The 63028-nt window shown below is 40.8% G+C and overlaps 4 protein-coding genes across 8 annotated transcripts; all 4 read left to right on the top strand.

Moving 5' to 3' along the window:
- Positions 1 to 7206: 7206 nt before the first annotated feature.
- ube2d4 (ubiquitin conjugating enzyme E2 D4) lies at positions 7207 to 18846 on the top strand. 2 transcript variants are annotated; one of them, XM_080766970.1, is made up of 7 exons: positions 7207 to 7503; positions 10277 to 10340; positions 10602 to 10633; positions 10748 to 10825; positions 11529 to 11634; positions 14795 to 14888; positions 15032 to 18846. In XM_080766970.1, the coding sequence occupies exons 1-7, from the start codon at positions 7480 to 7482 to the stop codon at positions 15075 to 15077; spliced, it is 444 nt and encodes a 147-aa protein (XP_080623096.1). In that variant the 5' UTR covers positions 7207 to 7479; the 3' UTR covers positions 15078 to 18846. The 2 variants fall into 2 exon arrangements, with proteins under 2 accessions (XP_080623096.1, XP_080623097.1); XM_080766971.1 differs by lacking the exon at positions 7207 to 7503 and adding an exon at positions 7550 to 8298.
- Positions 18847 to 19680: 834 nt separating this feature from the next.
- dbnlb (drebrin-like b) lies at positions 19681 to 35127 on the top strand. Of its 3 annotated transcripts, XM_080766165.1 has the most exons (15): positions 19681 to 19837; positions 22746 to 22801; positions 23039 to 23151; positions 23261 to 23335; positions 23723 to 23869; positions 24658 to 24735; positions 27472 to 27623; positions 27728 to 27782; positions 28562 to 28636; positions 28912 to 29047; positions 29531 to 29650; positions 30605 to 30754; positions 31342 to 31427; positions 31682 to 31757; positions 33341 to 35127. In XM_080766165.1, exons 1-15 carry the CDS (start codon positions 19755 to 19757, stop codon positions 33475 to 33477), a joined length of 1539 nt encoding a protein of 512 aa, XP_080622291.1. In that variant the 5' UTR covers positions 19681 to 19754; the 3' UTR covers positions 33478 to 35127. The 3 variants fall into 3 exon arrangements, with proteins under 3 accessions (XP_080622291.1, XP_080622292.1, XP_080622293.1); XM_080766166.1 differs by lacking the exon at positions 29531 to 29650; XM_080766167.1 differs by lacking the exons at positions 29531 to 29650; positions 30605 to 30754.
- A 3053-nt stretch (positions 35128 to 38180) lies between these two features.
- arid5a (AT-rich interactive domain 5A) lies at positions 38181 to 46650 on the top strand. Of its 2 annotated transcripts, none has more exons than XM_080767036.1 (7): positions 38181 to 38223; positions 39251 to 39324; positions 43026 to 43191; positions 43692 to 43744; positions 44459 to 44556; positions 44655 to 44814; positions 44938 to 46650. In XM_080767036.1, the coding sequence occupies exons 1-7, from the start codon at positions 38220 to 38222 to the stop codon at positions 46186 to 46188; spliced, it is 1806 nt and encodes a 601-aa protein (XP_080623162.1). In that variant the 5' UTR covers positions 38181 to 38219; the 3' UTR covers positions 46189 to 46650. The 2 variants fall into 2 exon arrangements, with proteins under 2 accessions (XP_080623162.1, XP_080623163.1); XM_080767037.1 differs by having other exon boundaries at positions 38206 to 38223; positions 39251 to 39334.
- Positions 46651 to 48673: 2023 nt separating this feature from the next.
- gins4 (GINS complex subunit 4 (Sld5 homolog)) lies at positions 48674 to 60324 on the top strand. The gene is made up of 8 exons (XM_080765535.1): positions 48674 to 48966; positions 52640 to 52726; positions 55505 to 55618; positions 55978 to 56075; positions 56205 to 56293; positions 56446 to 56536; positions 56934 to 57038; positions 58589 to 60324. The coding sequence occupies exons 1-7, from the start codon at positions 48862 to 48864 to the stop codon at positions 57028 to 57030; spliced, it is 681 nt and encodes a 226-aa protein (XP_080621661.1). The 5' UTR covers positions 48674 to 48861; the 3' UTR covers positions 57031 to 57038; positions 58589 to 60324.
- The last annotated feature ends 2704 nt before the right edge of the window (positions 60325 to 63028 follow it).

Genomic DNA, 63028 nt, shown 5'->3' with positions numbered 1-63028 from the left:
TAAATAACAGACACAATTTGTTACCTTACACTCTTAACAACCCTGATCTAAACAACCAAATCTATTTTCCCAGTAAAGAGTGGTGGACGAATGACACAGCTGTTTGTAAAGTCAACTGAACAGAGTTCTGACAGTTCTCTTCTCCCATTCTCCGGTCCTGAGCTTATTCTATTGTACGCGGGTCACTTTACATTTGTACTTGACTCAGAAAGTAAATGAACCATGTCCACCGTTGTTGTTTTTATTCAATATAAACAGGCCTGTCTCTCTACCTGGTTTCAAGGACAGCATCAATACAGCGAGGTCACTGCTTCTGTCACTGACCATTTAATACTAAACATCCTGATTGCCTTTGGTCAATGCTCCGCTGTGTAGGCCACTGGTCCCCTGTTTGTGTCCTTTGTATGTCTTTATTTAAGGTCCTTCAGTGTAGAGATTTAGTTTAATGGAGTCAAGACAACAAGACTGTGATGAAACATCCCAGTTACCTGTGTAGATCTGCTATCTAGCCTATCTTTGAAAATTCTGGAGAAAAAAAATGTTTTCCTTCAAAATTATTTCACTGAAATAACTATTTACCTCAAGTCTCTGGGGACCACTCATTTCAAGAGCAGCACTGTAACACAGTTGCTATAGCTGTCAATCATCTCAACCTTGCCTCTTTTGCTTTATGCTCAAACCTTCTGATTCTCTGATGCAGTCCGTTCTGTTCCGTTCTTATAATGAGAATCGTAACATCCTCAATTCTGTCATGTCCAGGTCCACCTCCTGTGTTTTTGTCAGTGCACATGCCACTGTCACCATATCCAAGCCATACAGCATGGCTAGACTCACTACTACTGTCTTATACATCTTCCCTCTCACTCTTGCTGGTAACCTTCTGTCACAAATCACTCCTGACACTTTCCTCCATCTGTTCCAACCTGCTTGTACTCTTCACCTCTCTTCCACGCTCACCATTACTTTGGATAGTTGACCCCAGGCATTTAAATTCATTCACCTTCGCCACCTCTACTCCTTGCATCCTCACCATCTCCATTGGTCTGTCTGACAAGAAAGAGGCTAGGCCAATCAGTTCAGCTGGAAGGAAGTTGGTGCCCACACTCCCCAAAAGTAAAACACACTGAGATTCAGACAGAGGACAGACAGATACAAACATTCGGCTCTCGGAAACTGTTGGTCCGACACAAATTGCCACTCGTTGCACTGCACATCCTCAGGTCATATGAGACAAACACAAAGTTGGAGGTTGTTTGGTTGTTTGGTCAAACAGTGCCTGAGCTATACCCATGACAGACGGACGGACGGACGGACGGACGGACGGACGGACGGACGGACGGACGGACGGACGGACGGACGGACGGACGGACGGACGGACGGACGGACGGACAGACAGACAGACAGACAGACAGACAGACAGACAGACAGACAGACAGACAGACAGACAGACAGACAGACAGACAGACAGACAGACAGACAGACAGACAGACAGACAGACAGACAGACAGACAGACAGACAGACAGACAGACAGACAGACAGACAGACAGACAGACAGACAGACAGACAGACAGACAGACAGACAGACAGACAGACAGACAGACAGACAGACAGACAGACAGACAGACAGACTTCGTTCATAGATAGATATACTGTATAGTCTCTGAGCTGTTGAAGAGCAAAGTGTCCCTGAAAAGTAATGAACTTGCACAATGAAAGGCCAAGGTCGGTCTCTGTGTCCAGCCGTCTGGCCTCATTGGTCCTTCTTAGGTTTTCGGGAATACACTGCTTTGATTGGTTCGGTTTTTGGGAGTGCGCTGCTCTGATTGATTGGCAAAGAAATATGAAATATGAATGGCAATATTTATTGGCCATTTCAATGTAAGGCAACATCCAATCGCTGGCAAAGTTGGTCCTTCGAAATGCAAAAATAAAATCGTTCAGGTCTCTCCACTGGAGCCGTCCTTCAGCCAGCCCTAAAAAGATATAGGTTCTATAAATCAGGCTTCAAGACACTCACTTCCCACAGAAAACAATCTGGCAAGCACAATGTTAATTAGGCTAATGACAATGTACATGTACAAGCTACCAATGATTTTCCAGGGTATTACATTTTTGGGAATAATACTAATAATAAAATCTCTACGAGTGATATTTTTATCATTGCATAATGCATTTCAACGTCCTCATATTTGTTTATGCGGAGGCTGACTTTCTATCTGATAACAGCACTAAGCCTGTTCGTTGGCATTACCACCGCCTGTCCATTTCAGAGGAAATCCCTCCTTTGTCTCTCAAGGAAGCTCGACAAACTGTGAAAAACCTGAATTTGTCATAGAAATTCAAACAGCTGGAACACATTTAATAAATGGTTACACACAGAGAGACAGTAATAAGCGTATTTTAGACAATATTCCAGACTTGTTATTACCTCAAGTCTCTGGGGACCACTCATTTCAAGAGCAGCACTGTAAAACAGTTGCTATAGCTGTCAATCAACTTGCCAGACCTGAGGTGAATCATGCAGACAAAGGGGGCTCTGGGGATCGTTGTTTAAGTACTTATCCCCTAAGGATTACTGGTTCTTTATGACTTTATGTGTTGCGTTTCTCATTCCACCACACAGTGTGATAAGGGTGGCTCAGTCAGAGGTGATAGACAATGGTGACTTGGCCCACTGTGTTCTTATTCAATTCATTGCTCTTTAGTAACGGAGCGTTCCAATATGACAAACAAAGAAACGTTAACCAACCAAACACAAGGTCACAGCAACAGAACTGTTGTCCTACGACACCACAGGGTCCTGCAAATAAACACGGGGAAGAGAAAAATGCTAAAATGTGTGTTATTTACTATTACAATGCACCATTGTTGGGGACATTCGTATTCAGAAAATCTTTCAGCAAACAACCTGAACTGAGCCCCAAGTTAAACGAATTTAAAGACATTATTGAGCTGAACAAATTAACCACATGTTATCTCAAGCTAGGGATATAGCCTTGTCTGGAGATTTTTAATTATATGAAAATAGGTCAGTGTTTCACTAAAAAACTTAATTCTATACAAAAGCCCTCTTCACCAGTTAACTAATTTGATCAATTGACTACAGCCAGCCACAGTTAAAGCAAATAATGCCACTTAATGAATATATCCTTGAGGCTATAAATGTTTACACTGTTGTGTCATAGGTTTGCAACAAGCTCTGCAAATGTGAACATGCCACTGACCCTGGAAAGGAAAGCAGGCTAACATACTCATGTAACATATGGTATTCATTTCCACAGATATGGGGAAAAGGGGAGGCTACTGTAAGTGCTCATCCTGCATCCTTAGTGACTGACCAGGGCAGCAACTGGAATAGGAATGTTTAAAGTCAAGATTTAGATATCTCCTTCTGGGTAAAACGGCTGTCAGCTGCCACCTAAACAATGACACACCAAATCAAATCAACCGAGGAAATGAGCCATGAAAAAGTGATTGCACTAGTCTAGTCTATACATAATGCCTTTTTTGCAATTCCGTAACTGGAGAATTATGGGCTTGTGTAAGGCTGCTGACTTCACTGCAAATATGAGAACTGCATACGCATATTGCCTGAGTGTATAATCAAATCAAGAACATTATTGATACATAGAGTGTACAAATATCTCTTAGTATGTGAGAACAATGGATCTTTGTTTCATGTGAGGGCTCTTAGAAAGCTGACAGACTGGCCGAAGGTAGAGCACCTCCAGGGACTCTCAGAGGCCATTCTGTGCTCAGCGTTAATTTGTTGTGCTTTTATTGGATAATTCAGACATCAGCAGGACCCATTTAAGATAATTGTGTAAATTATCGTGAGCATATGTGCTTTGTCATGGCAACCATGGGAAACGTATCGCAGAGACGATAATGCAAAAACTAAGCTAGAGCTTTTAGTATGTATGACGCACAATAAATTGAGTTTGCACAATGCAGAGACCACCAGAGATGATCCATGTGATCGAGAAAGACGGATCAGTAATACACTGTGCTTAGTGCGTGATCTCAAATTACAAAACTAGGCTACGCTCTTGTGCAGCACCGGATAGGTCAACTAAGCCCCCACCCGACCCATATCCTCCCCATTGCTGATGCATCCACACCTTGGCTCATACATCAGTTTGGATCTTGGGGCGCCAGTCCCTTCTGTAACTAAAACCTCAAGTACAGGGGATAGGTGGGGATTTCCCTATACAGCCCAGTGAGAAGAGATACCCAAGACACAAAGAGAGTGCAGAGTAAAACCTGCAGTGTGTTAATTAAACGAAAGTGTAAAATTATTTACACTTTCAGAGTTAAATTAATATTGGATTTGACTGTATATGCATGGCCAAGTTGCCTTGGAGTTTCCTCCTTTATCTCTGTACAGCTCACTATTAAACCCTGTTTAAAATGACAAAAAGGCGCTTTTTTCCACCTGGGTGAAAGTGGTTTGACGCCAGGGTAAACGTGGTTAACACTCCTGGTAGTAGCAGTTGCTGCTAACTATGAAGGGCTCTCTTGTGGCCTGGAGTCACAAATCCCCAGAGTTTGAAGTGCATATACAGTAGCAGTTAACAAAACAGTGGACTTTGAAATTTCAGAGGAAAAACTACAGTAAAATGACTGTGGGAAGCGTTGTGAGCCAAGGCTCCGGGCCAACAACGTGTGGGCTTGACTGAGCCTGAAAACCTCATGCTGATAAATGGCCTTTTCCAAGTAGACAAACTAGGAACACAAGGCCCCCGCTCCACAAGACTCAAACTGCTACCTCTACTGCTGGCTGAATCTGATTACAGGCAGCCCCTGAGGACAGTCAGGTCATTGAGAGCACAGAGATGAGCAAACAATAAGATATTATCTGGAGGAATCTCCAGCCTTCCAAAGGAAAATGCTCCCTCTCAGTGTCACATTGACGATAGGATCCTCAACCTGACATTGAATCAGCCATTTAAGAAGAATGAACACTGCTACCCATTCATGGATACTCACTAAAATAATGAGAGCTCTTTTTTCACCCTTGTTTAAGACATATAAAGGGAAGCTCATGAGGCTTTTGCAAGACAAGGCTGTGCAGAAATTGGAGCACGCAGCTGACTCAGATGAATATGCCTTTACAATGATTGGGTATTGAATGAAGAATTCTATAGTCTTTCATTACAGTCTTTGAAAGGGGGATATAGAATACGTCACGTGCACTTGATTTCTTGGCAATTTGCTGATTCAGTGTATGCAAATTTCTACTAAACAGTAAAATAAAATAATAACAACAACAATAATTATATATAATATCTATCTATCTATATATAATAAAGTAGATAGATAGATAGATAGATAGATAGATAGATAGATAGATAGATAGATAGATAGATAGATAGATAGATAGATAGATAGATAGATAGATAGATAGATATAGAGGTAGAACTAATAAAGAAAAAACTTCATGACTACTCCTGCTTATTCATTCATCTTTCTAATATGTGGACAAAATGTATTTCACGTACATTTTCCCAGCAGTCATTCGTTACTATGACTGCTGGGACTTTATTCAGCTGTGGGCTGAATAAACCTACTTCTCTGGTCATGAAGTTTTTGGACGTGGCAATTCCACTTCTTCGTCTTTTCACACAGTGACATCTTGTGGTCATACACCCTCACGTATTGTTGAACTGCACTGAATATACATTGTAATGGCAATTGGTAAACAATAGTGTCAGTAAACAGTAAACACCGTAATACAGTGGGTCTCAGCAAGAGGTGCTTGAGGGGGGGGGGGGGGGGTTCCAGGGGGTCCCTAGATGATTCAATGATAACCAAATGTACTCTAAGGGGTCCGTAATGGCATCTTGAAATTCAATAGGTTTTGAATCACTGCTGTATTCGACTGATCATAATATTCACTTTTTGTATGTAGTTTGGAACCATTGAAAAAACACTCCATGTACTCTAATCCCAGCAAATCAGGCACAATTTGCTATTTTATTTTACAGATTATATATATATTATATGTATGACTAGCTCTCAATGATGACGTAAGAAATATGGTCATTTATGTAATCTGGTCCCAACAAATCAGGCACAAATTTGCTGTTTTATTTGCATACGCATCAAAAGTGGCGGGTTGGCTGGGACGGTGCATACGGACCGAGCGAAATTATTACTTGCGCACTCTGCTTGCGCAAGTAACAAGTAAATATACAATAACTAAACATGAATCTCACTTGAATTGGATTGCAATACTTTACAATTTCAAATCATCATTAAATAAAAAAAAATAGGGCCCCCCCAATCTGGGCCCCCCGGGCTGCAGCCCACCCTAGCCCAATGGTAAGACTGGTGGTACCAAGAGGTGCATGCATAGTCGAAGAAACCTTGTATGAGGGCTCCTGTTAGGGTCTTCAAGGTGTTTTTGTTGACCAGTGAGGAGTTGATCCAACACGTGTCCCATTGTGTAACACGTGTAACATTGTGCTTATGATTTTGGGGACAATGTCAGTCCACTTGTTTGGAAACATGTGAAATAATAAAGAACCTGGTGATGGGCATACTGTATTCATTGAATACTATTCAGACTCCAAAACCATTCTTCTTCAGAGGCACAAATTCTAGACCAGGCCAATGGGGCCAATTTCCAGGGGCCCTTGACTACCTGAGTAGTCTTGGGCCATGAGGTTTAATGACAATAGAATATACTAAAATGTATATAGACAAACTATCAAATATGTATAGGCCCCTCATACTATAATAGCTGTAACTGTAACCTTTCTATAGTGCGAGATAATCTGACAGCCCTTTTAGACAAATCCCACAGGTGCTTTTTTTTCCTTTATTAGAAAGAAAGGCAAACAGCACCAGTACAGTCAGACCCATACACTTGGTCTAAAATACTGTGCACAAAAAAAATCATTGTGGACATCTATTGAGGTCCTATCACTCCTATGAACAATTAACAGTTTAAAAACGTTTACAATTCCTACATACTTGCCTTGTAGACTCTTCCCCCGATCTTTTATCCCTCTTGCCCTCTTCTGGGTCTCAGTCTACTACACCAAATCGCCGAAAATAGCCGAAGAATTCAAGAATAGGGTCGCCATGTGTGTGGCATAATATAAAATTAGGCTTTGACGGTTGAACTACAATTATGGAGGCCATTTGTCAACTCTCGTAACAACGCGATATTTCCAAGCCTGCAAGGCATCACGATACGAAGAAGGAGAAGAAGAGTAGGAGACAGAGGCAGTGAATTATTATCTGGTTTGCTGTGGTTGTAAAGAAGCTGAAGTAAAAGAACAAGAATTGATCAAACATTTGAAACGTAGAGAGATTGTTGTGCTTAAAACTGCAGACTCACCCAGCAGTGTGCTCCACGGCGCCTTCCTTGGCCATCTGAAAGCAAGCTAGCTGAAACCCAAATCGTATGGTGTCAAGTGCTAACTGTTAGCTGTCAAGCTAGCTAGCAAGCAAGCATAGCCATTTCAGTAATGGCGTTGAAAAGAATTCAAAAGGTGAGTAGTGAGTGCTCGATATATTCTTTGTGCTTTATGATTTTTTTGTTTTGTGTCCTTTAATAGAAGAACACGTTCTCGTTTCTGACTAGAGCGTTTTTTTTAACGCGAGGCACTCGATGAAAATATACTTGATAAATTCCCCGTAGCTATGACTTGGTCGCTGTTTTGCTTTGTGTGGTGGTGTATGTGCCCCAAAATACTTGACAGTTGCACATTTATTACACTTACTGGCACGAGCGTGTCGATGGGAAAGAATGTGTCTTATTAGCACGATTGTGTCGCTCGACAAATGCGTAAAAAACATGTATTTTCTACTTCTAGAGCTGGCGACGTGCCGCTTTCCTATGTTGAGGATTGATTGATTTATTGCCGAAAATACGTCATTTTTGGCGACGCGTTTCAGTTGAAAACACGTAAGTTTAAGAGGACATGGTAGTGCAAAGAAGTATTAATTATTAGACAAAGACGAGCTAAACAAGACGTACTGCTTTACCACTAAACTGTGGCAAGTGAGTCACAACATTAACATTGACTTTATCATCACCACCACGCTACAATTAGAGTGGTCCAGTTGTACGCATTATTTTAGTGGGGACTTAAGGGATCTGATTGGTTGACAAGTGACAACTATAATTTACAATACAAATTGTTATCTTGTCAACTGTTGTGGAGGTTTACCACGAAGATGGTCGTGTTTGTTGCTTGACAGCTGTTTGCATGTTGCCAAAATTGAACCCCAACGTCAACGTTGCCATATATGGGATGGCAAATGGGGCACTGGAGCAGGCCAGTGTGTGTATTTATATAACAGAATGGACAGGCATCATGCGAAAGAGTTGTAATAATTCACACAAGAAATTCTAGTTTTCTTTTTAGATAATAGTTTTGTGTTGATATTGTTGGCAACTTGGCATGAATGGTTTAGTAAGCAGGAAGGAATAGGTCACATTTTGAAATGTTTACTGATATGATGACAAGCCAATGAGCTGTTTGTCATACTAACGTTTTTTCTTTTTAGATTAACTTGTCTTGTGTAAAGGAGCAACTTGGACACTCAGGCATGAAGGGAGCATGAGTTAAGTCCGTTGCTCTCCCCAGGTTGGCGGAGGGTGTGTAGAGCCCAGGATCACAGTAGATGATTGGCACAGGGGTGAAAAATGGGTTACAAAATCGTGGGATAAAAAATATATTTAAAAAAAAAGATTAACTTGTCTTTACTATGCCTATATATATTTGCTTACTCAGCAGCGAGCTACCACCAGCTACTTGGTAACAGTCATAGAATTAATGTGGACTGATCATGGCTGCCACTGTCTGGAACTTGAAATGGCCAAAGCTGCATGTAACATTCATTTTAAATTATTATAATTCTCCATTCTCAGGGAAGTAGTTTTAACCATTCAAACTGGTTATATGATTGATTGATTTTTCTTTATTTAAGTGTCATGCATCCAAGGAAGACCATCCCATATGGACTTACTTACTTTCATTCCGACTTGACAGTTCACAAACAATGATCAAATGCATAACCAACTAAAATAATAATATAAAAAAAAGCTTTGTATATGGCAGATTACATAATTATAATTATACAACATAAAAACAATTAAATGCAATATTTGGGCCTGCAACAGGAGACCTGACATGGACCTACTTGAAGATCTATTTAAGAAAGGCTTATCAATAACTACAAAATATGCTCAGTCAGAACACAGATCTCCTCCAAGGTGGCAGTTTGCTAATCCACACCGCCACACACCCCTCTTTACTTGACCAGTCTGTCTGTGTAAAAAGGGTTACCAGTTCTTGATTGGCCCAGGCCAGGACCAACCAAATTTTGAGAAAATCTGTTCCTAACAGACAGGCAAGTGGGCAGACAAACAGACAGGGACAGTAGTACTTCATTGGTGGAGTTAATGCTTAGACTAAAGTTGTGAGTTATTATTAGTTGCAAATTAAATCTGATGTACTCCTACTGTGTGAGCTGAGCTGTCTAGAAGAGGGTGTGTAATGTATTTGTGTGTCTATTTCTCTGTGGCTAATTACGCAAACCACCGGACTGATCAGTGATTAGTGCCAAAGGTCTTGTGCTCGCTGCCAGTAGAGTAGGCCAAGGATGTAAATCCCGTCTGTGAATATTTTTTGTGCTTTTTTATGTTTTTTGGGGAAATAATACTTTCAATACAGATTCACCATCCTGCCATCTGTATTTTGGCAAGACTGATGTTATAAATATGATGTCATCAACATGACAACAGGTGATTGATTAGAGCTGGAGTTTTAAAATAACTATTGTTTTGAAGTTGTGTTCGAAATTGCCAGCCCAGCACAAAAGGAATAGCGTAGTATATTTTGGTGGTGGAAATTTCCTTTTAAAAATGTGTCTACTTACCAAAGGCATCTTCTTTGTAAAAAAGAATTAGACTGAATGTCAAAGTTGCATATACACAGTTAAACTCTGTTTATTGCCTAGCAAAAAGATCTCCCATGTTGTTTTTGTTTCTCATTCAGTTTGAGTAAAGGGCTGCCGCTTAAGCACTGGTGATTTGTGATTATCAACTTGCTGGCATCAGCACAGGTTTTACCTTCATCTCATACTTGGGCAATAATTAGAGTGAAGATGTTTTTACTTATTACACAGTTTAAAATAGCCAGAATTCAATGCCTGCGGCTGCCCCATAAGGGTCTAATGAGATTAGTGATGGGTAATTAATTGTGGAGAATTAATGGTGGAGACTGTTTTTTACTGTCTTAATTTTATTATGGATAGGAACTCACAGACCTACAGAGGGACCCACCTGCACAGTGTTCTGCTGGACCAGTTGGAGATGACTGTGAGTAACAACAACGCAATCAATTCTTCATCTTAAGCAAACGGCGCATAAACATAATTTCACTACTTCATCTATGTGTATACAGTGCTTGGTTTCTTGAGAGGCACACTTATTCTCAGAATGTATTCTGAATCGGGGCTTGTTTGTTTTAACAGAGGCCACCCGCACTAGTTGTGTGCAGTTGTTATTGCAATGTAGCGTGAATACATGGTTTGACTAGATGCCATGTTATTATAGCCTGTATTTTCCTCCTTTTTTCAGTGTTTCATTGGCAAGCGACAATAATGGGCCCAGTAAGTGAATCTAACTGTTCACTTATACCAAGTACATTATGTAGGTGATATTATATATTATGAGTATGACTGAGTTATCTAACTAACTACCATGTTTTTACATTATTTTAACAGAATGACAGCCCTTATCAAGGTGGCGTGTTTTTCCTCACCATTCACTTCCCCACAGATTACCCCTTCAAACCACCAAAAGTAAGTAAAATGGACTGTCATTGTAGGTGAACATTTTCCAAAATGGAATATTGCATTTCCTGTCAGTGTGTCACACAAGGCAAGCCCCCAGGTCATCGTGACATCGTGTGACATCAGCCACCATATATGGTGCCCAGGTCATCGTGACATCACGTGACATCATCAGGGATGTCATAGTAAATGCGACCTGCTGTTGCAGTTAAGCCCATATATGGAGATCCCTGATGCCATCAATATTGGCCAGCAACTCTACATCTGACCTCAGATCTCCATATATGGATATATATCAACCTGTTCTGACATTCCATATGTTGATCCTTCCCCATCCATCCTTCCTCTTTGATGTCTCCCTTTTGACTTATACCTGTCCATTCAAACTCTAGACGGGCCTGCCCCAAACTTATTAGTGCAGCCGCGCCCAGCAGACGGCAAAAACTAGAGTTCTCAACAGGCCCACCTGTCCATTCAAACTCTAGGGGCAGACGGGCCTGCCCCAAAGTTATTAATGCAGCCGTGACCTCGCCCTTTAGGGCAAGGTCGCTTCTCACCCTCAGGCGTCTTACTGGTTATTACTTTATTATTAATATATATATATATATATCGACACTTCATCTATTGTGCTCTTACTACTAGTAAAAAAAATCTGCTAATCTAAAATACATTATTGTATTATAAACACAATTCTGTTACTGTTCCATCACAGGTTGCATTCACAACAAAAATCTACCATCCTAACATCAACAGCAACGGAAGTATCTGTCTGGATATATTGCGATCACAGTGGTCACCTGCGCTAACGGTATCGAAAGGTAGGTCATGACAGGGAATATTTACAGTAAATATTTGGTATTTTGATCCAGCAATGGGATTTATTAATGTCATCATGCCTGTCCATGCCTGACAATGTATCTGTGTCCAAGATCCGTGGTCCCATCCGTGGTCCCATAATCCAGAAAAGAGTTTGTATTGTTTAACAAAACATTGATTTATTGGCAGGCATGAGTATAATTTATTTTCCTAATATTGCAGTAAGCAATATATATTTAGTCAACCAAATGTTGCGTTTATGAAAATACACTATGTACTTGGCATACACATTTTACATTTTTTTTAAAGTTTGCTTTCAGTACCCTAAACTTTCCAAAGATAACCAGCCTATACCCAGTAATTATGAGTACCGTGGGTTTTTTTTTGAGTGGTGCAACCACTCCTACAACCAGCAATGTCCATGTACCTGTTTGTGTACCTGTTTGTGTACCTGTTTGTGTACGTCAATGAGCACGAGTATGTTACTTATTTATACCAGTAGGGGGCGCCAGAAACAGAGAGAGGGGTAGTGCTGTGTCTCTAATGAGAGAGAGAGAGAGAGAGAGAGAGAGGGGGGAGGGAATTGCACCACACCACTCAGTTCACACGTGTGTGATTTTTTTTTTAAAGCTGAGGGTGGTCGAAATTAACTTCCCATAGTCCATACAAGTTCTGACTGAGTGTCCGAATGCCATTTTTTGTTACATTTAAAAGCAGTTATAAATTCTCTGTGAAGCTTCGTTTTAATAGAATATTAACATAATTCTCCCACAGCGGCTGCCAGGCAAGCCGTGGGCACTGGGCATACAACACCAAATTCAGAACAATGTGCAACAACTGCATATGTCCAAGGACAAATGGTGCATGCACGCCTTTGCACGGGCACCAATGTTTAGTCCATGGACAAATGGCGCATGCGCAGGATAAACTTAAAATTTCCATGGTAAAACGGTGCACGGCTTATCCATGGATGAATGGCACATGCGTGAGATGAACACATCCAGGGAAGCTGGCACTGTAACAGTGTTATCCTCCAGAGACTAAGAGTTCTTATAATTGTCACACCGCGGCGCACCCCACACCCAAAGTTGTTTCTATTCGTTGGGTACTTTTATTTACTTTGTAATAAACACAGTGGTACGATTTCAGTTCACAATGAACAAATGACTTGTTTCAACATTTCAGCACCATACACTGGCGTAGGGTCAGTTTAGAGCTTGCCCAGTCTAACTTCGAAGAGAGGTGGCGAAAAACCAGAAAAACAACAAAAGATAGCCTACTTTGGCAGCCCTTGTGCATGAATTCTGTTGGCAAACCACAGCATGCAAGCCACCTTTGTTTTAAATGGTCCCGCATTAGCACGTCGGCAAAACAGTTCACACCCATCGGCCGGAGATGCGCTAGTCCCCTCTCCCCCACAGTCAATAATTTAATCTACACTACGTGCCTGTATAACGGTAGTAAGGATGATCAAAAGAGGAGTTACAAATTCTTCACAGGGGCCCAAGCCCTCCAGCCCCCACATAGTTGATGTCACTGTTATCCTCTCTGAAACAGTGTGGGTGAACGTTGGCATGAACTACATCACTGGTGTTTATTACACCAAAGCATGTCGCTTGTAATCATCATATGTAACATGTTATGTTATGCTGGAAGCTGGCATGACTGATAAGCTAACCTGATTACATGTCCATTTACCTTTTTATGTAGTGCTATTTGAATAGCACTGATTGATCCTTATCTTTTTCTACCCACTATGGGTGTTTATTAAACCAAAGCGTTGTTTTATTAAAGGGCCACTTCACCCCTTTTGCAACCTATCCGCACACGGTTAGCAGACTGACCACGTCTGCATTTAAACTTGTAGCACTGCCTGTGTAGTGTACTCAGTACTCACCCAATAATTAATTCCTAAGACTTGGAGTCAGATATTGACCTTGTTTCATATCCATTTGAAAGATCTGGCAGAAAACGTGTTAAGTAAAATAACGCCACTTTCCCACAAGGAAAAGTTGGCCTGAGAAAACTTCCCTTTGGGAACAGTCAATGTTTGGGAAGCACAAACATATGAGGCACACAATTGACAGATGTGTTGCGATTCGTGTGGGGTAATTGATCACACCTTTTGTGCCCCATACATTTGTGCTTCCTAAAGGGGTACAGGCTTTAGTTTACACTTGGTCCGATCGTCATTAGACCGACAATCTACCTCAAACCCTAACCTAACCGCAGGCATGGGAGCAGCGCATGTTTGACCACATGTGCGACTGTTGTTTCCACATGTTGGTCCGTTGGTGTGTCTAATCAGTAATCTGCGTGTGCATCCCTCCTAAAGGAAGTTCAGTCCTGCACTCATTCCGGGCCCCTCGTCAGAGAAGATGACGTCTGTGTGCAGCTTGTGGAGATATTTGACTAAATACACGTTTTCTGCCAGAACTTTCAAATGAATATGAAACTAGTCTCCAAAAAGACTCCGTCTTAGCAATTAATTATTGGGCGAGTGCACACACAGTGCTACAAGTTGAGGTCATTCTTCTAATAGGACCTATCTATGACTGTGTATTTATAATACAAACGTGTATGTATTCACCAAAACCAACTTACAGTTAGTTGATTTTAAAATGTATGCGTGTTCTGGACAAGTGTATTTTGTGCTCAAGTGAATGGGAAATGTACTTGTTCGAAGGACAAATGCCTCAAAAAGCTAATGTCAAACCCTGGCTACTATACATGCCTGCTGCATAAACTCTGCACTGGAAAAAAACACACGCACGCACGAATAAATAAAGAGGCTAAAAGCCGAGCTGAACTATTTTAGAATATCCAATGAACAAAGCTTTGGAACGTGGATGCATTGGCTCAGTCCTCTTAAGACCATTAGTGTTTTTTTTTCTTTTTTTCCCCAATATATTTATTGTATAGATTGTTTGAGCCTTTTTATGCCTTTTATTGATAGTACAGTAGACAGGACAAGAGATGGGGAGTGACGCGCAGGAAAGGCCTTTGGGATCGGGACTCGAGCCCGTCACGCACGGTTAGGCTACATTGGAGCCTAGGTGCCTGGACCGCTAGGCCAGTGGTCCGGGCCAATCGTAATCGGTATACATTTATTGTGCGAACGTTTTTTTTTTTAAATTTCTAATCATCTTCTTTCTTCTATAGTTCTATTGTCTATCTGCTCTCTTCTTTGTGATCCAAATCCGGACGACCCGCTGGTACCAGAGATTGCTCACACATACAAAGCCGACAGGGAAAAGTGAGTGTTGGAATATGTATTCCTCTATAAATCTTGTCTGGCTCTGACTTATTGAGACTTATTAACTTGAGTTGCAATGATCTTCCTCTTATTAGAATTGAAATGTATGAAGTGAACTTCAATGTGTTCAATTTCTTTCCCAGGTACAACAGACTTGCAAGAGAATGGACACAGAAGTATGCAATGTGAGAAACTTGGTGAAATCAAAATATAAAAAGAGAAAAAAAAAGAAGTAAAGAAACATATTTGTGATATAACGCAAGGCAAATGAGCAAGAGAGGGAAAAAACTAATTACACTACACACTATTGGCCGAAGGAGGAGGCGGTACAATGAGGTACAGCGCCACCTGGCTTCCATGTGCTGAGCTGCTGCGGTGTGCTGTTCATGACTTTTATGGAATCTGTTGAGCAGGATCCAATGAACTCCTGAACACCCTCCCATACGGATTACAGGAGCCTGCTCACGGTCCTTTGCCACCCACCATCACAACAACTGTCACCACCTACACACTCAGACTTAATCTATTACTACTGCTATCGTGATTATTACTATCAGTGTTAATCAACATACTCTTATCATGATCACTGTGGATATAAATGTCATATCATTGTGTTACTGAATGGTAAAATATTTTTGGTTGATGCAGGAGATTGAGGTCTCCCTCATTGTCAACGGTACTGTGTCCCACTGGATGTCTTCTTGTGTTGCTGTATTTCCATGTATGCAGTGGCCTTTTCTGTATTATTGTTTTCAGACATTTAGATGTGCAATTGAGGCAGAATGTTCACTGTGGCGCACAATGCTGTGCATGGCTGTTAACCAGCAGTTGATCTGTTGCTCACATTCAGAGACTGCTTTTGCTTGTATAGTGTCTCTCTAGCCCCCAAAACAATGTGAAAGAGATAAAGAAGGATTTGTTTTATCATACACATGGCATTTGTGAGATGCAGTAGCAGTACCGGTATTTGGTGTATTTTGAGGAGACTGGAAAGCTACTATAGAAGGTAGCTGACTCTGGCTTTTTGTGGTGCTTAAGTGGTAAAAGACAATGGGAATGTCCTTTACCATTTTTCTCACTCATGTCCACTCCTTTAGGGCTGAACAGTCATAAAAATAATCAAAATTGCAATGTATGATGCTCTAGGAGTCTAGATCCAAATCAGATCTGGCTGCAATGAATAGCATAAAAGAGTGGGAAACAGTACTTTTAAACAAGCTATTCATTCTCTATCTAGTGGTTTAGGTAAGGTTATATGTGGTCCTTGAATAACGTACAATATTATTTTCATCCTAACAATGTTTTTGCATGTTTAGGTCAATGTCTAAAAGTCATATGTTGTATACTTTATATTTCTACTGACAATTTTCCATTTTTTGACCCTCTACAAAGCCATTGTGTCCATTCATTTCATTATGTTATGCAAATCAATGTGTTGATTGAGACAAGTAATCTATAGCAGTGACCTGACCTTTTACATTTGTTTTATTTTACTAGTTACATTAATGTTGCATTTTAGTGCAGTTGAAGGCGTGGATTTACTTGGTCTCGCTGAAAATTGTCCCTGGAGAAAAACTTTTTTTATGAATTAAAATCCAATGCACATAATGCTTCATGATGCTGACATGAATATTAGCTATAGAAGTGGGCTTATCACCTGGAAGTTTAAGGTTGCTTAAATCTGGAATTATTAAAAAAGAATATATATATACACACAAGTCACACATTTGGTTGGGAAAACTGTCAATAGTAATGTAAAATATGCTTGCCTTGTAGAGACATTGGGCTATGGGCAATAAAACCACTATCATCATAGAAATATCTATTTACTATCTAATTTACTATCTAATGTAATTTTACTGTACTTTAAAGTAATACATAATAGAATAGCTTGACCTAAAACACTAAAGAACAAATCGAGACGCAATATTGGTCTGAAAAAGCATAATTTGATAGTTCTTCAAAATTGTTCAGCCCTATTGTCCTTGCGCCATTTTAAATTCCCATCCATGGCTGGTGTTATAGTACACAAACTCCTGCTGTTGCATTATGTCTCTTTCTGTAGTTATGAACATAATATAGCTTCACTTTGGCATACAACTCAGCCGTGTGCCACCTAAATATACTTGCTCAGGTATCTAGCCAATCACGGCATTACCGTGACCCATGGTGAGAAAAATGACCAGGGCCCATACATACTGTACTTCTTCAAAGAAACGGTACTGATCTAGGATCAGTGGTCAGTTTACATGACAAACTAGAAACCACAAAAAGAGTCAAAAGAGTCAAACTGTCTTCAGATACTTTGTGCATACTGCATATAGGCCCTGATCAAACTGTGTTGCACAATATACAGTTCAGGAAGTATTGTCAATTTCCTGTTGATGGGACTCTGCTCACTATTCTCACCATCGCCGCAGGTTTTCATTGCTTTTTGAACAACACTTGGATGTGAATGTTTTTAAACAGCTTTTATGCTGTTGACAAACGTGTACTGTACATGCTACTGTTTTTGAAAATTTAAATAGCCTTAGGTTATGCTGGGGATCCATTTTTTTCAGTACCAAGATGGGAACTTAAACAGACATGACACTTTGCAGACTGTAGGATTTTGAAATAATGTTTGGATATTTACTTGAGGCAAAGATCTCTTTGTATTTGTGGGAATTCGTATTCATGATTTAATTGGTTATAACATAGGCCATTGTAACTTAATTCAATTCATAGTAATTGATCTTATGAAGCATTGTACTCTTACGTTCATCTTTCAAGTTCATGTCTAATTTATCCATGGGTCTGTCTGTTTGTTTTAGTATTAACATCTTTACATGAAAACAAGTTTGCCTAAGTGAAATATTCACAACCTTTTCTTTTTTATATCTTATACAAAAGCTTTCTTTTTTTTGGTCATAGGAAATGAATATGATTGTTATACAGTATGTCTTGTAATAATGGTTTAAATATAATCCCATGCTGGTGCTGGACTGACTTGTAAGCATAATCCAGTTTTTGAATTAAAGTAGCCTATGGAGCTCAAATTGGTTGCTGCCAATATAAAGGGAGTTGAAACTTCTGGAAAGGGATAACAAAATGCTACTGGTGTGTGTTTTATTCAATGGGTTCATAGAGAAGGGATTTGCTATAAACATTTCAAAACATCTATGGACTTAGCCAAATGCTATGTTCAATTATGAAGAGCTGTAGAAAAATAAAAATGTCAGAAGGAACTGGATGTCCTAAATTGTAGGGTATATATACATTGAATACATTTTGTCCACTGAATGCAGTCAAAAATCCTTGTGTTGCCCACCGACCATCTTTGAAAACTGTTTTGTTTGCTTGTGTGGTTATTTATTTATTTATTTGTAAGCCGTGTATCTTCCAATAGTACATACGATTGAGAGCATTGACAGCGCCTCAGTCCTTGTATTCCCATTGACAGCCTGGTGTGAGTGATGCTAAACTAGATAGAGCTGTCCAGTGTCCTTAATAGAGCTCATGTAGGCAGCTTGGCATGCTTTGCACTCTGGAGAATATTCTCCCAGCCATTTGCCAGATATCAGGGATTTCATTACAATTCATCTGCCTGACACCTCTGAGTAAATCTTAGCCTTAACCCTCATCTTGTATATAAGTACAGAGAACATGAAATGTAAATTTGCTATCAGGGCTGCTGCCCCATCCCCCACCCTACAAAGGGTGTTTCATTTCATAAGTAGACTTGCAAGTTGCTATAAGACTATTTAAATAGTACTATTAATTTTTGAAATGTTCAGCCTAGCTTTCTCTGAAATACAGGACCAGCCTTCTAACATGAATATAAATGCATACATTTTTGAATATTATGTGCTTCTCCATTAAAGAAAGAAGAAAGTAAAAATAAATAAAATAAAATATTCCTTGCATACACAAATTATGGGGAAATATCCATTGACTGTAAAAACAAACAAATAAAGCTCATTTTGTTTTACTGGTCTGTAATTATTTTTTACTTCAGTTGAGGGAATATATTATCAACTGTCATCCCAATACCATCCTGAATTGAAGACTGTAGGCTACTGTAGTGGATAGCCAGGAATGAATATCAACATGCACTACACTACCGGATGTGCTGAAGGACTTAATGCACTAGGGCCTTCGTGACGTTAGAGCGATTCTAATTGTTGTCGATGTTATTCTCTGTCCTACAAATACCTATACAGGCCAACATGGCTACTGGCAGTTATAACACATAGAAACAGATGTAACTTTTACCTTATGCACACACGAACCACACCACCTGAAAGAGACGTGATTGGAGCATCTTGAGTGTGATGTGTAGAGCAGTGGTTCTCGACCTTTTCAGGCCTTGATGACCCCCAAAATAATCATATTTGAACTGCATGGGAACCCCATTCCTGAATCCTGATTGTCGGAATTGAGGCAGTACATTTAGTTTGACCTGGTTCCACTGATAAATATTGTGAAAATAGCCAATTATGAGTTTGTAGATGTTTGTTGTCTGTCACTTGAAAAGATCTTTCAAGTGACAGCAATTCATTGCTGTCACTTGAAAGATCTCACTGAGTAAAGGGTCTATATTATGTTATGTAAATACACACAGTAAATACACACAGTGACATCATCACACAGACTATGACGTTGGCTTCTGTCACCAGAGGGGAAGGGAGGAGACACATGGCGGTCGCCTGACAACCAACTAGCCAATCACAGTGTGAGCGTCCCTCCGGGCTGTGGGATGTCACTTTTGAAGTCAGCAGAGCGAGAGAGAGGAGGAGAGAGCACCCGTCGCCACACCTCCACTAGAGGAAGGGCGCATCCCCGGATAGCTAGCTGGCTAGCTATTATTTCTAGTGTACAGTAACAATGGCAGTTAACCTCAGCAAAAATGGCCCTGCTTTGACAGCTGCATACAAAGAGGTCGTGGACGAAAAATCTGACACCAACTGGTAAGATGGCAGAAACATGCGAATTAAATGGTTCCTCCTATGCCTTATCTGGGCAGCTAGATCTGCTAGCTACATCGTTGGCTGCTAGCAGAAGAATCAGCAGCACTCAGTGGTTTATCTGTGTGAAGTGATCTATCTAGTACCTGCAGCTTAATTTGGATTCTGTTATATATCAGACAGCATATAGGTTGGGCTAAACTTAGGAGGAAGTATGTGGAATTGTGTCTAACTACATTAACCTCCTTTCAGACATGGATGGACTGACTAGATTAGATTAGATGTTTTACACTAGGACAGATATCCTGAAGTTAACTTATTCATCCATACATGTTGTGTAATGTGATCCAACAAGTCAACAGCAGCAGGGGCTTTAGAAATGAGCCTTTGTCTCTTCATCTGCTTCTATTCAAGCGTGTCTATCATTATTGCAGATATAGACATTGGCATTTAGACAGACATCTCATTGTTATGTGAGCCCACTTCCTGGTAAGTGCACATTAAGTATCATGATTCAGAGGTCATGCCATGCTGGCTTGTAGACATTTTTAAGTTTTTGCCACAGATATACAAAATTAGTGTACAGTAATATAATATTCAGAGAAACTCATAAAGAGCTAGCTAGCACTCCATGACCATAACATGTCTGTAGGGTCCATACTCCATTTGGTGGCATTTGTACACTCAGAGAACCACTAGACTAGTACTAGTTGGACTCCTAATTATGTCATAGTAAATAAGTCTCATACATATTCTGAAGAAAATCTGGAGACTTGACATTCAATTATAGACTTATGGTCAAAATAAGATAATTATTTATAGTGGTGTCTGTGTAAAAAAGAAAATCAAACTATTGCCAAGGACAAGAAGACCAAGTCTTTGCCACAGAGTCACAGACACATTTGTCCGTATACAGAGTTACGGACATGTTGATGACCCCTGTCATGAATTGCAATTGGGAAAGCAATGAGAACCATTCCCTATCTATCTGATGTGAAACCATGCTGGTGTTTAAAGATGACCTGAATTAATTAATTCATCTCATGGAGCAGCTGTGTGTCTCCTGTCTAGGGATTTGTATCACCCTGGCTCCAGATGCACTCATAAAAGTACTGTTTTACAGTAATTGTTCCTCAATCTTCTTCTCGTGGCTGGTTCCTTCCCAAAATCACCAGCTAGCCACTATTATCATTTTGCCGTAAAACATATTTTAGAACTGAACAGATTAGATCCTATGTTGGCTGGTTGAACACCAGCCACATTGGCTAGCTGGGGGTGCAAGCCACATTGGCTAGCTGGGGCTGGTTGAACACCAGCCAACCCCCTGTCAAAGTGTAGCAGCACTGTCTTAGCTACTTGGCTGGTGGCTACTATTTATTCCCCACCCTGTTGACAGGCTTCACATAGCAACGTGATGCTGCACTGATTGGGGTTCAGTGTCAGCAAGTACCAGTCATGTCTTCTTCATTCGTTCTATTGTACTACAAGTAAGACGTGCAAACGCGGGAAGCGAACGCAGCTTGTACATATTTGGGTTTTGGACGTATAGCTGCTTTGGGGACTCCTTATATGGTTATGGCTGAGTCATGGTGACGTAACAGCGGGACAGACAGACAGACATGATCTGCTAGGTCTCATAGTTAGTGCGCACTGCGTTCGCAACTACTGTCTGCCACTCATGTCCAAAATAAATAAAAAATTGGTCACTGGTGATTGTAAATCAGCACCTTAAATAATTGAAACGTCTGTCATATCAGAGGAGTTGCATAATGAATGACACTTAGTATGGTGGTGTCCGATGTCCAAAATAAATAAGTAAGAATGTCACAGCATAATGTACCCGTCAGCAATCTCCTATTTAGGGGAATATCCACTGCTAGTGGAATATAATGGAGTCGAGGCATTCATGGGAAATGGAATATTATGGTCTTTTGCATGGTAGCAATTTAAGCTATAATTTATAACATTGTAATTATACAATGTAATACAATCTGTATCGATTTTGTTAATATATATAATAAAACGGTACATCTGCAGTGGTTGTCGGATACCTGTCGGGCACCTACTTTTTGACACTGTCAATAAAGCTATTTGAAGTGGACGCGACACACTGGATTGGACACTATGCATCGGCATCTTTTTATTTTTTTTACTAATTAGGACATTGTTGCATTTACGTCCCTCAGGAGAGACAAAACATATGGATTGTAGCTATCAAGACTACAATTTTCTTTGTCCCACAATTGTAACCAAAGGAAAATGGCTTCAGTCCAGTGCTTTATTTCAAAGTATTTATACTGACATTCAAGTTAAATATAGTATTGCTCTTATTTTCTACACGATTTGATGACAAAACTGTTAAATCATTTTCTCCAACCACACTTCCTGTTTCTAGCCTACTTGCACTTCTCGTCAGCCCTGGGACCGCAGACTTTGTGGACAGGACGTAGTTGAAATAGTTTTTCCACTGAATAATTTGCTGCTTTGAGTTATCTAGTTCTCTGCTGTAGCACATATCTTTCCACGATACCACCCCCAGCTATCCAATGTGGTGACATGATTGTCTGCACAGGGATACTGTTGTAGCTATTCAAACATGTATTGGCTTACAATATGGAATTGAAGTTGAAGACTTTAGTCAATTTTAACTTTAAGTATTGATTTGATTTAAGCTACTACTAATATATAATGGACTTGATTTGGGTAAATCTCAAAGTGCTATATAAAACAATAAAATAACAGCTGTTTTAAACATGCACATTTTAAAAACATGGATCATTTCAGTTTAAAAAGCTTCCTCACACGGCATGTTACCAACTTGGAATCTATGTCATCATCTTCACCGTCTTGTCTGAATGTGTGTTCTGTGGGCTTATTTTGGACTCTGACTTTCTGCCATTCTCCTCAACAGGGCCTTGTTCACGTATGAGGGAAACAGTAATGACATCCGCTTGGTAGAGAAGGGGGGTGAGTAACTAATACTATTGTTCATCGTTACCAAGCAGTTTGCCTAAACTCGTTCGGTCATGACTTTTTTTTCTGAACTGTGCAACAGCTGCACTGTCAGCATAAAGGCAGCAGCAGCAATGTTAGTTTTGTTGACCTAGGTTTCCCCACCCATTATTTTGGTAGGAGATTAAAAAAAAAGGTTCTTCAGTTATACGACAAACCACTCTTGACTTTGCCACAATGTTTGTGTTTCAGATGGAGGACTGGAGGAGTTGGTGGAGGAGCTCAACAGTGGGAAGATTATGTACGCTTTCTGCCGGGTCCAGGATCCAAACTCTGGCCTGTTCAAATACGTCCTCATCAACTGGGTCAGTTTTTCATTGTCAGCTCCACGCCTACACTCCCCTCTGGTGGAGCCGTCCTTGTAGGCCATTAACTGTTGAAGAATTATTTATTTCCCCCCTTTTTCCCCCCCAGACTGGAGAGGGAGTGAAAGATGCCAGGAAAGGGCTGTGTGCCAACCATGTCAGCTCCATGGCAAATTTTCTCAAGGTGATTGTACTGTATGTTCATGTTGCAGAGTGTTGTTTGAATATTGGAGTAAATCTGCCTTTTTGGCCACACAATCCCCTCATGTTATGTCAGGACAGAAAGCTGCTGCACTTGAAAGTCTATTTTTGTAATGGTTTTCAACAGGATATTATATTAAGTGAATCATGGATAAAAAATACCATGCATCATAAACCTTGTTGGATTAACACAGCTGCGTTTGATTGTAATTTATATCATGCCAGCAATCTCTGCATGTGACCAGGCAATTGGGCGGTGCCTGCCAAAACCAAGATAATAGCGATAAATTGGCCCCATTTCTTTGTTTGCTTGTTTGAGCATTAGAGGAACAGTGACTTGACAGCTAAAATGCCTGCTTTGTATTTACAGGGGGCCCATGTCACAATAAACGCCAGGGCAGAGGAGGATGTGGAGCCCGAGGTCATTATTGAAAAGGTGGCCAAGGCATCAGGAGCAAACTATAACTTCCACAAAGAATCTGACCGCTTCCGAGACACTGGTCCTCAGGGCCCTGTGGTATGCATCCACACACAGCACACTCACACTCCTCCTTTACCCTCCACCCGTCTAATCTTTCATCGGATATCCTATTGAGGGTCGAGGGCTTGAGGCCAGATCAGCAAAGGGGTGGATGGGATGAAGTGCATGTTAAGAGTTGAAGTCCCAAGTCTTGAGACCCTGATTTCAAAATCATATGTGCAAGCTGTATTGATTTGAACTTTCATCTCATTAAAGCCTATTGTCATAGATAGATAGTAGTATTCACTGCACTAGCAGCCAAGATGACTGGCATGATCCTATGGCAGGAATGTGATTTGTTGAGAATTAGTAAGTAGGATTTGAGTACGATTAGATTTTAATTAGCCTAGCTCGGTATGTATGAAGTTCTGTCACCAAACGGGGTGTGGTGTTTACAATGATCTCACTCAGCTAGAATTCAGTGGCTTAGTGGGAGTCATGAGGATTGTGCTGGTCTGGGGCAAGAGACACAAAATCAGACTGTTATCTCAGCACATTGAGCCATCTGGCTCTTATCAGTTCTAGAACACATGTTTGTCATATTCTCGGACGTCACAAACATGTTTGTTTCCTCACCCTGTCATTTGAAAAAGTTTACCTATATTTTTAGTATAGCCATATGCCTAATTGCTTTTTGACATACAGACAGTTTCCGAAGTTTGAACAGCTTCCTGGCAAAGTCGAGGCACAGTTGAGTCTGCTAGGCTGCACAATGTGAGGGTGCAGATAGTCTGGCTGTTGTAAGACTAGCCAGTTGTATGACATCAGCTTTATTTTCTTTACAGGGGTCAGTGTACCAGAAGACCAATGCTATGTCAGAAATCAAAAGGACCAACAAAGACAACTTCTGGGCACAGACAGAGGTACGTCAATGTATTTGTCATTTTCAACTAATGAATACTTCAGTTTCAGATTAACCACGGTGAGGATGAATATCACAAACCTCTTCGTTCCTGGAATTTGTAAAACTATAACGGTGCCCGTGGGGCCTCTACAGTGGTGCCCGTTGGACACTGGCCTACTTGGAATGATGCAAGTTGGAAATGCATGCCCCACCCAGAAATTATGCCTGTCTCCCTTTTTATGCCCATATATGGAGTTCTTTGTCAGGCATGCCCAAATATGGAGTGTTGTGAGGTCAGAACAGGCCAGCTCCATATATGGATGCTGGGCGGGGGCCCGGTCCTGAGCCCGGGCAGGGGCCTTTTTGGGGCGGTTCTGGACAACCGTGGGTCTGACCGACTCGACACCGGGCACTGCACCCCCTGCTGTGGTGTGGAACGCGTGTGTCGACTCGAATTTGAAGTCGGTGGGGCTAACGGTTCTCCAGTTACGTGGATTACACACACATACAGACAGACTTGGTGCATTTATAGATAGACAAGTTCCCGGCAAATGTTGCACAAGAGCTTGCAGTTTTGAACCATTTATTACGTATAGTATCATAGAATCCCCACCCACACACATTCTCAAAAAAAGAAATCACAGAGACTTTAACATTCTTATGCTAACAAAAAGCACAAAATAAACATTATTGTGACATATGTCCTGTGACTTGTAGGTTTTGCAGAGTGCAACCATTTTGCTTTAAATAAACAGAAAATGTCAAACTTGCCATGGATGTTTTGTTTGTTTTGGGGGGGTTTTCCTTCAAAATCTTGCCTTGTAATATAATCTAAATGAGTGTTTTCCAAAATAAAAGTCTAGTAGTCAAGCCATACACATCGAAAATGGTGCTGGACTGAAACAACTTCAAGGGTACAACTCAACTTCAACTCAGTACATAATTGGCACCTTTCATTCAAAAAATGTAGCCTAAAGTGCTTCACATTAACATAATAAAGTATACAGACCAGTGGTTCTCAACCTCCTAACATCATGTGGGGACCCCACATGATGTTAGGGGGGCTGTGGTACGGCGTATACCTATTTTGCGTCCGAGCATAGACATGGACAATGCCCCGCCTGCCTCTGATTGGCCTACCGACACTGTAGCCTGGTTAATAAACCAGACTAATATCGCTACCGACACTGCCCATCTTGACTGTCCTCCGATGCGAGGTTTAGTTACTCCGTGGTGGGAAATAATACAAGACAATGACAGATTAGCACGCGTGACAGAATGCAGCCTTGTAACTAACTTGTACGTTTTATTTTTGTAGAAGAGGCAAAGTAATATCGTTTATGCCGTTTGCTTTGATTGAACAATTGAACACACGTGTACGTTGTACTATGATTTGATTTGAGTGTGTTCTAAATAAAGTGTTAAGTGTTGATTATCGTGTATTAATCTAATTATAGTAAACTAATACTATTATACTAAAAAGGATAAAGATGAAGGGAAAATAGACCTTTTTACAGTACAAGTTACACAATAATCAACAGAGAGACTTTATTTAGAACACACCCAAATCAAATCATATTACGGTGAACATGTTCAATCAATTATTCCATCAAAGCAAACGGCATAAACAATATTAGTTTGCCTCTTCTACAAAAATAAAACCTACAGTTCTCTTGTATCATACCATACTTGTATTATTTCTCACCATGGAGTAACCTCGCATCAGACTATCCAGCATAGCTATATCCACCTCAGTGGACAGTCAAGACTGGCAGCCAATCAGAGGCAGGCGGGGCGTTGCCATGTCTATGCTCGGACGCAAAATAGATATACGCTGTGGTACGTGTACCACTGGTCACCCAAAAAAGAAGAAAAAAGACAAAAGTGGAATGAAATATTTACCACAGGTAGTTCTTCTGACAAGAAATTGGTTGAAATAGCCTGTCCAGCCATGCTGAAATAAGCATGACGGCACACCTAGCCGTTGATAGAAGATTTGAGAACGGATTAATCACATTAGAAATATCATCAGTTGTGCTGATTAGACAGTTTCGTCAGAGCAGCAGCATCATTGGCTTAGGAATGGAACAAAAACAATTCGTGGAATACATTTAATTTCTCTCGTGTGTTAATATGCATAGCTGAATACGATGGGGCAGGTCTAGGTCTAACTGTATTTGGTGGTACATGGAGAGCCAGATATCTTCTGAGGTGGTACAAAAGTGGCATAAAAAGGTTGAGAACCACTGGGACTAGAAAAATCTAAATTGGCAAACAGAAACTTAGCTAAACAGTGTAAAACTAAGGAACAAGTCAATTGTAGGGCAAAATTAGGGTCAGACCCGCTTCAGTACATTTAGCTCCTAATAAAATACGGTACCATGTGTGAGAATGTGGTTTCTTTACTGACAGTTTTCTCGAAAAACCTATGTTTCTATGTCGGTGGTTCTCAGACATTTTCATGTCAAGGACCCCCAGAATTATATCTAATTGGCTGCCGCCCCCCATCTGAAAATATGTTGTTCCAGGGAGGGACATCCCCAGAAGCAAAGATTTTAGTTAAAAACGTTCCCTCTGAAAGAATATATATTCAAAGGTTTGCGCCACATTTTCACATTTTTTCAAAAACAGCAGACCAACAAGTGCCACACTATGAGCTACTATACTTTTTCAATAGCTTAAAGCATAACATAATGTTACAGCCAACCAAAAAACCTAATCGGCCAGTTGCACTCTTCTTGCCTTTCTTTTTTAGAAAGACGAGGAGAAGAGACGCAAGGAGGAGCAGAGTAAGGCAACGGAGGACCGCCAACTTCTCGATAGAGAGCGGAAGGATCAAGACGCCAAGGAGTCTGTGCAGAGAGACAAAAGAGAAAAGGATATAGCCTCTCAAATTGATCAACAGAAGTAGGTGTCCCAATGACTGCTGACCTGTGAGTGCAGTATCACTTTGCATAGCAGCTCCCATTCAGCAAACCGTTCAGCCTCCTAAATGGCCATTTGTTTGACAGGAAGTACCAGCAGAAGCAGGAAGCTGAAAACAGAGACCAGGAGAAGAAACAATGGGTGAGTTGTCTCGTCCACTGTTGCCATGTCTGCTTATTATAAGCGACTTTGGGCTTCTTTTTCTGTAAAGTTGCTTGTAAATATTGGTAGTTTTTTGGGCTTGTTTGTAGAGTGTTGTTGTGTTTTTTTCCTAATGTTGTTTAACCCATTCAGGACGGGAACCCCATTTTGTATTTTAAGCATTTTTATACTTAAAGTTAAAAAGTAGCAGGTCTAGAAGCTCATTACCAGCTTGTAGATCTGCTATTTCTGAAAAATCGGGAAAATGTGAACATTTTTTAAAATATGTTGACGTCGGGCCTAAATGGGTTAAAGGACCCTACATCTAAAATATTTTGTGCCAGGGTCCAGAGACCTCCATACCAGATTTGTGTTGTTAAAAATATTCCACATTTGCCCGGACGGTTACCTCAACCGTTTGGGCAACCAGCCGGACTATTGTTTAACCAGAGTCAGTGTCAAGATGCCACATTAACATAATAAAGTATGTACAAAAAATATCATTTCTGTCATTTTAGAGTTTTTTCGAGGCGGCGACGACGAGGAATATATAAATAACACTGTTACTTTGTAATAACATTAATATATCTATATATATAAAAATAAATGTGTAAAGGCGATCGGGGGTTGTGATTTACTTCAAGAGGTTAGTGTTCCTGTTCTGGCTTTACTTTTCAGACAGTGATGCTGATTCATAGATATTTCACTAGCATGCCAAAGTGCCACAACTTTATTATAAGAGTACAGAAAGCATGAACTACTCCTTTTAACATCACCAGGAGGTGCAGGAGAAGGACTTCCAGGCAACCCAGAAGAGAGGAGTGAAGCGAGGTGAATCTGTGGAGAAGGCCAACGTGAGTCCCCTTACCTACTGCACCTGGAAACCAATGGCTCTCCTCTGGACTCCATCTGCTTTATGTTAATGGCACAATCTAGGATGCAAATACAATCTGTGTTTGTCTGTATCACTGATTGATTGGGCCTTTAATTCTGACAGTCAAAAGAACTGTACCTACCTAATTTAAACTCATTAAAACTCCAGTAAAAGAGCATCACACACACACACACACACCACTCGTACACTGCTTCCGAGCGCTTATTATTTCCTCTCACTCCCGTTTGGTTTCAGGAGGCAGCCTCTCTCATCTCTCAGCGTTCCATGAACCCCAGAGAGATGTTCAAACAGAGGGAGAGGGGCATGACTCCCAGTGACTCTGAGGCCCCTGCTGCTGCTGCTGCCCCTGCCCCCGCCAGCCCCCAGCCAGGTAGGGCCCCAGCCCAGTGCACCCACACTGCCCCCGTCAGGCCCCAGGCAGGAAGGGCCATATTATTATTATATTATATTATTAATGAAATTATCTTAGAAAATGTTTTATATGTCTGAAAATGTTTTTCTTTACTTTTTGAAAATATTTTGAAATAATTTTGGTCTAATTCTGGCTGGCCCTGGCGGCCAGCGCTCAGGTATGGGGATGAGGGTGTGGCCTGTCAAAGCGCTCATCCTTGCCATGTCGGAACACGCTGGAGCAGATTGTTGTCTCTTCTAGCTGCCCTCTTGCCAAGCTTCAGCTTTTCCATCAGACCGTCTAGCTGTCTCATAGTCATCATAGTTGACTCTTAACTCATCCAAACCTCAAGCCATTGTACGTTTCTGCTTCTCTGGACAACCTGTCTGCAAATCTTCTGTTTGTTGTTCTTTTTCTTACCCCTCCTGTCCTGTTCATCATGTGTTTGGGGGCGGACCTCAGGGCGCCTGCAAAGCCCTTTTCTCTCTTCTAAGCAATCATGTGAGTCTGAGCGAGCCGAGTCACCCCTGCGCCAAGCCTCCCCTTTGCCAGCAAGCTCCGTCTCTCCTGTTCCTGCCACAGGTGTGAGCTCTCACACACACACACACACACACACACACACACACACACACACACACACGTACGCCAAGAATGCAGTGTTAATTTTGATGGCAAATTCTGATTTAGTCTTAGTCTTTTGAATAACACACCATTTCGTTTCTAGTCGTATTTAGTCATCTGAAGTTGTTTATTCATAGTCTAGACTTGGTCGACTAAATAAAAACCTTAGTGTTCATTTTGACAGCGAATTCTGATTTAGTCTTAGTCTTTTGAACACACCATTTAGTTTTAATCCTATTTTAGTCATCTGAAATTGTTTAGTCTTAGTCAACAAAATGAACACAAGAATGCACACATGCATATTATTTATGCATGTACACATGCATATATAAATACATAAAGAATAAACACACACACGGTCGGATAATCTTTGGAGGCTGATTCATGCAAAACTAAAGTCTGTCGCATATCATCAAAAGCTGTGCTTCATTTCTCTGTAGTTTCTGTGTAACGTCATCCTCATGATAATTTTTAAGCATCGTGCATCAGCTGTCCTGTCTGCATTCTTGTCCATTCTGCAAAATACATTTCTGCCCGGCTTCCAGAAAAGTGTCCGGGTAGCTCAGTCGGTAGAGCTCTTGCCTTTGGACCACAAGTTCATGGGTTCGATCATCACCAACTCAGCGTATGAGTAGCACGGCTTGGGTGCGGCAAGTCGTGCGGGAAGTACTGGGAGCTGATGGTAGGTGTGGCGCTCCACTTCAACAATCCATCTCCCAGGGGTCTAGCGCATTGTAACGGGTACAGACTCCAGCGTGTTATCGGCTGATACCCGACAATAAGCCACTCCCGACCTACAAGAAAAAAATAATCCCAGTCATGCCCCTCCCTATGTTTGTGTATTTGGTGAACTTCATGCATCATGTGTTGGTTGTGTGTACGTTGTGTGTCTGTGTTTGTTTTGTTGCGGTGAAGAGCCTGATGTGGATGATGATGAGCTGACCGGGTGTGAGTATGATGAACAGGAAGTTCAGGAACCCATTCCCCATGTTCAGGAACCCATTCCTCAAGTTCAGGAACCCATTCCCCAAATTCAGGAACCCATTCCCCAAGAGCCGCCACAAGGTGGGACCCATTTCACTCAAACAAGCGCGCGCACACACACACACACACAGAATCCGTTTTTTTATATATCCAATAGGTTTTTTTGTCACTACGTAATCATACAACAATTTCACACAAGATGGTGAAAATAGACAATGAACAAGCTCACGGCAGGTCACGTTCTAAGCTTTTAGATCAGCTCAACCATTTGTAAAGAAAAAAAGGGAAAGAAGTAATTTCCTTTACTATTTAAATCAAATTTTATTTTTTAAATGAATTAAATCAATTTAACTGTTGCATGCCTCAACACACACACACACACACACACACACACACACTCTCCTGTCTCTGTCTGTACACAGTAACACTACACTATACTATACTGTACATACACATCAGGGTCACATGGATCCATCTGCTTCTTATAATAGCCATCAGTATTTTCACCATGACCATACCATCCATAGTTTCCATACCTCTCCATCCCTCCCTCATATTAACCGAGAAGGTCTTCTGCTTTCAGGATCAGCTGCTGCCACCTGCTGGTAGAATAAGACCAATGCTTTTAGTTTGAATTAATTGACTGACAGTGTCTTGTTATGTGTCAGTTGTTTCAGAGGAGCCGCCGCCGGCTACCCGTTCTCCGGTCCCGGAAGCGCCCGTCGTCAACGAACATTACGAAGAGCCACCTCAGGTGATTACTGCAGTATAGCAACAGTTTGACGTCTTTTAACGCATTTTGACCTGACCTGACATCTACAAATGTCTTCTAAATCCTACACAGTTTTCTGAAAAACATATGTTTCTATGTCAGTGGTGCTCAACCTTTTTTTATGTCAAGGACCCCCAAAAATATCTGGATGGCAGGCCAACAAAAGTGAAGTATGCAAGTACTTTTTCCACCACTGGTTATTTATGAGTGCTATCCCTTCCTCGCCCCTCTGCCAGGTGGAGGAGAACAACACAGACGACATGCCTGCTGATAGAGGCATCTGTGCCAGAGCCCTGTATGACTACCAGGCTGGTATGTCTGTCTTCTGTTCACTCTACTGCTGTGCTGAAAACCAATGTTTTACACTCTGCAAAGGGACAGATGATAGCTCTGTGATTGTGGAATCCCATTTGGGTTGGTACACCTGGCAGTATGGATAGCTTTGAAGCTGGGATGCTGTAAACTAGTGAAAATATCAGTTCAAAAAGCTCACAATGCAGCGTGAAGTAACTATTGTCACTACTTTTGCTTTTGTGTCCCCCATAGAGTTATACTGTGTCTCTAAGTCGGACTAAATCTGAGACTAAAATAACCACGAGAGTCTCATTTTACCACTTTCCTTGCAACAAAGCAGCTACTGGTCTCTCAAATCTGGCTGTGACAGGCCGTCTGCCACACACTGAATACTATCGCTAATTTACATTTTCATTGTGTCAACTAAATCCTACTCAACCCTTCCTGCACACATTCTAAATATGCCCCTGAAATATTGTACTGAGCAAATGGACTGTTACCACCTTCAATATAAATGATAATAGACTTTGTTGCCTCCACATCATATATTTTCTTTGTCATGGACACAAAACATTAATAATTCTACTCGAGTTGGAAACATTAAGACCCATTTTAACCCTTGATGGCTTCCTTTCTGAAAAATAACGTTATTGTAAAAAGATTCGCGCGTTTCGATATTGCTATTTACAATGAGAAGCAGACGGGAGCTGGTGCCACTTGGACCCGGACAATTTACAATTTAGGCATTTAGCAGACGCTCTTGATCCAGAGCGACTTACATTTAAGAAAAAACAAAAGCATGGCATACATTTAAGCAAAAACAAAAAGCATGGCATACATCACATATATCAAAAGTAGTTGATGAATCATGTATAAACTAAGAACGTAACAGTGGAGTATCTATGTCGACTATACATACTATACTATAATTATTATATATTATACAATATACATGTGTACTATAAAGTGCTACCATAAAATGCAATTCTAGTGCTGTCTACGTAACGAGCTATAAGTCTGTCTAAAATAACAATGATAACCTAATCTACTATCTGAGTCTACATAAAGTGCTATCTAAAGGGCTAGGCTAGGGCAAGTGCTACGGGCCATGGTGGAGTCTGAAGAGGTGGGTTTTCAGACTACGGCGGAAGATTGGGAGTGAGGCTGCAGTTCTGACTGACGTAGGACTACAAAATGACGTCGGACTTAAATACCGAATTGGTTTTCAACCTTTTCTGGATCAGGGCCCACTCGAGTGTTTGCAGCCCACACATCTGAACACTTAACACGGCAGCCTATCAGTGGCCGTGGGCTGCGTACAGTCTCATGTACATGTTAATCCAGTGTTACGGTATGGATGAGTGAAACTAACATTGTATACTTCAAGTTTCTATTTAGCTGTATCACAATGAAAACTCACTTTCATGGTTTAAACAAAAATACAGTGACTTTTTTTTCCTTTTTTTTTTATACATAATGCAATAAACTTAAAATAGTTTATTAGTGATGATGACTACGACTATACCAATAATAAAATATGACTGAGGGGTTGGGTGTTATTGCAGAGAAATCCATCCCTTTTTCCTGTTGTGTCTTTTCAGCTGATGACACCGAGATCTCATTCGATCCTGACGAGATCATAACTGGCATTGAGATGATCGACGAGGGCTGGTGGCGAGGCTACGGCCCAGGTGGCCATTTTGGAATGTTTCCAGCCAATTATGTAGAGCTGGTCTAAAGCTCGGGTTCAGTCAGGCCCCTTTTCCACCGGTTGGTTCCCAATGAGAACCGGTTCAGTTCTTTTTGGTTCTTAGTCCATGAGCCAGAGCTCCAAAATTGGAACGTTAATTATGAATTGAGTGTGTAAAACCATACCTATATTAGATTGTTATCACCATGAAACTTCCCCAATTGAGTACTTACACGAAGACAATGATTTATTGTATTATTTTTTTTACATTTTTAAATGTAAATAATCGAAAATATGAAAAAGCTACTACTGTGGAAGGGTTATCATGTATTCATTTACTTGTATTGATCCTAAACAATTTAATATAGGTCTAGTTTTTCCCACCAATTTTGGAACTCTGGCTCATGGATTAAGAACCAAAAATAACTGAACCGGTTCCCATTGGGAACCAACCGGTGGAAAGGGGGTCTCAGTGCACGTCCTAGACCAGCGCACTGGCAGCCCCTAGAGGACCTCATAGCAGCAGGACAACACACAGCCAAACCAGACCGTCTCTCACCCCAGTGAGCCGGTCGAAGCCTCTCTCCATATCATGGACCAATGAGTGAATGATTGGTAATCGTGGGGCCACATAGATTATTAAAAGAAAACCCAAACCCCTATGTTGAAGAAACCAATTAGCATTGTTGTTGATGTTGTAAAGCTTTCTGATTGGCTAGTTTAGGGATTCGTGAAAGACCAATAATAGGCTGGCCTCCCAACCCCTCTCACACACACCTATCCCTAAAAACTACCTTTATCTATAAATGTGATGCAGTAATATGTCAGCCTTTTGTTATTAATGGTATAATCATAAATTCCATTGTGAGCATTGATGGCACTTCACATTCCTTAAATGAGTGAATTCCGTTTGATTTCAGGTATATATCTTTTATTCTTATTTGTAGTTGTTGCTCCTTTACATTTCAGGAAAAGAGAAATCATACACAATGGTACCGGCTACTGTTTAATCTTTGCCTTGTTTTGCCTTTATTTCCAAGGAGACTGATTTTTTTTCCTCTTTTTCTTTTTTGTACTATTTTTGTGAAAATGTGATTACTTTTTTATTATTATTATTTTCTTGGTTGAACTAAAATCCTGTGTGAATTTCAAACGGCAGTTTAGTATTGGAATAAAATATTTAAAAGCAGTTGCATTTGCTGTGCTGTGGGTGGCAGACTTCAGTGCTTCATGGTGAAATGAGATTCATTGTACAACGGATCTTTCCATACACCCATATCACCCAAGAGTAATTCTTTCAGCATAATTCTGCTCATATTATGTCCTCGTTTTTGATGAGCCATGTTTGTCATTGGCCAAAATTAAGAGGATGCAAAGAGCACTAATTGAATATGAGAAAGTTGTGGAAAAGGGTTAGATCTAATTGAATGGGGCAATATCCTCTGAAAGACATTTTCTCGCCATTAATCAGTTTATAATGTTTGATGAATAATTAAGAAACAATTATGCAAGTTCAGTGTTTTATTCATTCCAAACATGATATTCAAATCATTGTCATCTGAAGCATTGTGCTCTGTTGATGAAAGGAAAATGATTTGTGAATTAAAAAAGGGCATGTTCTTATATTTTTCCGTTTTTGTTTTTCCAGAGTATATTGTAATGCAGAGACATTATTCATAATAAAAAATAATAAAAGTTGTTTTGTGACACCTTTCTCAATGCATTATGCATAACACATGTATTACGATGTATGTGAGCTAGAAAGAGCTTGTACGAAACCAGGCGATTTTAGGGACTTTCAAGGAAATGACTAACTTAGACTTGTACATAACTAATATTTGCTCTAAGATTCGTTTACTGGAATTAGACCATAACGACTGGGGATTTCGCAGGTTTCACTTTCACACCCAAAGAGATTATTGTTCCAATTATACTTTATATATTTACTCTAATAAAACAGTAAATGATTAAGGTAGAGTATAAGCCAACATTTGGCAACAAGGTAAAAGCCAGCTGAATCTGTGCTCTGAAAACTTTAAATGTAAGATTTATTTATTTTCACCATTATAGAGCCCATGTGGTACTCTTATCAGGATGTCCCTAACTTGCGTTGTGCTGTCCTATGTCCTCATCACATAGCCTAACCTCCATGTCTGTTTCAGTGAAAGGCTCAAATGAATAGCAGGGGATTTTCTCAGACATTTCTTTTTTTTCTCAGCCACTCGATCAGGACGTTCTGACCTCATGCAGTTACAGTATGTGAGAGAGACGGCTCATGAGCTCTAACCCGCACTTAGAGTGATCGTATAGTGAAGTGAAAGTAGTGCAAGTGAAATTTCCAATAGCTTGTAATTTGACATAAAAAAATCTTTAAAGGGGGGGGGGGGGGGGGTACTCGCATGTTTAAGTAAAATGATCAATACTGCAATGTAGAAATACTCTTATTTTAAGTAAAATGACATTTCGGAATTATAACATTTACATAAGTAAAATACAAACGTATTGGTATCAAAATGTACTTAAAGTACTAATTATGCAGAATGTCCTGTTTAAAGTTTTCAAATGTATTAATGTATATGTAGGCCTATAAATGTATGCCTTTTGAAAATAGCAAACAAACAACAACAAACAAGCTTACAATGTGTCACATCGCGACAAAGTAGACCTAACTGGCTTGATTGATTGATTGAAGAATTTAGTTTTGTACATTTCAAGCACAACTCAATACAAAACTGTTAACTGTGGACGACACCATAAAGCATTACGCTTGTTTACAATAGGGTCCACCATGTTCAATTCATCATAACATTTAGAGACGTACAAATATACATTATATAGCCAAAAAATAGGAAATCATCATAGAGGAGGTAAAAGATGGGAAAAAAACACATGCAGTGAGGGGAAAATTGGAAAAAGGGGTGGGTGGGGGATTCAGATTTTACGGGGACCAGTTTAGAATTGCAGCCATCCTTTGGCTTTGAGAGTGGTTTTGAAGGAGTCAAGGGATTTGCATGTCTTAATGACTGTTGGTAGGGCGTTCCACATTTTGGTGGCATAGGAAATGAATGAATTTGAAATGAATTTAGTTCCTTGTTTGTGCCGAATCTGGGTTGCACATGGTTTGTTGAACTTGAACTTCGTTGACATTAAGGAAGTATTTCAGATACATAGGTATCGTGGTGGTGTATCGAATCTTGTGGACCAGATCCATTGCAAGATGCTTTACTCTGTCGTCAACCCTAAGCCATTCCAGCTTGTCAAAGTGGGCAGGGGTGAGGTGGGTTCAGGGGGTGAGGCCAAGTAGTAGCCTGAACAGTTTGTTTTGGGAAGTCTGGAGCCTTGTTTTAAGGGCCTTTGAGGTGCTGTGTATACTAAGAGGTGCATGCATATAGTCAAATAAACCTTGTATGAGGGCTCCTGTTAGGGTCTTCATGGTTGACTTTTTTAATTACGTTGGTGGCCATTTTATCACAGAAAGATTTGCCTCCAGGATGGAACCTAATTTCATCTTTTTGTGCGATAATATTGTCACCCACTCTAATCAAGAAGCCATCTGCCTTGCTGAGATCATTGTTTGATCCAAATAGAATGGATTCAGTTTTTCCCAGGTGTAAAGATAGTTTGTTAACAGCGAGCCAGGTGCAGATTCTACCGAGTTCAGAGCTGAGGGCATATATTTTCAACCTGCAGTTTGTTCCTGTCCGAGACCAGCAGTGCTGCAGTCATCTGCGAACAGGAACAAGTTGCAGTCACAAGCTGATGTCATCGTTTACATATATTAGGAACAGTAAAGCCCCTAGTATGCTTCCTTGTGGAACGCTACAGCTCACTGGGAGGGGGTGGGGGGGACATACAGTAGGCCATAAGCCATATTAGATATTGCCATATTGGAAATAAATACTCAAGTAAAACACAAATACCTCAGCTCTCTTTTATTTTACTTTTTGTATTGTTTGTATGCTTCATTGAATACTTGCAGTAGATGCAGCCTATCAGGATGTCAAGCAATTGTCAAAATGTGTCAATTCAATAATATAGGATCTATAGTAGTAAATATAAACAAAGTATGGCCTGGTTGATTGTGTAATAATAATGATTTTTTCTTCCAGCTAGTTTTCCTTTATGTTTTTGAGACCACCACAGTCAACCCCAAACAAAGGACAGCACTGTTGTCCATCATTGGCACTGTCATCTATTGCTATTTTCTAAGTAATTGCATAAGAGACTGACATTTATTTTCTCTTGATTATTATATTATGTGGGAGCTTATACAGAAGGAAAACGAATCTCTTTTAGATCTGTAAACTTGTGATGTGACAATGAACTTGATATTTTATTGCATTGTTGAGATTGACGAAGCAAGTCAAATTCCTTGCATGTGAAAACATTACGTTAAAACATTATGAAAAAAACATGTATTCTGACTCTGCTTCTGGTATAACGGAAAATGTAGCAACTTCACTGAATTCTTTAAATAATAATCAGACCACAATAGTCTTATAATGCTTGTTTGACTACAGGCTTATAGAAAACGAACTAAAAATAACTACCTTCTGTGTAAGAGACATAGTCACAAGCCATGGGACCAAATAAAAAATGTGAGACTTCAGTAGGGACAAAAAACTCAATCTCCCAGACCCACTCTCTGCCATTTGTCAACCAATGAAACTGTCCTGTGGAGACACCTTCCTATTTTGCGGTTAAAAGTTGAAAAGGGTGGCGCATGAGCTACTGTACTCGAAAAACGCACTGACGACTCAACACTAGTGTAAGCAACGCATCCTCTTGAAATGGGTGAGAATTGTCTTCATTTGTTATATTTTATTATTGTTATATTTTATTATGATTGTCATAGCCACCATAATTGGCATTAATATATAATCATCGTCATCATCATCATCATCATCATCATCATCATCATAAACATTTAACCATGAATTGCAAATATTACAATTTTTGCAATCAAATTTGAACCACTTCTAGGTATATTCAGAAATGCTGTCACTAACACTAACATAATCGATTAGGAGAGTAATTTGGGTATCATAACAGTAACATCACTGTTGATACACAGGAGGTGGGAGTAATTGTGATATGAGAGCCAAACCAGTGTAAATAAGAATACATAAAAATAATATGTTAGATAAAATATTACTACAAACGCTATTCATATTAATTTAAATCTGACATTAGTGTAAGAGAAGCTTTTCTAACCTGTCAAATGGAGACGTTAACAGGTATTGAGAGCAGAACTGAAGCTTCGAGCCACAGCACAGGAAAGTGATATCAAAAGAGAAGCATTTGTTTAGCAGACAAATTATATTTTACACAGAGTGTAGCAGGTTACTACTATTTTGTTGTTTAATTTTACAGTTAAATGGTGTATTGCTGCTACTGGTTGGTTGTAGAACAAAATACTATATAGTACATTACATTTCTTATTATACAATTTATCATATTGATATTATACAGGATACCACACAAGGGTGGTTGGCTCAGAAGCAGGAAGTGGTTTTGTATACTGTGGTTTTCTGTCAAATTTCACTGGGTGTGTAGAGGTTATTGGAATGTTAGGCCAAATGTATTCATTATCAGAAAAATTTATTTGATACTCACTTCTGTTCATTAACGTTTGACTTTTACAAAGCAGTGAAGTCAACATAGAGGTTCTTCAGAACAGAAATAACTCAATAAAATTAAAATAAAACTTTGTTTCAAACTTTCAACCCATAATGAACCTCCCTATTTTTGAGACTCATGGTAAATGTGTCATGAATTCCTGTCTTGTCTTGTGTTTTGGGTCACATGTTTGAACAAGAAGAGGACCAGAGTGAAGTCAGTGAACTGTCACAGCGAGGACCTGCCAGTGACGATGACAGAATGAATATAAGCCAGGTAGCCTATAGTAAGACCTTTACTTACTTTACTTACATACAATGTTATTCAGTCTCCTGATGGGAATTAGGCCGACATATAGCCATAATAACAGCAAATAAGTTATACTACCAACTTGTTGATGTTGAACTTGAATTGCACATGCATTTCCTCTTTTCACTGAATGTCAGATTGTGGTGAATTCTAAGAGCTGGCACAATGGTACCTAATTTTAAAATGAGGAATAGGGAATAAGTGATCTCTGTGAACTGCAAAAGACATGAATCACACACACACACACACACACACACACACACACACACACACACACACACACACACACACACACACACACACACACACACACACACACACACACACACACACAGACAGACACACTCTAGTAGGCTATACATACTGGACCACACATATAAAAACTGCAGGATTCTTTTCATATCAGGCACAGTTCTGGTAATCACAATATGAGTAATTACAAAGTAAGCTCATCAAATTTCCAGAGCAGTGAGATGGTAATCAAAAGCACACTTTCTGTGGTGACCTCCAATGTCCTGCTGATTGCATCGACCCAGCATATGCCACCAACAGTCATTGTCAATTTGTGTCACCAACACAAGTCACAACCCATGCGGGGGAAAAAAGTACATTTGTGGTGGAAATTAACTGAATTTCTCACAGCGACACTTCCATCTAGAGTGAGATACAATGTGCAGATACTTCCTGTGGGAAACCGCTGTCACACCAAGCTGTTGTGTTGTGTTTCGTCAGATATTGAACAAACTTAAACTAAACTAAACTGGTGCTAATTAGTAGCACAATGGTTGTTCTTTATGGCTCATAGGGGACCTTCTTTTGGTGTTATATAACACCTATGCTATATTATATAGCAGGGGTTTTCAACTGATTGTGAACTATATGCAGGGACCTGCACCCTGACTAAGAATCAACCTGGGGACCACTGTTGTGTTGGGAATCGGGATCGGATATGGGCTAAGATTAGTGCTTTGGTAGCACTATAATGCATCCCATTTCTAAATTACCACTGTTTCTCAACCGATGGTCCATGCATGGACTACTAGTGGTCCATATGGCATAATAGATCTGCAGGTTGTCCATGGGAAAATGTTTTAAAATATAAATAAAATGCCATTGTTAAATGTATTAAAACTAGAATTGCCACGCACTCCGCAGCAGAAATGCCGTGTTTGCATGAATGAAACTGTATGTAATCGCGCATCTATAAGTTCTAATCGTGTGTGGTGCTTCTTCGGGAGCCGGGACTGTGTGTGTGTGTGTGTGTGTGTGTGCATGCAATGCGAACAGCCGTGGTGGAGTTACAGGCGGGCGTGTGCGTGTGTGTGTGTGTGTGTGCATGCAATGTGTCAAGTAGCGAACAGTGTAATTGTTTCACTTCGGCAAAAAACAACTATTGACAAACAACAATGTTGATGTAAGTAACACGATCGCTGAGAGAGATATAGTTTATATACAGAGATTTAGAAGGAATAAACCAAATCGAATTCCTGCCCTTCCTTGTTTGTGTTCTCCTGCGGGTCTCGGAGAGAGAGGGATGAAATTGCAGGCTCGCAAGGGGAGGGGCTGCGAGCTCTGACGACATGTTCACATCTTTTGGCGCTTTTCATTGGCTAGTGGCGGACATGTTCACATCTTTTGGCGCTTTTCATTGGCTACCATGTTCACATCTTTTGGCGCTTTTCATTGGCTACCAACTTCACAATTGTAATAATAGATATGTTTGAATAAGATCTGGAATATGACAAACGTGAATGATGTGTAGCCTTTTAGTGTCATCAATGTATGTACAAGCTACAGGCTTTAGTTCCGACACTATTATTGGTCCGACAGTCATTAGACCGACAACCTACCTCAAACCCTAACCTAACCATGACCGACTTACTACTTTTTCTGTCCAAAAATCTCACAAAGTCCCCGCATATTCCATCCTAATTGGAAAATTAGGCTTTCAAAGTTTGCAGGATTGGCCCGTTTTGAACAAAAGACTCAATTCATGAACGTAGCGTGCAGTTTACCTGAAATCTTTCACACATTTTCCTACTAAGCTGCGGAATATATCCCACCCTTTTCACATTGGCCTGTTATAGCGCCACCAACAGATTTTTGCAAAACACTTTTGGAACAAAATGCCTCAAATCATCCAATTGCCATCAAAGGCGTAAAAAGAAATGGCACCCTTTTCACATTGGCCTATTATAGCATCACCAGGAGGCCACAATAACCTGACCTGGCCTGGTGGAGACCTGCAGTGCCCCGAGGGGCACCTTAGTTCTCTCTGTGCTAAAATAGTGTTTTTTATCATATATGAGCACACACACTCCAGGTCAGAGCTCACCTGGCTTTATCACATTTACACTGTATAATAAAATAATGAGAAAGAGATAAAACTTTGTAGAGTACACATACAGTACATTTGTAACTCTGAGAGTGTACATAATATGTAACCAAATGGATTTTAAGAAGGTGAGTGAATCTATGGGCATCATGACAATTAACAGCAGCATTATAAGGTAACAGTGGAGAGAAGGGGATGGTGTTTGATGTCTGGGAACATGGAGCAGCTGTATAGCGCTGTGAGTCAGTCGGGACCAGCTCAGTTAGAAGCCAACACCTTCACTATTACTCACTGTAGACTCACTGTAAGAGTCACACTTCTTGGAACCAAACAGCCAAAGAGAGGAACTTGATTCAATATGAAACTATGTTTAGGAGACATGTCATACAAATTTGCTGTGACAGAAACTTACAGTGCTCTAAATGTGTCAGTTCAAACAGAAATATTGACATTTGTCCACTGTGGTGTTGTTTGATATCCTGCTTCTTTCAAAAGGAATTTCCCCCGCCATCAATAATGTATATACAATAAACAACAGAGTTGTCATACATGGGGAATGTCTGTCATAAAGAAGTCTACTATTCTGGATATCCAGATTCTGAAGATGTCCATATTCATACTGAACATACTATACCAACTTACCTCTTTCATTTCCCTGATATTTCTATGTATAGAATACATTTAGCAATAATTGTGTAATTTACAATGGAGGAGTGAGTGATATTTTCCATTGACTTATACAGTAGTAGTTGGAAATGCAAAAGGAAATGTGTGATATTATATAATTGCATCAGTAAGTTCATGCAGGGCACTTCTCTTCTTAATCACTTTGAAACTGATTTCTGCCTACCTACACTGTTTCATTTCTCATTTCTTGCAAACCACAAAGGGTGTCTTCTGTTCTGCTTTACTTGAAATTCCAAATAGGATGTCTACAGTACAGAGACACTATAAGACACTTTCCCTCCCCTTTTTGAGTGGTGCAGCCACTCCATTCCCGAGCAGACTGACAAACCTCCTGTGCTCTATAGCTCCAGACGGGATGCATAGTGGTTATCTTTTGAAAGTAGCGATAAAAGCCCCACTTCTGTACCTGTGATGTTTTTATTTCAATCTGTTTCCGCTGGAGAAGACGTACAATGTCACATTGTCTCAGACTCTGACAATATACCTTCCCATGATTAGCTGAATATGGTCCTGCCTTATAAATATGTTCTGGTGCTGTTGCACTGAAGTGTAGTTATTGTGCTGACAGTATCTTCAGTCTCTTTCTTGCATCTTTCTCCCTTAGCAGTCTTTATGAACATATATACATATTGTCTCTGACCCATAGGCTTCTGCCACGATTGAATGTCATGACATAAGTGGTAAATGTGAGGCAGAAGCGAGGCCCAGCCCAATGGATATGGAGGAGAAGGCCTTTGTGCCAAGCCTGTACAGTTTCATGAAGGACAGAGGTACACCCATAGAAAGGATTCCACACCTGGGCTTCAAGCAGAGTGAGTCCGCATTCATAAGCTGTTGCATCAATTCATCAATTCATCACCCAAACCTTAACCACTTTAACTCTGGTGTCTCTATTTTGGGCATGACACATTCTTTGGGGAAGATTTTTCAAAAGGAAATATTTGATTAGGAAATAACAGATCTACAAGCTCACAACGCATCGCATCATCGGGGGGCGGCGGTGGCGGTGGCAGTGGCAGTGGCTCTGCAGTGGAAGTGGCCGGATGGTAACCGCAAGGTTCCCAGCAAACCCGGGCTCCCCCAGAGTTAGTGTCGAAGTGTCCTTGAGCAAGACACTGAACCCTAAATTGCTCCTGATGTGCTGGTTGGTGCCTTGCATGCCATCGGTGTATGAATGGGTGAATGTAATTTGTAGATCGGCTATTTCCGAATAACCGAAGCCGGCTATATAGACTAATAAATAGAACAATGCATTTCATTTTGAATGATTCAAGCTTTTTGATGCATTTGTTTGTTTTTGTTCTTCTTGTAGTTAATCTGTGGAGACTCTACAAAGAAGTGGAGAAGCTGGGAGGTTACGAATCAGTGAGTATTATAGTTGGCTTGTTTGTAGTAAATAAAGCAATTCATAATACAAGTATGAATATAAAAACATGACTAATCAAATCTGTATCTCGCACGGTACGTGCACTATCATGCATCAAGTTAATTAGTGTAGTATTTATTTGGTGAAATACTACAGTTATCAACTTTATGCATGACAGTACAAGATACAGATTTTATCAATCAAATATTAATATTCACAATAGTTTTATACATTGATCATTGCTTGTGGTTTTTATTTTATCGTTTTATATTATAGGTACCACTGGGGGGTCCCACTAAATTTCATTTTACATTGTGCAATGTCAATAAATGCATTCTATTCTAACTGTATGTACTGTATGCTGCAATAGGTCATTTCGGTGTCAAGCGGGTTGTCAGTGGAAAATAAGCTATATGGGCCAAAACCACCAGTTTCCACTAGGCTACATTAGAAAAGCTATTGCCATTTGATCTTTGATGACTGGATGATGTTTCCACTCTGCATACACGCACAAGATGAGAGAATCAAGGCTTTTTTTAAATTGAAATGCCACGAGTAAAAGGCCAGAAGCGTTTTCGTGTTATGCAAGAACACCATGTCTCGTGTGATGAGCTATTTATTGAACAACTGTCAGCTTTCTTTGAATGGAAATTAGTTAGGTTTGTAGTATTGTCGTGTGAATGCACTTGCTAACCATGATGTTCCATTTACAGGTAACGTCTCGTCGTCTTTGGAAAAACGTGTACGACGAGCTAGGAGGATGCCCCGGGAGCACCAGCGCTGCTACGTGCACGCGTAGACACTATGAGAGGTGAACATATTGGCTCTGCACTGAATCATTTCCACATCCTCAGGCTGTTATTGCTGATCATAAAAGATAATGGGTTTTATTATATTTGCTGCACATAGGCTGGTGCTGCCGTTTGAGAGAAACCTGAGGGGAGAAGAGGACAGGCCCTTGCCTGCGAGCAAACCACAAAAACAGTATAAGAGGAACTTGGACGGCAAGATCAGCAAGGCTGAGGGGAAGAGAAAGGGGACTCAGTCAGATAGGGACACGGATTCTGAGGTAGCGTACCGCTCTCATGAAGCCATAAGTGCCAATTTGCATATCACTTCTCAGGTATTGCTCATATACAATTCATTCATATTCTGAAAGTGACCCCAGTGTTATTCTGTATATTGGTTACAGGCCATGGAGCAAACTGAGTGTGAGGCCGGAACACATGCTCTTCCCTCTGCATGGAAGATTGCCTCTGATGGACCCCATCCTGACATCTCTCAGCCAAATAGAAGTGCTAACAACGTCTCTGCTCCGGTCCATGCATATCCCCGCCTGGTCCAGGTCTCCACCCAATGCCCCTGGAGTGGTTATAGCTCGTCTCCTGTCGCCGGGGAGGTCATCTCTCCTCTTGAGAAGAAGAAGCGTGTAGCCCAAGCCAGCCTCGGCCTGCCACCGAGCCTGCATTGTGATGAGAAAGATAGGCCCTCTGTCATTCACTCTTCCCAGCCTCCGGGCCATACTTATTCCAGTCGTAACTGTAACTCCTCTGAAGGTTCGCCACTGCCTCTTTCCTCCTCATCCTCTTCCCGCAGTCCGTCCCCCTATTCAGTTTCATCAGAGGAATCACTGGTACTTACTGAAGATAAGCCCGGATCAAACTTGGTATTACCTGCAAACGGTTCCAGAATCATCAATGATGTCTCTGGCTGCAGTGAAGAGAACAAGCATTTGAGCTGCAGTCCAAAGTCCAAAGATCTTACGGGAGACCCTAAGGATGTTCCCTATGTCTGCTCTGGATCACAAAACAAAGGCTCCTTCAAAGGCCAGAGCAAAGACCCAGGATGGAAGCCTTCCTCCAAAGGGAGTAGCAAAATCCCCACTCATCTGTGGCCATCGTCAACGCCCACCTCTTTCCCCTTTAAGTCTGACTGGATTCCGGCATCCACCTCCAGTTTCACCAAAGTCGTGCCTAAAGCCGTACAACCTCTACGACCCATTCCCTTCGCACCGAGTTACAAGCTCCACCAGAGCAGGTCGGCGCAGCATGATGACCCACTGGCCTGTGCAAAGAAACTGCATCATAATATGGCCCCTTGGTTTCATCACACAGAGAAAAGGGAGAAGGTGAGGACAACACTTGCAAAACCACTAACAGGTGACCAGCAGCAGCACCCTCTGTCCCATTCCCACTCTGGCCAGCCGATGTCGTACTACCTGGCGGGTTATGACAGGTCAGGAAGAGACTCTCGGAACCAAAGCCACGTACCACCAGCGTTTATACACAGCAGAATGAGACTGCCACTCTCTCATCCGGTATACAGACACATGCCAGTGGGTCCAGCCCACTCAGCAGCCCTCATTGGCTATTCATATCCTTACCACATTCCAGTGTGGAGTCCCTACAGTCTACCTGCCTCCATGTATCCTCACAAGCTCTGACATTTTGGTAAAGTAACCAAGCAATGAATCAATGAAAATTCAGTTTTTAGACTCATTTCTGTGTTGAAAAAGTGTAATGCTGTGATTGTCCTGTGTGAGAAGCTCCACCCTGTGGTCTGGTACTGAACTGCCAATATTGGGTGACTTAATTAAACATCCACTTCTGTGACATTTCAAGCATGACTATGGTGTCAGTCATTTTGTTTAATAATGCTGGTCTAATGGAATAGAAAACACATAAAGTGAACTTTGGGAAGACTGGACCAAAACAGTCATTGCATAATTTCTGTACAGCCATTTGTGTTATCTTTACTGTAATACCTTTCTGGTGTTATGTCTTGCAATGTATGTATTCAATAACCTTAGTGTGTCAAATGAAACTTCTCCCAAAATCGCATTTTGTTTAATCTATAATCATAATATACTTTCCAATGTCTAGAATTTTTTTTCATACATTACATTTTTTGCAAATAAGTTTTACCACAATTAAAATGTATGGGCCCTTCCAGCCACTGTTGTCATTGTTTATCATGTTTATGAATGTTGTAGAACAGGAGTCTTCAACAGGGTCCGAAACCCTTAGGGGGTCCTCAGAGTTACCACAGGGAGGCCGCTAAATCTGTGTGATAGGATACATTTTTAACTACTTGAACCCTATTTTATAGCAAAAGGCCGATGCACACCTCAAAAGGCTAGTGACAGGTGCGTAGGGCAATAGAGCTTATATTAAAAAAAATATCTTTGAAAAACAAAGAAGAGGTCCCGCACACTGTCAGACACTTGCCAAAATAATGTGTAAAGAGCAACATTATTCTTTTTGCAAGTGTCTGACACTTTCAAAGATACCCTTTTTTTTTTTTTTTTAAGCTTGCAACGGCGGTGCCAGAGCGGGCCTGGCAGCCTCAGTTGCAAATTCTGCCCCTCTCAGTTTAAGTTTTATGTTATTATGTACATATTGTTTTAGAAAAATGATGTGCCCCCTTGCCATTTCCAACTCCCCCCTCAGTCATTTCATCCAGTCAAGTCTGCTACAAGCTCGCAAGGCCTCGCAGTGCTAGGCGTTGTGTGCTTATAGATCAGATATTTTAGGCAAAGACTACAAAGAGTATTGATGGTTTAAATGGTTAAATGTCAGAAAATACACATAACATGAATCCAACAAATATGAAATCTATGAAAAGGTTAGATTTTATATCTCACTCTCCGCTGGGTCCTTTGGCTGAAAAACATTGAAGACCCCTGATGTAGAAGAACTAGAATAGCTATGTCAGATACATACCAGCCGAAACACCAGCATCCCATTCTATCAGCTTTTCAGGGTAGCATAGAGTACGTATAGAGTAGATGGGATTAGGGACTTTTGAGTTATGACATGACATGATAAGCAGAACAGAAAGCATCATTAGGCAAGCTATAGCTAAAAACATGACATACAGTATGCATCATTAGCTGCATCATGCATGCATCCATCTATTTGTGTAAGCTGTCCATTAAGTGCATATGGGACACTTATGTAACACAAATGTACAGTATGGATGTCAAATATAGTCCAGACTTGCATGCTATATGCTCTCATTGCTCTGCTATCTTCAAGTATTACTAGGGGGTTCATTCCTAACTAAGAATAGGTTTTTGGTTCTGGTCAATTACATAATTCAGTTGCTCATTTAAATTGCAATTGCAATTAAGTGTTTGCTGAATTGTAAAAATGGAACTGGTAGGCAGTCTCACACTGCAAATTATTTTTTTAGCTGGATGTGTGTGTGTGTGTGTGTGTGTGTGTGTGTGTGTGTGTGTGTGTGTGTGTGTGTGTGTGTGTGTGTGTGTAGGCTTAATTGGCAGTAACATGAATAATATAATAGTATTCAAACAATCAATCAATCAATCAATCAAACTCTCTTTAACGAAAGATTGTGCTATAACATATAGCCAGGTCTATTATGACTATGGTTTCTTCAAAGTAAATGGAATGCAACTTGGCCTAATAGGACCCTCTCATTTATTTGAAATTATGAAACATAAAAAACCCAAAATGTTTAGTGCACTTTTTCAGGATTTTGTGTGTGTTTACTGTGTCAAAAAAAGAATATTATGTGGAACGATTACAGTACTTATAAAGTAGTATCATAGCCTGTTGTATTTTTAATTTTTCTGTTTTTTATTTTTTGTACGTCTGTGATGTAATATGTATTGTAAGTTGGTTTTTTCTGTCTTGTCTTGAAAAACAATAAAATTTTATTAAAGTTATAAAAAAAAGTAGTATCATAAAAAATAGCGGATTAATTATTGGTAAATTTAATCTTTACGAAAGTTTTTATTATTATTGTTTTTTTCTTTTCTTTTTTACTTTACACTACAGTTTTTTATGGTTCGATCAATGCAACATGCGCACTTATGCGCATTTTGATTCTCACGCAGCTACTGTTTTTGTGGCGCGAGTATCAACCGGAACCAGGAAGCCGGCCCGTGCTTCTGCAATGCATGTTTACAGTTAGAGCTAGTACCTCTATGGCTAGTACTCACCGTAGCCTTGGATTTCGATACTATTCTATTTATAGCGCGTTGTAAGGTTATATATAAACTAAAGTAAATCCACCAGCTGTCTTAACCACACCTGTTTATTTAGTATATATACCGGTAGCCTATGTTTTTTTGTCTGCACACAGTCTAAATATGTCGGACGTTTTGTCTGACGCTGGCAGCGACTCCAGCGGCCGTCAGGATGACAGCCAGGAGGACGTGATGACCCCCGCAGAGCTGATCGCTAAACTAGAAGAGGTATTACATTTATTTTTGATTGATTGATTGATTGAAATATTTATTAACAGTTTGCAGAATTACACTACATTTCAAGCACAAACTCAATACAAAGACTGTTAACTGTGAGTGGACGACCCAATTAAGCATTACACTTGTTTACAACAGGGTCCACCATGTTCAATTCATCAAAACATTTAGAGACGTACAAATAGACACTTCTATATAGTTAAAGAACAGAACAGGAATTCATCATAAAGGAAGCAAAAAAGGAAAAAGAAACATATACAGTGAGGGGAAAAAGTGTGGGCGGGGGGGGGGTTCAGATTTTACGGGGCCAGTTTCGAATTGCAGCCGTCCGTAGGTGCCCTTTGAGAGCGGTTTTGAAGGAGTCAAGGGATTCACATGTCTTAATGAATGTTGGTAGGGCGTTCCACATTTTGGTGGCATAGGAGCGAAAATAATTTAGTCCCTTGTTTGTGCCGAATCTGGGTTGCACATGGTTTGTTGCACAGTGTCTTGCACTCCCTCTGGTGTTGTGGGTGTGGACTTCGTTTACATTAAGGAAGTATTTAGACAGGTACATGGGTATCTTGGTGCAAGGGAGTCAACTCCGGGAGTGCCTGAGAGCTTAGGCACCCACTGGCAAAATAATAAGCCAATAATAATAAGTTGCGGGGCGGGTGGGCACCTTAAAATATATAGGCTACTCTAAGGTGGGCACCCACTGTCGTTATAGGAACCTTCTGCCCTTGTTTGGTGGTGTATCGAATTGTGGACCAGACCCATTCCAAGATGCTGTACTCTGTCGTCGACCCTAAGCCATCCCAGCCTGTCAAAGTGGGCAGGGGTGAGGTGGGTTCGGGGGGTGAGGCCAAGTAGGAGCCTGACCAGTTTGTTTTGGGAGGTCTGGAGCCTTGTTTTAAGGGCCTTTGAGGCGCTGTGGTACCAAGAGGTGCATGCATAGTCAAAGAAACCTTGTACGAGGGCTCCTGTTAAGGTCTTCAACGTGTTTTTTTGACCAGTGAGGAGATCCTGTAAAGGAATCTTGTTCTTTGATTGACTTTTTTGATTACGTTGGTGGCCATTTTATCACCGGAAAGATTGGCCTCCAGGATGGAACCTAGGTGTAGGTAATTTCATCTTTTCGTGTGATAATATTGTCACCCACTCTAACCAAGAAGCCATCTGCCTTGCTGAGATTACTATTTGATCCGAAGAGAATGGATTCAGTTTTTCCCAGGTGTAAGGATAGTTTGTTATCAGCGAGCCAGGTGCAGATTCTACCAAGTTCAGAGCTGAGGGTCTTTTCAACCTGCAGTTTGTTCCTGTCCGAGACCAGCAGTGCTGAGTCATCTGCGAACAGGAACAAGTTGCTTTACTTTACCTCACCTGTCATTGAAACGATCCTTTATCTTTCATAAATGATCCTGCACACATTTGCACCTTCCACTGTTTGACTTCGGGGACCCTAGTTTCCAGACAGACTCCCAATACAGAAAAGGTAAACTAAATGTTTAGTTTTTAGTTTTTACACAGCAACTACTGGAATATCTCTATCTGTCTATAATATCAAACTACACGCAGCATAATTCTGAACCACTTTACTGAACATCAAACTGTCACTCACACCCACACACTGAATCAGTGACAAAGATCATTATCGCCAGTGCAGTGACTGCACGGCACACCTGTCACAATTTCCCAAGGATGTTTTTTTTGGCTTTTCACACTGACATTGTAATACAGATCCTTTGCAACTTGTCAGGTATGTATGGCATCTTTGGAGCAATGTCAAGCTCAACAGTTGAGATGTCTGTCCGCACGCGGGTCAGGGATGGTCCGACCTGGCTGCCAGTCTGACCTGGCTCTGGCTGCCAGATCTTGGATTATGTTACTGCACTGATTTCGCAAGAAGGCCTTGCGGTCACCTACCTTTGCTGCAGGGAAGGCTGCGTCAAGGTGGTCGTCTAGACTGAAGTTAAAAGGCACAAACTCGGTACATGACAGGGTAAATGCTAAATGGACATGTAATATTAATGCAAAGAAAATGTAGCGCTACAAAGTAACTAGGATACCAGGTAAGCGGGGCACAGTGGCACAGTTGATAGTGCTGTCGCCTCGAGTCACAGCTAGAAGGTCCTGGGTTCGATTCCCGCTGTGGGGCCTGGGGGCGTGTTTTCTCCTCCGCATCATCAGTGCCCATACCTGAGGTGGGGTTGGCGAAAGGGCCTTTCTGTGTGTAGTTTGCATGTTCTCCTCGTGTCCCCTAGGGTACTACAGTACCCTCACAAAAAACATGCAGTAATCTTGTTCTCTAAAGCTGCCTCCCCCTGTCCAGCCGGAGCGTCTGATGGAGCGGAAAGGAACTGGTTGGAATAACATGTTCCTTTAATTTCCTCCCACGCGCTACGTGGCCCCTTGGCCACCGCGGGAGTCCCCCTGAAAGTTAACTCTCTGACACCTGGGCTTTTCTGCCGCAGCTTGTTCAGGGAGCGACCCATGGGCCCTTTCTGAAACCAGTCCCTTGACTTGAAGTGCTCTTGGGAGGTTCCCTCGTCAGGAAGTGCCCCTCCAGCTGAATCAAGTTCCCTTGATTAGGGTGCTGGGTATAAAAAACTGTTTGGAAATACACTCGCCCTCCTTGTGAAGAAACAGGAAACAGACACCATTCATTGCCATGGTTACCATCATGCAATTGTGTTACCTGTTATTTTGTTTGTACAGTTATATTGCATTGCATCGTGTATGTTTGTGTGACATGTGGATTTCATTAAGATGGAAAAGGGAAATACAGCATGACTGTCAAAAATGACATGTCATATACATCCATGGTGTTTATAAATCATTGTGTTAAAAGTTGTTTTGTTTGTGTGGTTTCATTTATAGTTTTTCACGGTGGGGTAAATAAAGAGCCCTTGTGAACATCAGTTGGAGCGTTGTCTATTCTGCATCAGATGAAGATTGTTTAGGAGGAGTTTATTTATCGTTTGGTGGTACTTCCATTTGTAGGTCGCGGTTTCCATGCGGACAGGGAGCAGGGCTTCACAAGGCAATCGAGTCTAGATCGGCACAGACTCGCTCTTGAGGGCTTTATAAGCCACTTCCACTCAAGGCTGCTTGGTTTCGGACGACACTTAATATGGCGCAGCCTCGCGTGAACGCGCATATCGAGGGCAAGTGTGTAGGGCGAGTGGCGAGGAGCTGGTTTCAGAAAGGGGGCATGGGCTCGGAATTAGAGTCTGGAAAAGTTTGAAATTCCAAATGTGTAGGAACTCTGTATCAGACTGAGGCCGAAGTTGAGGAGTGTGAGTCTACAGTCCTGAGGGTAGGTCATTCTACAAGGAGTATCAGGAGTAGAGGGAGAAAACACTTGGTCACTTGGAATGTTGGACAGGGAGATGTACAGAGGGAAGTTCATACATCTTGTGTTCGCTGATAGAAGTGTACAGGAACAGGTGCAAGGTTAGTAGATAGATACTAGGGATGTGTAAAAGTGTCCAAAATGAAAATCAATTACTAAAATTCAATATTTACAATTAATCGATAGTCAGCGGGGTGGCTGTTTTTATTATATTTATTATATTTTTTAAGTTTTTTATGTTGATCCTATTAACAATTAATCGTTTAATGTCTACTTAATGACACTGTAATGTCTTTAAACAGTCACTGTAATGTCTGTTTCCCTGCACAGGCTTGGCTGAATGAGAAGTTCTCTCCGGAGTTGCTGGAGAACAAATCTGAGCTGGTGGAGTGCGTGATGGAACAGCTAACTCATATGGTAAATGAAACGGTATACTGTACAGCCCCCTCCTCTGAGTTACAGTATATAGTATGTATAATGTCTGTTGTTACCCAGCTCTGTTCTGCACATTTGCATTCTTGTATACACCAAAGTTCCAAAAAGGCCCAGACCGCTAGCGTAGGGATCGTGGGTTCGAGTCCCGATCCCAAGTTAACAGCCTTTGCTCAAAGTGTGTCACTCACCATAAATCACCATTTCTTGTCAGCCTAACTGTCCTATCCATAATATAGGCATAAAAGCTCCCCAATAAATATTTTAAAAATAAACGCAAAAACCCAGATAGCGATATTATAGATAGATAGAATACTTTATTGGCAGTTTAAGAAAATTACAGAAAAATGACATCATTGTAAAAAACGCCAAATGGACTTAGACACAAAAAAGCCTTCGCTTGTTTCCATTGTGGTCCACTTTGTAACATGAAACTATACACATACATACTGTACAGACAAAACAACCATGGAACATATAATAAATAATCCTTATATATAAGGCTGGGAGCTATATACATAGGACAAGAGGTACCCTGGGAGAATAGTCCTGAGCATGGGAGATGGGCTATCCATGGTCAGAATCTAGCTATGACCAGTGAGTGTGTAGATGGAGCCATGATTTCAGGTCTTTCCTAAATATTGCAATAGAATTTAGGGATTTCAGGGCTGGAGGGAGTGCATTCCACAGAGTAGTGGCTGCGTAGAAAAAAGCATTTTTTCCCATGAGTGTCCTGAAACTGGGGGGAACTAGATCATAAGGACTTCCTCTGGTTGAGTACCTGTGAGCATCCCTCACTCTGGGCAAGTAGCCCATCAGGTACTCTGGAACAGAGGCACCTAGGATCTTTTTTTTTTTTTTCCACTTAATTTTTATTGAAGGAAGAACAGACAGACAAAAACTCAAATAACAAGACAATACGGGAAAGAAAAGGAAAAAAGACAAAAAGTAAAAGAAAAAAGGCTGCATCTTTCATATTACAATAAACATTCTGAGGCACCTAGGATCTGATCACCTAGGAAACGAGTTCTCTGGTTGACCTTTGAGATCACTTTCATTGCCATTTTTTCACCTGTGAGTTTGTTATCTAGTATAAAACCCAAGTATGTGACCTCTTCCCTATTTGTGACCACACTGCCTGCAGCATCACAAGTCTTCAGACTTCTATGTATGTTGTACACTTGCTGTTGTTGCAGTTCATCGTTAAACACAGCTGTACCTTTGGCTGCATAAACATCTTCCTCAGTCTATCTATAACAGATATTGTTCTACTATATCTGACATGTTACACAGTGATGCAAATAGCCTGCTGCATCCTGCAAGTACAAACCACACCTTGGGACAAAAACCACATTGTATATGTACCGGTACTGTATGTATGTGTATATACAGTACATTTTATTTTATTAGCTTACCCGCGACCCAGGGGTGGTCTTTTAGATGGGTCCCAGGGACATTCCAACATCGTTAGAGTACAGTACGGAGTACAGTATTGCATCCCAAGATCCCCAGAGGGTGACAGGATTGCGTCATTTCTCAATTTAGTGAGTCTAAAGCCCAAACCACACCAAAGGGTTGAGACTGGACAAGACTGTTTTTAAGGTCAACCACACACATTGAGTTGCATTTGTGTGGTTGATCTTAAAACGTTTTTGTCCCAAAGGTGTGGTTTGTACTTGCAGGATGCAGCAGGCTATTTGCATCACTGTGTAACATATCAGATATAGTAGAACAATATCTGTTATAGATAGACTGAGGAAGATGTTTATGCAGCCAAAGGTACAGCTGTGTTTAATGATGAACTGCAACAACAGCAAGTGTACAACATACATAGAAGTCTGAAGACTTGTGATGCTGCAGGCAGTTATTTTTACTGGCCAACAGACCCCGTAGTAGTGCATTTGATTTACGAGAGCATCACGAGTCTTCACAACCTTTACAAAACATACATTAATCACTTCAGCCCTATACCCCTATTGGCTAATGGCTATTTGAAAATAGCCTATCTACAAGCTCACAATGTGTTGCATCGCAAGCTTGTAGATCTTCTATTTTCAAGGGCAGGACATCAGCCTTATCTCTGTACATGCAGACTAGAGTGCCACTGTGCCAGTGGCTCCATAGCTTAGATGACATTATATCCACTTAGACATCTACAATACCCTTACTTTAAAATACCAAAGATTTTCAACGAGGTTGGATGGAGGTCTTTCTGTTATAAAGCCCCATTTGATTGGAATAATCTTCATCTATCTCTTAGATCGATTGCATCCTTCAGTTGCGTTAGGACTTCCCTTCATTTACATGATCTTGACTCACCTTGTTTATGCTTTTGAAGTATCAGTTATAGCACATTCACCTTTCATTCCTCTGTTGCTTAACAGCTGATGATGTGGTTGGTGGGGTGGGTGGGAGAAGCTGAGCAAGCTGTCTGTGTATTTATGTATGTATGTATCTGTATATTGTCTGTATCTGTGTACTGTATGTTTTATGTTTTCTTGTTCGTGTGTTACGGGTCCCCCTCTAAAATGAGATGCTGCATCTCAAGAGGCTATTCCTTCAATAAAATCTGAAACAGACAGCCTAACAGAGCTCTTGATACAATGATACTGTTCACAGTCTGTTAACCTTCACATAAATCTATACATTTGATCAGGTTTCATAACACAGCAGGGTATATTTCTTTCCACAAACATTGGCTGGCACTTGAGCAGCTTTGGATACTTTTTCCGCCACTGAGCTTCACAACCTTTCCCTTCACAGGAGGCCAACCTGCAGCGGGTGAGGAAAGGCGACATGAAGGCGAGCGTGCATCGCATGGAGATAGACAGGATACGCTTTGTCCTCAGCAGCTATTTGCGCTCTCGCCTGCAAAAGGTCAGCCTGCCCTGCCAGTGACTCAAAACATTTCATGAGGCCTCGAGGGTGCAGACAACCAAATAATACTTGCATGAGCTCCTGCCTGTAGATTATTGCGGTTTCTCTTTTTCTCTGTCGTCAGCAAAAAAACGTATTTCCAAGCTATTTTAGATTTATCAAAAATGAAATTTAATTTAAACTGGCACTTGACTTGAATAATAAGCACCATCTTCGTTGTTCGCACGTTCTAATAACCTGAACTGTTGCAAGAGACATCGTACCCGTAGCTACATAACTGAGAGACAAATTCAGAAAAGCAAGAATGCTGCTATATACATATTGTTAATGCCATCTGTGAAAACCTGATTTTAATTTAGATTGAGAAGTTCTTCCCTCATGTCCTTGAGAAAGAGAAGTCTCGAGCCCAGGGAGATCCATCATTCCTTTCGCCTGAAGAGTTTGCCTTTGCCAAAGAGTGAGTGTAATTTCATTTTTCATTATGATGCTGTGTTATGATTGGTGTTTTACCCCTTCTATGTTATTGTTTATTTATTTCATCTTTTCCTGATGCTCTGCATAAAGTTTTTTTTCTTTTTCTGTGCAGATACTTTGCGAACACAGAAACCTACCTGAAGGCTGTAGCTCTGAAACACATGCCACCCAACCTACAGTCAGTGGACATGCAGAAAGCAGGTAAAGGCTTTCTATCTGTAATAGAACATGGATGAATATCAATTGCAGATAGATACTTTATTGACCCAGAAGGAAATTGCTTTAAAATGCGTGTTGGATGTCGCATGCATTTTCGTTTATTTTAAATGTGTTTTTATTCGATATTCCCCCAGTTCCCGAGCCCTGCTTGGACTCCTTTGTGTTTTTGCGAGTCAAGGAGAGACAGGACAACATCATGGTGGAGCCTGAAACAGACGACCAGAGGTAGGGTCATCTGACTCATCTCCTTCATCGTCTCGCGTTCCGTTGATATTTCACCAGACATTTTGCACTGTTATCTAGGCCAGGGGTGTTCAGTTACACGGCATGGAGGCCCAAGGCTATTTTAAGGTTTCGTCACAGCCCCGACACTACACTTTCAGACTTCCTGACTTTCACTCACTGCTTTTAAAGCAGAGAGTAATCATGAAATCAGCTGTTGTAGTGTTCATTCACGTTGTTGGAATAAAAACCTGAATACAGTCCATGACATGCAATGTCTTGCCCCACCACTGGTTAAGATACAGTAGGTGGCAGTGTTAACCTTCATGCATTCTCGTATCTGTAGATTTCTGAATAACAATTCACTTATGTCCACTTTCAAAACGGTTTGTGTCCCCAGAGAGTATGTGGTAGATCTCGAGGAGGGCTCCCAGCATCTGATGCGGTATAAAACCATAGCACCACTGGTATCGAGTGGAGCCGTGCAGTTGATTTAACTGTGGAGGTAGGTAAAAGGCAATCTTCTCACATCCTGTAAAACCTTATTTTGAAATTCATTTAAATAGCTAGTAGTAATGGCTGTGGCTCAGGAGGTAGTGCGTCATTTGGGAACAGGACATTTCACGGTTTAATCATGGCTTAAGGCAGTTGTCCCCAAAACTTTTAGCTCAAGTCCCAAAAGAGAAATTATATGTTTGCCTGTGGGACACAAACTACAGCATATCTACAAGCTCACAACGTGGCGTGATCGGCTATTTTCACTACTTATTTAAAATGTTTTATTCATAGAATTTCTTTGTTTTAAAATGATTTATTTATTTAAAAAAACAATCTTGGAAGAAATGGGATTTTTATTCGAGTCGTGACCCATAAAAATTGGACTGTGACCCACAAATGTTTTGGAAAGAGTAGCATATGGTCAATACATGAAGTGTCTGACTGGGGCGTCACATGGCAGATGTGTCTGGTCCTCTGTGATGGAATGAAGGGTTGAAGATGCCTTAGAAAATGTTGCATAATTTGAGGAAAACTAAGCAAGCGCCAGTGCTCCATATTACCACAAGGAGATGCACAAAACTACAGACTACAGTCCCTTCCTTGTTTATATGTTTGCTGTAGGCAAGTGGTAGACAGACTGTATGAACATTCATGAGTCATGAAGACACAGTGGGACGCATCGTTCGACACTCAAAGCATAAACTGACCTTTTGTGGCGAAGTGTCCTTGAGCAAGACACTGAGCACCAACTTCTCCCCGGGGGATATTCAGTAGTTGTCCACTGCCCACAACAGTTAGCCTTTCTAGTCTGGCTTGGCCAGACTGCGTAGATATTAGTTTCTTAGAATCTCTGTGGAGGGAAATAAATGCCTCTGGTGATAAACACTCCATATTTACATACCGGTTCCTGATTGGTGCACCCCAACTTCGGGGGCAGTGAAATCCAATCATAGCTCTGTTTACAAAATGCTGTACCCCCTCCAACTGTATACTTTCCCCATTTTTAACTGTTTTTATTGTATTTTGAGTTTTTTACACTTTGGCAATGTAAACGTATTTTTTCTCATGCTAATAAAGCTCATTTGAATTGAAATCCAATCACAACGGAGCGCGGCCAGACTTCTGCCGATGGCAATTTTGTTTTGCACTGGCATATTCATCTGGTCTTCCATATTCCAGCCTAGTGCTTTTCTGAGTACTCGAGGTCGCTTTACAGAAACATGGTAACTTTATATATACAGTACAGTACTGTCCAGAGCCTGGGCAGAGGCCTTTGTGGTTCTGGACAACCGTGGGTCAGACTGACTGGACACCGGGCACTGCACTGCCTTGAAGAGCGGTTCTCGAGTTATCTGCATTACAGACGTACACACGTACAGAGACGTGGTGCATTTGTAGATGGAAAAAAGAAAATAGTTAAAAGGTTAGAAACTATTAAACTAAAAGATTTAAAAAAAAGATTAGGTAGGGAATGCGAAGATGGGTTTCGAGTGGTTTTAAATGTGTTGGAGCAGCTTTATTACACATTTTTACGCTTTTTGTTTTTCTTTATTTCAGGTCCTTGGGAAACGATGGGAATCTATTATCCAACACGTTATTACAATTATTGGATATAGCACATGCTCATTTATGTCGGGAGGAATGGACAATTTTGCATCATCTGGGCTTAAAAAACTCTCAACTGTGAGCCTGACTTTTTGTCTTATGAGACTGTGTGGACTGTGGAGGACACCCCATCACCCTCTCTTCAGCTTCTTTATGGAGGCTGACATTTGAGACGACATTAAAAGAGACTTGTTTTCACGAATGCAAGAAATGGGGACTTATGGACAAAGTTGACTGAAGTATTGGCTCTCCAGCAGTTATTGCTACAAGTCAATGCAGGGGATGTTACACTGCGTCTTTGGCAAGCAAAGAATTTCAGAAGTGAATTGATAGCATATCATAGACAGTTTCTCAATGCTAGAGTTTGATGTGCCTTGGTGTTATGTTATCCTGTTCCAATCAGGACAGTCCTATTGGATATGCCATCTTGGCATATTAAAGCAGTGGTTTTCAACCTTTTCAGGCCGCGGACCCCCCAAAATAATAATAAAAATCACACTTGTATGAAGTGAGGGGCGCTCTTATCATTATCATCATACATAACATTCCGTGCTCAGCCAATCAAATCATTCCATTCCATTCTACAAACATACGCACACATACGCACAAAGCTGTGCATAGGAGGGGCTAGTGTCCCTCAAAATCTGGCGAGTAGGGACCTCCCAAAATCACATTTGAACTGGGGACCCTCCACCCTGACAAACACTTGGAATTGTATGAGTTGTTTGACCTGGTTCACACACATAAATATAGAGTATTGTGAAAATAGCAGATCTACAAGCTCGCCGCGCCTAGCGTTGCGAGCTTGTAGATCAGTTATTTTCTGCCTCTTATATTATTTGACAATTTGGCCAATGTTTGACAATTTTTTATAGTATAGTTTGTTGATTACTGTTGATGCATTAACTCATACATAGCTAAATGGCAGTAGCAAATAGTTCAGCACAGGCTAACATAGATTTGTACTATTTCTTTAGAAAGGGAGTTGTAAGTCAAAAACTGGCATAATGGTGTTTTTATCAGCTTGCAGAGCTGATCAATGATCAGACTTTCTAGTCCAGTCCACATGGTAGCCATGTAGTGGCGAGAATTTCATGATTTGCTGGCCTCTAATCTAAGCCAATGGGAAACTAGCCCTGTATGGCCAATGGGATATTTCTGGCAGAAGCCCTTGACGGCTAGCCTCGGTCCCAGGCTTACTCATCTGTGAAGAGAAAAGTCTGGTCACAATATAAGGCGGACAGTGCATAGGCGGAAATGTCGGCCGGAACATCTGTCAGATGTATTTCCCCTGGATACGATATTTTTGTTGTCTTATACTTGTTTCATACATGGATGTAAACAGATTTGTAAAGCGTCAACGTCATTTCCTTGAGTGGTACTTTTTCGGCCGAATTCCAGGGAATGCACTCACTCTTGCCCAGCGTGCTTGATGGCTGATTTCCTCCGTCTGCTGGGACACTAAAGGCTCATTCATAGTCTGGATTTTCGGTGGTGAGGTGACCACCGAACTACAACATGACGTCACTGAGCCGCGGTGAAGAGCAAACCACTGCAAGGGGCCAATATGCAAGAGAATGGAATGCAAGCTGATATATAATGACTTGTTTCTTTTCTTTTGACAGACCTTTCATTGATCCCGCAGGGCTTAATTCAGTCGCCAGAGGCAGCACAGCACTTAAGTTACAAATTCAGGTTCATGATGTTAACGTGTCTTGTTGTGATTCTTTGTCTTTAATAAAAAACATTTGATAACAAAAAAAAGTTACAAATTCAGGGAAAGAAAAAGGTACAGGAAGAGCTGCCACAATTAGACATTTAATTTGATGATTAATTGTCACACAAATTACTGCGATTTTTTTATCGATTTTATCGTGGTGTTTGCATTGAACATTGGAACATTACAATTTGTATTTCTGTCATAGACTGCCTTTTAGGATTCTTAATCACAAATTGCACAGGTCAGATATGACAAATAACTTAAATATACCAAAAAATCACTGACTCATTTAATATTTTTGTCTTTCCAAAAAAATACAAACATTGCAGAAATAGTTGATCTACAAGCTTACAAAGTGCCGTGTTGTAAGCTTGTATATCGGTATTTATGCTATTTTTGATTAAAATAAATAATGTATGGACATTTCAACATGGAAACGATTGTGCAAAAATAATTGCGATTATCTCAAATAATTTTGATCTGGCGATTATGTAATAATTGTGACAGGCCTAGGTACAGGAATAACTATCACAAACGGCACAATCAATAATGTACAAAAGCCTTCAGCAGCAGAACAGCAAAACACAGGGTGGCTTGATAAGTAACTACATCCCCATGACACTAGTACTGTAGGTCGCAGGGACTTTCCCCCAATCAAACACTTGACGCTTGAGTGCCAACAAGTACAGAGGCATTGGGCACCATTTCTATTGTCTTATGGCAGGGGTTTTCAACGCGTATATCTCGTTTGTGTCTGAGCATAGGCATGGCAACGCCTTGCCTGCCTCTGATTGGCCTACCGACACTCGGATAGTCTGATGCGAGGTTATTCCGTGGTGAGAAATAATACAAGTAGGCCTACGGACCATTATGATACAAGAGAATTGTAACCTGTAACTTTTATTTTTGTAGAAGAGGCAAATATTGTTTATGCCGTTTGCTTTGATGGAATAATTGATTGGACATGTGTGTTCTAAATATAGTAATTTGTGTTGATTATTGTGTAATTTATTTGTATACAGTGTAAACTTGAAACATTATTGTAGTGTAAAAAGGTCTCTTTTCCCCTTAATCTTTATCCTTTTTAGTATAATAGTATTACTTTACTATAATTAGGCCTAGTTTAATACACGATAATCAACACTAACTTTATTTAGAACACACCCAAATCAAATCATATAGTACACCGGGTCCGTACGTGTTCAATCAATTATTCAATCAAAGCAAACTATTAGTTTGCCTCTTCTACAACAAAAAAACGTACAAGTTAGTTACAATTAAGGCTGCATTCTGTCACACGTGCCAAGCTGTCATTCTCTTGTATTATTGCTCACCACGGAGTAACTAAACCCTTTCAACTGGTGGTCTGTGAAGGTAGTGCATGTGGTCCCTGACTACGCATTTAGTAGGAAAGTGAAGTCTAGTTGAGAAACAGCGCACTAAATGACCTATGATGACACGTCATTGTTACTTGTTGGAGGTCAAGGAATTCCACAGAAAAGGGATTTAGAAGGTAACGGATTGACCGGTTGAGTCATTATTGGGAAATGTGTTCATATAATCACATGTGTCTGCATATCGGTTATTAGTTTATTCATTTAACACAGATGTTTAAAGCCCTAACCACACCAAAGGGTCGCTTTGGGAGTGACAAGACATTTTAAGGTAAACCACACCAATGCAACTCCTTTCAACTCAATGAGTTGCATTGGTGTGGTTTAACAGTTTTCTCCCAACGCGACCCGTGGTGTGGTTTGGGCTTAAGAGAATGGATCTATTCCTATAGGACAAATAGGGATAGGAAGAATGGAACCAAAATGGTTCATTTGTACACTGTCAGAGTTACAGACTTGCAAAGGCCAATTTTGACCCCTCTCAAGGAACCCTGAGAGTCCATGGACCCCAGTTTGAGAACCACTGCCTTTTTTACAGTCCACAAAGCAGCGTAGCTGGCAGCGCCTTCCATCTTGATGTTGCCAGGCAACCAGCTATGCACCGGTGGTCACTCACTTTTAGGCCTCTGCTCTGATCACACACAGGAGCTGAGGCAGATTCTACAAAATGTCTTCTAAACCTTAAGAGTTTTCCTATATCAGTGATTCTCAAACTTTTTCATGCCAAGGACCATATCAACATTATGCACTTAGCTGCCGACCCCCATTTCTAAATATTTTTGTTACAGGGACCGCCGAAGCAAAGATATGAGTTTGTACAACATAGGTGTCATTTGGCTTTGTTTTTCAGCCTGTTGTCTACATTCACTGCTATAACGTCAATATTAAACGTTACAAACGTTGTAAACTTTAGACTGATGATAGGCTCTTGTGTTTACCTATAATCATAGATGATTATTTCTGTGCACTGCTACAGAGCTGACATTGAGGTTATATCTTCCCTTCTTCTCTGGAGTCCTGCCTCAGGGCAGACCAGAGGCACAAAGTATCGCTAGGGACACATGCTTCAGTAGGCAGGAACTGGGGGTGGCAATGAAGGACCGGTGCTTCAGTAGGCAGGAACTGGGGATGGCAATGAAGGACCGGGAAGTCTGGTGTAGCATTGTGGAATCCATGATCTAGACCGCGGTCGAAAATGATGATGATGATTTCTGTGCATTTGATGTAATATTTGTGTTTACCTTGCTTACTGTAAGTGGCTCTGGATTAAGAACGCCC

The sequence above is a fragment of the Protomyctophum bolini genome, assembly GCF_963924005.1.
Source record: "Protomyctophum bolini genome assembly, chromosome: 6".
In the NCBI taxonomy this organism is placed as follows: Eukaryota; Metazoa; Chordata; class Actinopteri; order Myctophiformes; family Myctophidae; genus Protomyctophum; species Protomyctophum bolini.
This window is presented reverse-complemented; position numbering and strand designations above follow the sequence as displayed.

Coding starts and splice junctions, on each gene's coding strand:
- ube2d4 (XM_080766971.1), top strand. CDS start 8,224: ATGTTGCCAAAATTGAACCCCAACGTCAACGTTGCCATATATGGGATG. Junction 10,341..10,601: donor TGGACCAGTTGGAGATGACT/GTGAGTAACAAC, acceptor TCCTTTTTTCAG/TGTTTCATTGGCAAGCGACA. Junction 10,826..11,528: donor ACCCCTTCAAACCACCAAAA/GTAAGTAAAATG, acceptor GTTCCATCACAG/GTTGCATTCACAACAAAAAT.
- dbnlb (XM_080766165.1), top strand. CDS start 19,755: ATGGCAGTTAACCTCAGCAAAAATGGCCCTGCTTTGACAGCTGCATAC. Junction 23,152..23,260: donor AATACGTCCTCATCAACTGG/GTCAGTTTTTCA, acceptor TTTCCCCCCCAG/ACTGGAGAGGGAGTGAAAGA. Junction 31,758..33,340: donor CCTGTATGACTACCAGGCTG/GTATGTCTGTCT, acceptor GTGTCTTTTCAG/CTGATGACACCGAGATCTCA.
- arid5a (XM_080767036.1), top strand. Junction 43,192..43,691: donor ACACCTGGGCTTCAAGCAGA/GTGAGTCCGCAT, acceptor TTCTTCTTGTAG/TTAATCTGTGGAGACTCTAC. Junction 44,815..44,937: donor ATAGGGACACGGATTCTGAG/GTAGCGTACCGC, acceptor TATTGGTTACAG/GCCATGGAGCAAACTGAGTG.
- gins4 (XM_080765535.1), top strand. CDS start 48,862: ATGTCGGACGTTTTGTCTGACGCTGGCAGCGACTCCAGCGGCCGTCAG. Junction 56,076..56,204: donor GAGTTTGCCTTTGCCAAAGA/GTGAGTGTAATT, acceptor TTTTCTGTGCAG/ATACTTTGCGAACACAGAAA. Junction 56,294..56,445: donor AGTGGACATGCAGAAAGCAG/GTAAAGGCTTTC, acceptor ATATTCCCCCAG/TTCCCGAGCCCTGCTTGGAC.